Source organism: Micromys minutus, assembly GCF_963924665.1.
Source record: "Micromys minutus genome assembly, chromosome: X".
Lineage (NCBI taxonomy): Eukaryota > Metazoa > Chordata > Mammalia > Rodentia > Muridae > Micromys > Micromys minutus.
In genome coordinates, this window is record NC_137970.1 from 101,340,023 (window position 1) to 101,412,111 (window position 72,089).

The window sequence follows — 72,089 nt, forward strand, 5'->3', positions numbered from 1 at the left end:
TAAAATTCGAGAGAATGAAGGACACATGTTGAATGACATTAAAGACCAAACTCATATTCATCCAGCATATGAAGCAGGGCTCCCCCTGTTGTCTCATTCCACCTGGTGGCTTTTGTTTTCCCTCTACATTTGTTTGATTTGCCAGTTTTATTTATTTAAATCGTATAATCAAGTATTAACAAATGCTCTCTTCATTCTTGTGTCCTGTTCTGATTCATGTTTATTTTTAGCATCAGAAAAGTTCTACTTTAAGCCATGAGATGTCTGGTCTGAACTGGAAACCTTTTGTGTATGGCGGCCTTGCCTCTATTGTTGCCGAGTTCGGTAAGAATTGAGAAGAATGACAAATCTGAGCTTCATGCCACAGGGCATCATGTATGGTACTGAATGCTTTTGGAGAAAACCAGTGGGGGAAAATATTGTCAGCTTTCTTTTAAAAATTGCTGTTGCATGGCTATCAAGTAATATTCCTGAGGAGGTTCTAGTGATGTGGGGAATGAGGTTAAATCTAATTTTGAATGGTTTTTGATAACTTAGTGATTTGTTAATTTTTCAAGTTAAATATGCATAATCATAAAGGACTATAATGATAGTGGTTTCTGTGTATTCCTGTGCTAATGGTCTTTCATTTATGCTAAGGTTATAATTTCTTCTTCTTTGCAAACCTCTCTTTTATTTTAGAAGCAAACAAGATCATTAGATTGTGACTTCATTTTCCAGATTTCTTTTTCCTAAATGATTCTTCGGTGTCTACAATCCAGCAGTGTTTGTTGACTTTTTTTTCTTTTTGGTTTTCCAAAGCAGGGTCTCTCTGTGTAGCCCTGGCTGTCCTGGAACTCACTCTGTAGACCAGGTTGGCCTTGAACTCACAGAGATCCACCTGCGACTGCCTCCAGAGTGCTGGGATTAAAGGCATGAGCCACCACTTCTCAGCCTGTTGATCTTCTTGACATATGCTCTGGTCTTATATAGTGTCACAAAAGTCCAGAACCATATACATAAAGAGCTTATTAGTTTTAGATCTTTAAATCTGTCTTAAATCCCATTTTGTTTATGTAAAAACCACTGATATAAGAAAAGGGAGCTTTATTGAAGAATCCCACTAGGGAAGACAAGATGGCACAGCAGGTAAAGTGGATGGATGCATGCTGCCAAGCTTGATAGGCCTGAGTTTGGTCCATGGGAACCATGTGGTTAAAGGACAGAACTGACTCCTGTAGATTGTCCTCTGACCTCCACACATGCCCACACACATACATGTACACAAATAAGTAAAGAAAGCACAATTCCAAAAAAGAATGGCCCAAATATTCTGCTGGTATTAGTCTTCAATCGTTTAAGGCACCGGGGTGAGGAAACCCATGTGAGACTTTACCATTTTTCTCTCAGAACATTAGGAAGTTGTAAATACACACACACACACACACACACACACACACACACACACACACACACACACACACACTATTATAATATTATAATGGCATGCAAGAACAACTAATACTTTCCTATGCTTTCGATAACGTGAGGCGAGGAGGTAGGGAGACTTGAGGTGGGAGACGATGGGTGGAAAGGAGTAATGCCTGCCACTGACTTTGCTATGTTAGAGACAGAGTGAAAGCCGTGTCTAAATCTCTTTGCATTGATAGCATGTCACTATCTTTAAGCATTTTCTATGTCACAGTGTAGCAAGTTGTACTTCCTAGAAAGGCTAGTACATTTTACTTATAGCCCTTGTCCTCTGGCAGTGATGATGGAGGAGATATTCAGGTGTTATGAAAATTACTGTCCTATATTTCTAGTGTCTTCATGACCTTTATATTTAACCATAACCTAACTGTTATTTGTAAATACTTAGGAGTGTGTTCCTTCATAGGCACTTTCCCCGTGGATCTTACTAAAACACGGCTGCAAGTCCAAGGCCAGAGTATCGATGTCCGTTTCAAAGAAATAAAATATAGAGGGATGTTTCATGCCTTGTTCCGAATATATAAAGAAGAAGGGATCTTGGCTCTGTATTCAGGGTAAGACTGGCTTTTTTTTATATCATGAACAGAACTTTAAAAAAAAATATGGATTTCATTTGCATGATAGTTTACACCCTTCACATTTACCATTTCAACTTATCTACTGGCTTTTGTATCTTTCATCTGCTTGTAAGTCTTGAGCTTTGGATTTTATGTTAATTTAGCTATACACAATACCTGTGGAAATGGATAATATCATTGCAGCATAAGCTTTTTTTTCCCCTGACAATCTTTAATGGCTGCTGTAAAAGCAGCACCAATTAGCTGTATATAGTCTTGTGAGAATTTTTCTGATTTGGCAAATGCTAACATCCTTTAAGATTTCTTACATGAAAGAAATGTTACTCTGGCCGCTTAAATAGTAGTGAAGAATAAAAGAAAGGGAGAATCATCTTTTTCCATCACTCTTTGATTACCCATGAGTTTATGATTTGGTGATCAGTTTGGCGTTCACCCGCTGCAGATTTCTGAGGCCATCCTAAGTCTAGGCTACCAATATTGCTGAGAGGATCAAAATTAAATTTATCAGTAACCCATGTTGGGTTTATTTAAAATATAATTTTCTTGGAGAAAACAAAACAACCCAGGCCAGACCCTCATGCAGAAGTGATTCCTGGATCGTCTCTTTTATCTTGTTCTTTTATTAGCATAGATAACCTCAAGATTTCCTTTTTCTGATACAAGGAATAGAGTTAGAAATATGCATGTTTAGTCATCCGTTTCTTTTTTTCCTTCTTCAATCCTAACCATTTGAGCTGTTGCTTAGTTCTATTTATATCTCTTAAAGTATAGTTCTGCAATTTGGAGGAATCTCAAAGGAGGCATGAGTGAGAAAATCTTCAGTTTATGAGCAGAATTTAAGTAGGTTGAGATCTTGGTGTTAAAGATGTATCTGCAATGGTTAGGAAATAAAGGCTGATTTTTTTGGTGTATATTTATTTTTATTAGATATTTTTAATTTACATTTCAAATGTTATCAAAAGGCTGATTTAAAAAAAAATCTATATGCTATGGGTAATAGTGTCTGACTCTTTTATTATTGCTACATTCAATTTGTTCATCTTTTCCAAAGGAGTTTTGCATCTAAGTTCATGACCGATATGTGTGTGTTTAATGTTCTTTTAATTTTTTTATGTATTTTTTAATGTAGGAGTGCTCTGTTTGCATGTGTGCATGTGTGCCAGAAGAGGGCATCGGATCCCATTATAAATAGTTGTGAGTCACCATATGGGTGCTCTTAAACTCTGAGCTATGTCTCCAGCCCTGGGTCTGCGGTTTTTATTTGTACTGTTTTTGTCTGGTTTGTACTATCAAGGTAATATTAGCTAATGTGGTTTGGGAGACATTCCTTCTTTTATTTTTGGATAGTTTTTTTTTTTTTTTTGGTAAGATTGTTAATTCTTCAACAGTTTTGTGGCATTCTTCAGTAAACTTATTTTGGGCTGGGATTTACTCTTTTTTGAACTTTAGCAAAACAGTGAATTCCATGGGGCTAGAGTGATGATTCGGTAGGTAAGAGCGCTGGCTGCTCTTGAGAGGACCTGAGTTTGATTCCCAGCACCCACATGGTGACTCACAGCTGTCTGTAACTCCAGTTCCTAGTAGATCTTATGCCCTCCTCTGGCCTCCATGGGCACTGTATGCATATGGGTACACAGACATACTAGTAGGCAACACACCCTTGTATATAAAATAAAAGTAAATAAAATCTGGAAACTTAAATTCAATTTTATTTTGTAAAATGTTAGTACTGTTAGTTTGGGCTACTGTAACAAAGTGTCATATACTTGGTGGCTTATAAATAGCGGTTCTAGAGGTTGGCCTCTAGGGAGTTTACCCTTGTGGTTGTAAGCACTTGACTATTCTCAACTATGCTTTGGCTATATATTCTTTCCCTTCCCCCATTGTTTCCTAATATTGGTGATTGAACGCAGGGCCTAACACATGGTATGCAAGTATCTTTATCAGTGAGCTACCTAGTCTTCTTAGTTTTCGTTTTATAGTAAGAGAGGGTCATACTAAGCTGTTCAGGATTGCCTTTTACTCACCCTACTTCAAACAGGCCAGAAACTCCTCATTCACCTACCTTAGCCTGCAAGTAGCAGCTGGGATTACAGACCTGTATTGCTAAGCCTGGCTGTGTCATATGTTTTTTTTTTTCTAATTTTATGATATTTTTAAATTTAATATTATAATGATAGAATTTCCTCCTTCCCTTTCTTTCCCCCACCCACTCTCATGTATCTGTTTTCTCTCTCTCCTATATAGCATCTTTTACTTTAGTTGTTGTTATCATCCTATGTATTTTATAGGATATATTTGAAATTTTATGCAGGTCTATACATTGAAATGGTTGTTTTCTGCTTTCTCTAACACATATATTGTTTAGATGTGTGTTGTTTGATTTCTCAGTGTTTGAGCATCCTTCTTGTCAGTTTCTGATTTGCTTCCACTATACATTCTGCATAATTTCAGTTCTTTTAACTTTGCTGACATTCGTTTTATGATCTGGGATGTGAGTTTTCTTTGGCAGTTTTTTTGTGGGCGATTGGAAAAAAAATGCTTGCTATTGCTTGGAAAGATACAGATTTAAAAACTGTAAAAATCTACAAATGTGTGTGTTAAGTAAAATTAACTTTTCTTTATTTTTCTTTTTTTGGGCAGAATTGCCCCTGCTTTACTAAGACAGGCATCATATGGCACCATCAAAATTGGTATTTACCAAAGCTTGAAGCGATTATTTGTAGAACGTTTGGAAGGTCAGTATGCTCAACTTTCTTTTGAGGTTATCCTCAAAGGGATTGTTGAAATCATGCTTAGTGTGAACTGTTTATCATCTTATGCTGGCAGTCAATGAAAGATGCTTACTGCATGGATAAAGGTGAGCTTGTGTTGATGTGGGCTAAATCCCTACAGAGGGATACATGGATTGGAGGCACCTGCTCTTCACATTTGTCTTTTACTATCAACTGAAAAACTCCTAGGCTGGCAAGATGGCTTAATAGGTAAATTCCATGCAAGTGTAACTACCTGAATTTGATACGTAGAACACATAGTTGACCCCTGACTTCTATGCATGTGCCATGGTATATGTCCTCCCCCAAAGTAACAATTCATAATTTTGTTGTTTTGTGTGCTTGTTTGTTTTTTTGTTTTGTTTTTCAAAAAGGGGTTCTCTGTGTTGTCTTGGCTGTCCTGCAACTTTCTCTGGAGACCAGGCTTGCTTCAAACTCTGAGATCCACCTACCTCTGCCTTTCAAGTGCTGGTATTAAAGGTGTGCACCACACCTCTTGGCCTAAAATAAGAATTCTCTTTTGTTGTTGTTGTTTGTTGTTTGTTTTTTGAGGCAGGGTTTCCCTGTGTAGCCCTGGTTGTCCTGGAACTAGCTCTGTAGATAAGGCTGGCCTCAAATTCATAGAGATTTGCCTGCCTCTGCCTGTCAAGTGATTTTGAGCAAAATGTGTATATCACCACTGTCTGGCTAAACTAATATTTCTTTAACAAAAACTAAAAAGAAAAAAAGTTATTGTCATTCTTGAAGAAGCCTAGATCAGCCATGTCCTTGAAAATGAATGCACTCGTTATCAGTTAGAGGACTTGAAGGCACTTTCTAGGTGTCAATTTTGGTAAGCTTTGGGTAGGTAGATACATTTTAGTCTGGATTCTGATATACCCATGCCCACCTTACCTGCATGCAGAGTTGTTTTATGACTCTCCATTTCAACCTGATATTTGCACAGTGGCTATTTTATCAGAGGCCTGGGTTTACTGGGTGGTTGGGAAAGCTGGAGAGACTTCTGTTAGCAGTATTTCTTGAAGCACTTCATTATTCTAAGTCAGTATTTTCTGGAGCCTCTTCTATGGGGCTCCCCAAGGATTTACTTTCATCTTTCCTGAAAATAATTTTCTTTCCTAGATTGTTCATGTTGATTTACTGATTTTCTATTTATAGACTCTTCTAAGGAGAAGGAGTGGTGAAAATTGGATTTTCTCAGTAGAACAATATGTTGTTGTTCCTCTCTTCTCGTTCGTAGTTGAGGGAATTTACTTCTAAATAATTTCTTTTGGACCTGAAGGTATTACTCGGTAGCAGAGTGCTGGCCTAGTGTGTCTAAGTCTCTCCGTTCATCCCCCAATGCCAAGGATTATACTACGGCTTTTTCATATTTGACTATAGAAACTTTCTGTATATAAATGGAGGCTGGGAGATATATACAGCCACTCAATGTTAATATGTAGATAAATTTGTTCTACATAAGATTATATTTTTTGGCATCTGGTTATTAAGTCTTTAAAGTTGACTATTCATAGAAAGACTTAAAAACTGAACAAGGATGTTACCAGGTAATATGCCTGGGAAAAACCCATGAGGCTTCAACCCTACACTAAGAAACATAGGCAACTACAGAAAGCTGGGAGCAGGGGAGGTGGTCTTCCCCAGGGAAGAGCATACCAATTGGTTGTCCAATGCTAAAAGGTCAGCCCTGAAAACATATATACAAGTAATGTTATGTGGGGTGAAGGTTATATTTAGGGATATATATATATATGTATATATAGATCCATGTATACATGTGGTAACAGTGTGTGAAAAGAGGCCATGAATTTGAAGGAGAGTGGGGAGATGTATATGGGGGAGTTTAGAGGGAAGAAAGGGAAGGGAGAAATGTTGTAATTAAATTATAATCTCAAAAGAATTTAAAAACAAAATTAGATGCATTAATATGTTTGAAATGAGAATACCATATTCTAATTTATATAGTACACTGACAGTTTTATAGAAGAATATGATGTATTTTATCTTCAAAATAATGTTTTTGTGGAAATAATAGTTTATATTGTATAATTGGTATACATTTTGTGTTGATTTTGGATGGTCTATAAATATTTGAGGGGCTATACTTGAAAAACCTTGAAGTTCACTTTTAAGTCATCTCTTCAGAAAGGATCCACTTTAGGCAGTATCTCAGGTACTCCAGACATCAGTACTTAATAAATGAACCTTCCTTTATTTCTTTTATATTTTTACAGATGAGACTCTCCTAATTAATATGATCTGTGGAGTAGTGTCAGGAGTGATTTCATCTACGATTGCCAATCCCACTGATGTTCTAAAGGTAAGAGACATGCCTGCCATGGAAGTCGAAAGGCCAAAAGCTTTAACTCAGACTCAAGTTGAAATTCTTACACTGTCTATTGTTCTAAAATCTTGGGCAAATCTCTTAACTATGTGGTGTCTCATTCATTCCTTGTTTTGAAACGAAGATAAGGCAGTGTTTACATATAGCACAAAGTTGTTAAGAATTAGCTATAATATATGGAACCTTGTCTAACATTGTGATTCATAGTAGATGTTCAAAAATAGTTTAATGAGATGTACATTAATCCATTGGTTTTCAGCCTAGGATTTGTAATCTTATAGGTTAGGTTCAAGGCTAGTTCTTCGGATTTTACTGCTGTAAATAGATACCATGACCAAGGCAACTTTTATAAAGGACAACATTTCACTGGGGCTGACTTACAGTTTCAGAGGTTTAGTCCATTGTCATCATGGTGGGAAGCATGGCAGTGTGCAGGCAGATATAGTACTGGAGAAGTAGCTGAGAGTTCTGTCTTGATCCACAGACAGCAGGAGGAGACTACGTGTCACACTTGGTGGAGTTTGAGCATATACAGGACCTCAAAGCCAGCTTCCACAGTGACATATTTCTCCAACAAGGCCACACCTACTCCAATGAGGTCACACCTTCTAATAGTGCCATTCCCTATGGGCTAAGTATTCAAATACATGAGTCTTACTATGCAAACCACTACAAAGCCTGTGTAGTTTAAGAGAATCAATTTTGAGATTCCTTATTCTGTATTCTTGGCCTTTAAGTGGTGTGAGAGTGAATATGTTTCCAATACTCACAAAACAAAGGCATATCCCTTATCTAGTCCAAGTCTCAGGATGCTGTGTTGATCTATTGCATAACCTGGGACATCAAAGGGACAGATTAAGGTAGAGATCCTTATAGGAGTTTCTTTTTATAACTGCTTTACCTTAAGTTTATATTGTTCCTGTCTTTCCTTGTCCAAATTTGTTTTATTAAGGATGAACTTTGGCTTGTGCTGATTTGATAAGAGTGTAACTGGACTTTCATGTTTTATCAGTCACAGAATGAAGCATTTATTTTAATGCCAGCCTTCAGCTTTATCTGAGGAATGGTGATGATTTCCTATTTAAACAATAAAGCACCAAATGTATGATTGAACTGTGAGGGAACCACAAATTAGGTTTTTTGTTTGTTTTTCTGAGACAAAACCTTATGTAGCCCATTTTAGCTTTGATCTAAGTAAGAGGGGAATGACCTTGAATTTCTGGTCCTGCTGTCTTACTGGGAATACAGCTATTTACAACTATGAATCTAAAGTTTTAAAGGTATTTTATGTGTGTGGGGTTTTGCCTGTATTATGCCTGTGTGCCATGTGCATGCAGTGTTCATGGAAGCCAGGAGAGGGCGTCCTTACAACTGGAGTCACAGACTGTTGTGTGCTACCACATGGGTGCTGGAATCAGACCTGGCTCCTCTGAAAGACCACCAAGCACTCTTCATTGCTGAGCCTGATCTCCAGCCATGAGTCAGGAGAAAAAAATTCAACTTGGCTATTTATAATAAGAGAAAGTACAAATCAGAATCGAGGATAATTCAAAGCAACTGTAAGAGATACAGCAGTTAACAGCAGAGCTTATCAGACATTTAAAAAAAATACTTATCCCTCAGAATCTGTAGGGGTTTTGCTTTTAGGACTTTGTGCTGGTAAGTAACAAAAATCCTTAGATGTTCAAATCCCTCATATAGACTGAAACACTATTTACATAGTCTGGGTGTATTCCCTTATGCATTTTAAATCCTTTTTAGATTTTCCTTTACTTATGTTTAATGTAAACATATATGAATACTTGCTGTGTTATTTCAGAAATAATAACAAGGAAAAAAATCTACGCATGTTGATTACAATGCAATTTGTTGCAAATATTTTTCAATTGGTTGAATCCATGATGATAAGACACCATTTTGATCATTGTTTGATTGACATAAATGATCATTCCTTTAAAAATTAAAGTTTTCAATATTTTTATCTGTGTGTGCTTTGCCTGCATGTATGTCTGGTGCTTGGAGCCTGAAGAGGGCATTGAACCCCTGGAATTGGAGTTCAGGAGGGTTCATGGCTGCCATGTTGGTGTTGAGAACTGTATTCCAGTCCTCTGGAATAACAGCCAGTTCTCTAAACCAAGGAGCCATTTCTCTAGCTCCCAAATGAAAATGAGCATTATTATTGTCATTATTCACCATGACTGTTTTGAGGGGCACATGCGTGTACCTGTAGAGGTCAGAGGAAAGCTTTTGGAATCAGTTCTCTTGCAACAGTGGGTCCTAGGGATTAAACTCAGAAGGGTGCTCATCTCCAGACTCCCATTCAAATGTAAATTAAACCTTGGTTAATATTTGGGTATGTGTGCTCTTCTAGTCTTCTCAGCGTGTGTGTGTGTGTGTGTGTGTGTGTGTGTGTGTGTGTGTGTGTGTGTGTGTGTGTGTGGTCTTTTCATTTCTTGTGTTTTGATAAGAATTATATATACTGCTTTGTAGCACTTTTCTGTTTACCAATCCATTTTTTTAAACATTTTCTAAAGCCTGCGTATGTTTTCAGGGAAAACGTTATGATTCCTCTGTATTTGTTGAATGAATGTGTCATCATTTATGTAGTCAATACGTTGTTGCTGTTAGTATTTTAGCAATGTGAATCACCCCTGATTTTTTTTTTACTAAACTAACTACATATATATGTTTGCTTTTGTTTTTCTTTCTTTCTTTCTTTCTTTCTTTCTTTCTTTCTTTTTTTCTTTCTTTCTTTTTGCTTTTTCGAGTCAGTTTCTCTGTGTGACAGCCCTGGTTGTCCTGGAACTTGCTCTGTAGTCCAGGCTGGCTTCAAACTTGCTGAGAACTGCCTGCCTCTGCCTCCAGAGTGCTGGAATTAAATGTGTGTACCACAACTGCCTGGTAATACATGTTTTCTTTTCAAACAGGGTCTCAATATATAGCTATGAGTATCCTGGAACTCACTTGTAGATCAGGCTGGCCTTGAACTCACAGAGATCTGTCTCTGCCTCCTGAGTGCTGAGATTTAAGGCATGTGCAACTATGTTTGGTTCAAACTAGTTCTATTTCACTGAATGCTTGTTATATTGTCCAACTCCAGAAATTACTGACTTAGTATGGGGTCCAATGAAAACTTTTATAGATATACTTTGTCACAAATTATGTTATATTGGTGTACAGTTTCATTCATTAATTTCACCATAATAAAAGTATTTTAAAAAATTCCAAAAACCATTTTCCTGAATTTTAAAGGAGTAAAGTATCTCACTTTAGTTTTCTCTGTTAAAATCAAACATTCCTTTCTTGTTTTAGATTCGAATGCAGGCTCAAGGAAGTCTGTTCCAAGGGAGCATGATTGGCAGCTTCATTGACATATACCAGCAGGAAGGCACCAGGGGTCTGTGGAGAGTGAGTATCCTTGCACTGCCGTTCTATTACACCCTACTCTTGAGTCTTCATAGTCAGCTGTGAGATCGTGACTTAAAACTCCAAGCAAGGCAAAATGCTTCCCTTGAAAGGACCAAAACTTCCCAATAGTTTCCATTTTGATGCATATGGTGTAGGGTTGTATGTGTGAGAAACATGTATAATTCGAGATAGCCATTTTGTTTTCCTAAACTTCAAAGTTAATTTATTGTTTCAATATATTTAGTTAGTTTTGGATTAAACACATTAATATTTGTCTGATGGTCATTGTAGTGTGTATGTTCAAAGAGTATAACATTATTTTTAACCTTATAAAGTGAAAAATGTATGATGAAATATTGATCACATTTACAAAAATATGAGGAACAATTCCAATATTCCCATCACTTAGAGATAATCACTGTGAACATTTTATCATTACCTTTGAATCTTTATTTATATTTTGTCTTTTGTTGTATTGTTACAATATTTTTCTTTTTCTTTTTTTTTTTTTTTGTTTAAAGACAGGGTTTTCTAACTAGCCCAGACTGGTCTTGAACTTGTGATCCTCCTGCTTTTGTCTCCTGGTGCTGAGAAGTCAACTGTGTTCCACTATATATGTCTTTTGCTGTAGTAACCTTTCTTTTTAAGACTGGATCTTACTATGTAGTCCTGGGTGTTCTAGACCTCAGTGTATAGACTAGGGTGGCCTCAGACTCACAGAGTTCCCCCTGACACTACCTTCTGAGTTCTAGAATTAAAGGCTTGTGACACCACAACTGGTTATTGGATAACTTTTTAATCTGTTCTGAGAGTGTTAAAATATGCAGAGAGAGGAAGAGAGAGGGAGAGAGAGAGAGACAGAGAAAGAGCGCACAGAATAGGATGGGATGTCCATTGATAGACTTTTTGTTATTTTCTTTATACTTTTTACAGCTAACTTTACTTTAAAAACTTCAAACAAAATAGAGCTGAAAGAAATGAATTATAAACACACATTGTCCAGATTAGACAACTGATAAAGTTTTGGCATAATTACTTGGATCTGTCTCTGATTACATAAACTCACACATCAGTTTGCAAAACAATGTAATTGTATATTGTAGACATTATAGAAGTTCCCTGAACTGTCTCTGATGTGTCTCAGAAGAAGATGGAGCGATGTCTCCACTGTTAAGATCACAGACTGTTCTGGCAGAGGACCCAAGTTTGGGCTGCATAGAATGCAGGCGGCTTTGCTCATGTCCGCATACCCTCTCATAGACACACACATAATCAAAAGTAAAAACTAAAATTTAGAAAAAGAGCAAGGTTTTTACAATACTATTGTCAAGTGTAACAAAGTTAACAATACTTAAGGGGCTGGAGAGATGACTCAGTGGTTAAGAACTTGCTATGCATACTTGTATGCAGATAGATCTCTGTTTGAGACCAGCCTGGTCTAGAGAGACAGATTTTCTATTTTATAGAGAAACTCTGTCTTGAAAAAACCAAACCAAGCCAATCAACCAACCAACCAAACAAAAAACTACTTGCTGCTCTTGCAGTGGACAGAGTTGGATTGCCAGTTCCCACATGACAGCTAACCACCATTCATGGCTCCAGGTCCAGGGGGAATCAATGCCCTCTTCTGACTTTTGCAGGCACCAGACACACACATGGTACATAGACATACAAGTAGGCAAAACGTGTGAGTGTGCACGTGTGTATGTGTGCGTGTGTATAACTCTGAAAAATGAGCCTAATGCTTAAAATCTAGATCATATTAAAAAGTCACCTACTTGTGAGTTGAGAATAGATTTTATATAATGTTTTCATGGGGTCTTTGGCTTGTTCCTCCATCGCCTGCAACTTGAGACTACTGGAGTTATTATAGTCATTCTAAATCTTTTGCATCAAGGAAAAATGTGCATGCTTGGCTACACCACATTAAGCGGTGCAGAGATTGCCTACTTAGATGATATTCAGCAAGTCTTGCTGTTCTAAAAGGCAAATTTTTCTTTTGCAATTAACAAGTAATGTATTGGGTGAAGTAATATGTTGGGTGAATTCTGATACATGCATATGTCCCAATACCTAATAATCAAATGTAACTACTTTTATGGTTATGTTACTTGTATGATCCTAGCACATAATGTTACAGAAGCAAAGTACTTTATGTTATGTATTATTTTGATAATAAAGATAACTTTCACTTAATGTTCATAGTACCCATTAATGATCCTTGAGGTTTGCTTTTTGGTAACAGTTGAGTATTCTTTCTTGATAAATCCAATTTAAAACCAGAATAGAACTAACTAGAACATTTTCATGAATTGATTCCAGGAGACAAAGACCAAACAGTGAGATTATAAATTAGGTAGGGGAACCCAGATATTTATTTTTATTCCTTGGTAATTGCTATAAAGTACACACAAAATTTTAATGGTATTGGATTTATTAACATCGTTTGCTACGAGGTTCCAGAATAAAAATCATTAGCATATATTAACATATGCTAATGAGTTCCATTATATTTTAATCCATATATCTGATGTATTCTTATCATACTCACTTTTAATTACTCTCTCTTGCTTCCCTCCCACTCCTGCTGATCCGTTCTTCTTCCCAGTTGGTTTTCTTCTACTTCCATGTTTCTAGTTGTGAACTGATGTGATTCTAGGAACATGGACCCCTTCCCAGTATCTACACTACTGAAATAAAATGTCATTTCCTCCCGCAGTAACCATTAATTGTTTATAGATCCTTGGGTAGGGGTGGGGCCTCAGGATGGATCCAGAATTTCTTTCATAAACCGACACTCTATAATCACTATCAACAACCATTCTTCCTTTCCCCTGGCCTCTGGCAACCCCCATTCTATTCTCTGTCTTTGTTCATTTGTCTAGTTCTAAGTAACTCTGAGTTGACTCATAAAAGTTTGTTCTTTTGTGAGATTTCATTTAGCATAAATGTCCCCGAGGTTAATCCATGTGCCAGAATATTTTTGAATTTCTTTCCTGTTAAGGATTGAAAAAAATATTTATACATTTCACACTCTCATGTGTAGACACACACACGAACATGCGCACACACACACATATTACATTTTTATCTATTCAACCATTGATGGATGTTTGGATGTCTTTCATGTTTTGGATATTGTGAATGATATTGCAGTGAACATGGATATGCAAATATCCTCCTGGAGATGCTGTATAATATAAATATATATTTTTGGATATATATTTAGAAGTGGAATTGCTGGATCATCTGGTAACTCTATGCTTAATTTTTGAGGAGCTTGACAGTTGCCTTTATTTTTTTCAGACTATTTAACGTTATCCAGGTACATAATGAAAAGAAAAGTATATTTTGTTATGTTTCCTTGAGATAGACATATTTTATATAAATGTAAAAATATGGTTCTGGGAAAATATAGCTCATTAGGGGATACTTTGCCTAGCATGCATGCATCCTTATGTTCAAATCCTAGTATACCTGCCCATCAATTTATATTAAGACCTTTTTTAACTCTTAATTTTGTCTCAAAACTTTAAAACTTTCAACAAAGAAATATATTTATCTCCTCCCCTGCAGATATGTGATCTTTTTAGTCTGCTTAATATTCTTGCTGTGGTTGTAACAGTTGCTCCTGGGAATTTCTCATGTTGTTCCTAACTCCACCATACACAGAAGCAACAACAAAACAGAGTAGGGTAGGAGAAATAGTGGTGTGGCGAGGCTTGTCTGGTGAGCTGGCACACACTTTCTCTGTTCAAGAGGATACCTGATCCTTAGCTGTGGCCTGTTACTGGCACACATTAATGGAAAACTGAGTGTGGCTAAATTTTCACTTTTTAAAATGATTTTTATGTTTATTTTATGTATATGAATGTTTTGTCTGTTATCTAAGTGCTTCACATGCATGCAGTTCCAGCAGAGGCCAGAAGAGGGCACTGAGTACCTTGGAACTGGAGTTCTAGAAAGTTGTGAACCACTGTATGGGTGCTGGAAAGTGAATTTGGGTCCTTTTCAGGAACAACAAGGGCTCTTAGCTCTGTGCCACTACTCCAGCCCTAACGTTTGACTTTTCAAGAGAAGCTGGAAACTTGCATTTCTTTGTGAAATACCTTAATAGCTCACTGAATCCTTTAAGAATATTTTATAGGCCACATAATATAAATACATCTGTGGACTGAAATCTTCCAGTAGTCTTAGGGCCTTATTGTTCACCAGCATGGTCTTATGGGGAGGTCATACTGTTTAGCAGAGTGAAGCAGGTGGAAAAGTCCTAGAGGAAGCTACTATTAGGTGAGGTCAGCAGGATCAGCCTCAACACAGTCACACATCTCCTATAAATGGGGTTTGGGAATTCAGAGATGGTGAAATAGTTTAACATAAAAGTTGTGCCAGCTTTTAGATTTCCACACTTACATGCAAAGTTCTAGGAGCTGTCCTGAGGCCACAGTCTGGCTGCAGGGCTGGACGGGGAACTGGCCAGGTGTTCCAGGAAGGTGCCAACTCTTTCTACAAAGCAGAAGTCTTTTCCATCATCAAATGCAAAGCAGCCAGCCGGTTTCCACCCTCACCCCTCCAGTCCCTGGTCCCCTCATCCGGTGCCAGGAGGTAGGACAGTCTGGGAGGAGTTAACTAGCCCTCTGCTCTTTTACCAGATCCCGGGGCAGCTGCAGTTCCTATCCCAGTTAGTGAACCCATCTGCACTAGGCAGGCAAGCTTCTAGCTGACCCAGGTCTTGTGCTAAGCCCAAATTGAGTTGTGGCGTCCGGGAAGCGGAGTGGGACAAAAAAGAAAAAAAAAAAGAAAAAAAAGTTGTGCCAGAAAGCAGTTATCTACATAATATGGTATTTTCACCCCTTAAAGTTTATTTATTTTTTGTTATATTTATTTAATAACCTTATACATAATTAAGAAGTCTTGTGGATTGTGGGGGTATTTCTAATGGCAAAATGTTTGATGTACAAATGTTAGGACCCAAGTTTGATTTTCATAACCCCCATAAAAGTATCAAAAGCTGGGCGCACTTTAATTGCAGCATGGGAGAGGCAGAGATGGATGCGTCTCTGAGCCTCTCTGGCCAGCCAGCATAGCCTAATCTGTGAAGCCCAGGTCTCAGTGAAAATTCCAGTCTCAAAAAACAAGGTACACCACTCCAGAGAATTGTTCACATGTGCCTGCCCCCACACAAAATGAGTAATGTTCAGTTAAACTTATGAAGGTAAAGAATCTGTTGTGAATATGTAAAAGATGATAGACATATTCTGAGGGGGGGTGGCGGGGTGGTTCATGGGGGTGTCTGTTCTGGGATAACAAACAAAATTTGCTTTGTGGTACACTGCCATCCCTCTGTGGTCCTGTGAGTTGGAATAGAGATATGGTGCTAGTTCCTTGGAATCTCAGCACGTGAGGGCCTTCAGGGGAGCACCATCTCCTCTCTGCTCTTTCCCTGGCACCTCAGACTTCTGCTTCCACCTACTTTCACCCTTGGCTTCGGGAATCAAATAGGGAAGTTTTCCTCTCCATACATTTGTAGAGATAAAAATCTCACTGTGTTTTTCTGTCTGGCCTGGAACTTGCTATGTAGACTCGAAGTCGGAGATCTCTGCTTCTGCTTCCCAAGTGCTGGGATTAAAGGTGTGCACCACCATGTTCAGCTGCCAAATGTTTTTATTATTATGTCCTTATAATGAGTGTGTACTCATGCCTCATCCTGTTTAAAGAAATTCTTCTCCTCCTACTGCCAATTGAACTTAGGGCCTCATGGGTCCCATGTTAGCATGTTCCTGCTGAACTGTATCAGCAGCCCTCTTTCTGTATTTTGGGAGTCTCACTCAGTAATGCTAACTATGAACTCACTTTGTAGTCAGCACTGGCCTCAAATTTAGGATTCTTCTGCATCATGAGCAGCTGAGATTAATTGCAAGACTATATCACCAGGCCTATCATGTTTGTTTTTTTTTTTTTTTGCAAAACCCTTTTTATTAGTGTACAATATAGAAATGTGTTTCATGTTAATATTTTCATACATGTATGACATACTTTGATATCCATCCTTTATTGCATACACATGCCCTCTCATTCCTTTCATCTTCACAGGTTATCCCCTTTCTGCTTTGATGTTATGCACATGAGCATGCGTGTGTGTGTGTGTGTGTGTGTGTGTGTGTGTGTGTGTGTGTGTGTGTGTGTGTGTGACAGAGAATAACTTTGGGTGGCATTCCTCAAGAGCTATCTACTTTGTTGTTTTGAGATAAGGTCTCTCACTGGAGGGAGCCGTGTCTGCCTCCTCAATGCTGAGATTCCAAGTCTGCATCACAACAACCCGCTTTTTATTATGTGGGTTCTGAGTTGAATTCAAGCTCTCATACTTGCATAGCAAATGTAGTACTTTACTGATTGAGCCATTTCTCCAGCCTCTTAAGATTTTTTTGAAAATAGATTTTTTTTGAGTCGTCATAGTCCTCTTCCTCCTCCTCTTCTTCCTCTTCTTTTTTTTTTTTTTCTTTTTTTGAGGCAGGGTTTTGCTCTGTAGTCCTGGCTATCCTGGAACTAGCTTCATAGACCAGGCTAGCCTCGAACTTGAATAGATCTGCCTACCTCTGCCACCTGAGTGCTGGGATTAAAGGAGTGTGCCACTAGCACTTGGCTATTCTTATTTTTATTTATGCATATCTGTATGTGCATTTACAGGTGCTTTTGGAAGCCAGTAGCATTGGATGACCTGGAGCTAGAGTTGCATAACGTTGTGACCTGACTTGTGACACGGGTCCTGGGAATTGAACTCTTAGCCACTGAGCTATCTCTCGATGTTTTTTGCTTGCATGTATGTCTGTACCGCATGAGTGCATGATGCTTTTAGAAGCCAGACAAGGGTGTTATATCCCTTAGAACTAGAGTTATAGGTACTTGTCATTTGCTATGTAGGTGACCGGGACTGAACTCAGGTCCTATGAAAGAGCAACTAGTGCTCTTTCTTGAACTGCTGAGCATTTTCTTCAGCCCCATAGGCTGTTTTTTGTTTGTTTGTTTGTTTTTTAAATTGAGATAGGGTCTAACTAGTAGCCCTGGCTGGTGTGCATTTGCTCATATAGACCAGGTTGTTCTTGGACTTAGAGCTCTGCCTGCCTGTCTCTCAAGTTCTGTGATTTAAAGGTGGCATCACCATGCCTGGCCTTCTTAAAACTTTTTATATGGTTTAAAAATATGATCTATTTTGTAGAACGTTCTATGGGCTAGTGAGAAGAATTTATATTATCTAATTGTTGTGTAGAATACTTTATAGATTTTATTTTGTCATTTCTATCTGTATTTTGGTTTAATTGAATTTTCTTTTTTGCCGAGATGAAATTTTTTGGTGGCAGTGAGTTACTGAAGTCTCTCAGTGTGATTGTGTCTGTACACACTTGTTGCTTTATGTTAGTTAAGTTTGTTTTATGAAATTGCATGTCCCAATATTTGGTGCATGTATATCTACAGTTATATTTTCTTGGTTGATTATTCTATTTATTAATGTGTGGAGACCAACTTTCTTTTCTTTGCTGTGTTAGAGATTGAACTCTGGTTCTTTTGTATGCCAGACAAGTAGTGTACTGCTAAGCCATAACCTTGTCTAGGGACAGTCTTTAATTTTTCTTAATTTCATTTTGAAGTCAGCATTGTTACCTATGGGTGTAGTTAATTCTGTTTGCTTTCAGATTCTCTTTGCTTTGAGTATAATTTTTTGTTACTTCCTATTTAGTTTCAGTACGTCTTTGCTAATGAAACAAACCATTCACAGAAAAACACTTAGATTCCTTGAGTGTGTTCTTTTAATCCCATATAGCCAGTTTGTGGCTTTTTATTAGAGATGTAATACCATTACATTACTTAAGGTTATTATTTAAAAGGTATGTATTCTTTTGTTCCTTCCTTTCCTTCGTAATTGGCTTGTTTACAGTTAATAATGTGGGTTGGAGATGGCTCAGTGGTCAACAGCACTGGCTATTATTCCAGAGGACCACGGTTCGATTCCAGCACCCACGTGTTGGGTCACCACTGCCTGTAACTCCAGTTCCAGAAGATCTAACATCTTTACATAGACACACATGCAGACAAAATACCAATGCACATAAACTAAAAATAAATCAATTGTTGAAATATTCTTCCAAAAAAAGAGTTAATAATGTTTGATTCTTTCCTCCTAATTCTTATTTACCTGCTCTATCAAGATTTATTGATTTTTATATTTTAAAAACATTTTTAAATATGGATACTTGTATGTGTTTATGTGTGCGTATGTGTTCAGGTGCCTTTGGAGGTTAAAGCATCAGAATCCCTCTGGAGTTGGAGTTACAGGCATTTGTGATCTACTCAGTGTGGGTGCTGGGAACTGAACTCGGGTCTTCTGCAAGAGCTTAGAGTTCTCAGCCTCCAGTGTAACCCAGAGTGCAAGGCTCACCGCTCCCTCTGGAGGATGGGAGCATATTCTACCCCATTCTCCATGCCTCAAACTTCCTTCTACTCAAGAACATTCAGTAGGTCTGTGTCTTAACCCGACTTCTCAATGTGACTTTTTCTGATAGCCATCTCCTATCCAGGCACTGTGACAGGGTATTCCTAAGTAGCCCAGGCATCCTTATCCCTGATGTTAGTTCTGTCAAGCAATAGTTCCCCTCTCAAGATGGTATCTGATTATTACACTCCAGCATTTTGGGAGTGAAGCAGTAAAATGCTTCTGCACTGTTAGCCTGCCATACAGGAGCACTTAGTGTGGCACCAAATCTCCATGTTGATTTAAGGCTTTCATGAGTTGCTGCTCAGGCTGCTTAGACTCTCCTGTTTATGTGTGATTGCTACTTAGCATCCTTCTCACCCACTTGATGGGGCTGGAGCTGTGGCTGGTCCATAGGTATCTTTGCCTCACTTTTGTGTATCTGTGTTTTTTAGCTGTCGTTTCTCTTCTTTTTTTTAATTACTCTTTCTTTTTGGTCCTTTTAATACAGACTCCCCATTGTCCTGACTACGTATATAAAGAGTGACAGGGAAGGAAACTTCTAACCTGCCATCTTACCACAGAGCTCTGCCTTCTTTAGTGAGGTTTTGCTTTCTGATTTTATTTTTTCTAACAGCTTTATTGGGATGATTCTCATATTGTAAAACTTTTCATCTTTAAATTACAGTTGTATCAGGTGGTTTTATGCTTTATGCTGCCATTGCTATTTTCTAAGCTGAGAACATTTTTAATTACCAAAAGAGACTCCCTACCGCTTAATAGTCATTTCCAACACAGCCAATCCCCAGAACACTGTAAAACCACTATTTTTTTCCTTCATATAGATTTTCCCAATTTTATATTTTCTCCAAGTAGAATTGTATTATGTCAGTCATAAGGGCATAGGTATACATACCTCCCTCCCTCTCCCTACTTCCTCCTCTTTAAGCAGATATACTGAGCTAAACCCCAAGTCATTTCTTTTTATGGCTAGCTAACAATTACATTTTGGGGATAATGCTGTATTTTTAATTTATATAGCCATTAATTAAAGAACATTTGGATTATTTTGTGCTTTTCAGTAATATGCTGGCTATTGCTGTAAACACGGATGTGTTTATTTTTTGTGTGAAAATGTGCTTCAGTTCTTCTGGGTATGTATTTGTTTATAGAATTCATAGATCACATGGCAAATTTATGTTTAATGATTTTAAGGAGATGCCAAATTTCTCACATTGGTGCTCCGTTTTATATATTTACCAACAGCTGGCCAGGGTTTCAGTTTCCCCAAATCCTCACCAGCACTTACTATTTCATTTAAGAAAAATGACTAGAGTCATCCAAGTACGTGTGAAACGGCATGTCACTGTGGTGTTTGTTTGTTTTTGAGACAGGGTTTCATTGTGTAGCTTGGGTTGTCCTGGAACTCGCTCTGTAGATCATGCTGGCCTCAGACTCAGACATAGCCTGTTCTGCCTCCTTAGGGGAGGGAGGAATTAAAGGTGTGCACCACCAGATGTCATTGTGGTTTAGATGTACATTTTTCTAATGCCTTAATTCTTTTAAGATTTTCAAATATTTCTCTATCGTGTGGATTATCTTCTCGCTCACTTCACGATCTCTTTTAAATTGCTATATTTTAATTATGGTGAAGTCCAACTTTCATATTTGACTCTTTTTCATGTGTATCTTGTGCTTTAGGTATTATGACTGCTTTTACTTGTAGTACGTCGTTTATGGATAGGGAATTACCACCGTCCCAGTGTTAGTCACCAATCCGAAAGAATGAAGTATACATTTCAGAGTTCAGAGTCTAGTTTCTGTGGCACTTTCCACTACTGTCAGTTCTTTTCCACTTTGAGACATATGTCACTTAGTTCTCTGATACCTTTTTGGTTTTATAGGGTGTGGTCCCAACTGCTCAGCGTGCTGCCATCGTTGTGGGGGTAGAGTTGCCAGTTTATGATATTACCAAGAAGCACCTGATAGTTTCAGGAATGCTGGGAGACACAATTCTAACACACTTTGTGTAAGTGAACCGTGTTTTATTCATTCTCTGTGTTTAGCAGTTTGAATCTAAAAAGGCTCTTTTACTAATATCTCCTATGGCCAATACTTCAAGCCTTCTTACTATTTTATAATTTTAACTTATTGCTATATACTAATTATATAAAATAGTGGGTTTTCCTATAAAATTGTTAAATTTTCTATTTCACTTTTCTCAGTATTAGTTCATTATTCATTATGGAAGAGTATGTGTTTCAGTATGACATTTTTTTACATTAGTATGACATACTATGCTCATATTCATAACATGCATATAGAGCACTATGATTATATCTCCCCCACTCATCACCCATGTTGACCCTCAGATGCTGTGATACCTGGCAGCCTGGCAGCTGGGTGTAGTATAGAACCGAACTAGATGCTTTTGGGTATTCTTAAACAGCTTGCACTTTATTTACTTACTGACTTTACAGGAAAAGTCAAACACCGTGAATGAGCTACAGCCCCAGCCCCATCAACCTGTTATTGTAATTTTTCTTTACCAGAAGGCAAATTTCCTCTCAATGGAACCAAGAAAAAAAAAGGGTAAAATTTTTTGAGTTTCTGAAGCTAAACAGTTTTTGGCCAAAGACTGTTTCTGCTCTCAGACTACGTTTTCTTTGTCATGTAGCCTCTGATATTTTGCTACTTAAATGCATTTAACATGATGCTGTGGCCTGACAGTTTTATGTAACTGATCAATGTTATAGGACATGTCCTGCTTAGGTTTATGGACTATCTCCTTTAAAAATGAGGCTAAATTTCAGAAGGAAATGAAAGGGGCAACCTTTGAATGATGCACTAGAAAAGATTTTCTTTCTTTTTCAGTTTATAATTGAACAGAGGCCAGGTTTTATCTGATGGATCTAAGTTATTATACTTTTTGCATTTGGCCTAAATTCTGTTTAAGTGGGCAAGTGGTGGAAGTAGGGGGTGTAACCTATGATCTTAAATTAGTTTTCTCCTTTAGTTCCAGCTTTACCTGTGGTTTGGCTGGGGCTCTGGCATCTAATCCTGTGGATGTGGTGAGAACACGAATGATGAATCAGAGGGCTATAGTGGGACATGTGGACCTCTACAAGGGTACTTTGGATGGTATTTTAAAGGTACGTACCCTGTGCATTTTGTTACAATTCCTGTTTTCTTTGACGTTTGAGACCTTTTCTAGGCCTTCTTCTTGCTACATATTCTGAATATCAAGCAGCCATTTATGTGTATTTCTTAGTAGACTCTGAGAATCATTCCAAGGTAGATAACCCATCTCTTAGAAATTTGTTCTTAATATTATTCCAATTTGAGTGCTTGAAAATACAGGATACATATATTAATAGCACTATGAAGAATTAGTGATATCAAGATTTAGTATATCTGAGGATATGGAAGGGGAAGTTAGAGGGGAGCAGGGGGAATGGAAATAATGTGAGTACTTCTCTATGAACCTCTAATTTTTAAAAGATAGCTCAGCAGTTAAGTTCCGCAGGCCTTGTATTCAGTTCCCAGCACCCACATGGTATGTATAACTTCAGGGGATCCAATACCCTCTTCAGGCCTTCCTATGTACTGTACCACATGGTGTATGATACACATGCAGGCAAAACATCTATACACATAAAATAAAACATTTTAATAAGATTTATTACAGCCCATATTTGCCAACCTCAAATAAGAGAGAGACTGTAGTAGAAAGCCTGGTACTTAAGAAACCTCAAATCCCAGTCCTTCATTTAAGTTCCAGGTTGTTCTGTTGATCACCTTTTCCTTTCAGTATTTATTTATTAGATGTTCTCTGTATTTGCATTTCAAATGTTATCCCCTTTCCCCCCACTCCAATCCCCCTTCCCTTCCCCTTGCTTCCATGAAGGTGCTCCCTCTCCCAATCACCCTCTTCCACCTCAGTGCCTTGGCATTCCCCTACACTGGGAAAATGCGCAGTTACTGGACCAAAGGCCTCTCCACCCATTGATGCCAGACCATGCTATCCTCTGCTACATATACAACTGGAGCCATGGGTCTCTCCATGTGTGCTCATTGGTTGCTGTTTTAGTCCCTAGGAGCTCTGGAGGGTTTGGTTGGTTGATAGTGTTGTTCTTCCTATGGATTGCAGACCCTTTCAGCTCCTTCAGTCCTTTCTCTAGCTCCTTCATTGGGATCCCAGTGTTCAGTCTGATGGTTAGCTGCAAGCATCCTCTTCTGTATAAGTATGACTCTGGCAGAGCCTCTGAGGAGTCATCCATATCAGATTCGTACCAGTAAGCACTACTTGGCATCAGCAATAGTGCTTGGGTTTGGTGGCTGCATATGGTGAGGTGGTCTCTGGATGATATTTTCTTCAATCTCTGCCTCTCTATTTGTCCTATTATTCCCTCCCATAAGTGTTTTCCCTTCTAAGAAAGACTGAGGCATCCATATTCTGGCTTCCCTTTTTTTGAACTTCATAATGTCTGTGAATTGTTTCTTGGGTATTGTGGAGCTTTTGGACTAGTATCCCCTTATCAGTGAGTGCACACCATGAGTGTTCTTTTGTGACTGGGTCACCTCACTCAGGATGATAGTTTGACATTCCATCCATTTTCCCAAGAATTTCATGAAGTTGTTTTTTTTTTATTTAAACAACTTTATTTTTAAAAAACAGAGATAAATGTACAGATTTTTAAAAGCATTTTGGCATAAAACTATATGAATATATTTTTGTCTGTACTTTATTTTTTTTAAAGGTTTGATAGTATACATTGAAATCTTACTAGTTACAATGAGCATAAAGTACATGTAAAACAAAACGTAACATGGAAATAGTCAAAGTTTTCTTGGTGTGTATAGATTAAACATAATGATTTTTAAATGCCAGGAATTGCCACAAGGCTACATTCTTAGCTCTTGAATTATTAATGATTTAAGGTCTGGGTGTACCACACTCTGACAGGGTGCTATACACTTACTTTTTTTTTTTCTAAGAAGGACTGAGGCTTCCACTTTTTGGCTTTTCTTTTTTTATCTTTTTTCTTTTTTCTTTCTTTTTTTTTTTTTTTTTGAGCTTCATATGGCCTGTGAGTTGTTTTTTGGGTATTTAGAGCTTTCTGGGGCTAGTATCCTCCAATTATCAGTGACTGCATATTATGTCTGTTCTTTTGTGACTGGGTTACCTCACTCAGGATGATATTCTCTAGATGCATCCATTTTCTTAGGAATTTCATAAAGTCATTAATTCTGATAGCTGAGTAGTACTCCATTGTGTAAATGTACCACAATTTTTGTATCCATTCATCTACTGAAGGACATCTGGGCTCTTTCCAGCTTCTAGCTTTCAGTATTTGTGTTGGGGTTGAATATCATAAATGTATACAGAAGCATTGGTTACATTACTGCTATAAAGACAAATTCAGGGATAAAATGCAAAGGGGCCATATGTTTTTTTCTGCTTTTTTTTTTTATCACTTTCATTGAACAGGTATTTATTATTTATGGGATAGTATTTTAACAGCCACAGGGAAATTATCACTATTTTTAAGGTACGGGCAGTTACAAACAGATAATCAATACAGCGTAATAAGTGAAAAACTTAGAAATCTATGGTAGGAAATTATAGCCCACACTTGAGAAGTTTGAAATACACTGTCCGGGGATGTTGGTAAATTCAAGAATAACAGCTCACATCTGTTGTATGCTTTATTGTATGACATGAGCTGTTGTAATGAGACTGACTTGTATCCAGTCAATTAATTCTCCACACTATCCCATGGGATAGATATTGAAGCACTGAAGGATCACCTCCCTCAGAATTTCACAGTTAGCAAGTAGGAATGCTGCAAGAAACTCAGACCTTTGGGTTATGGAAGCATTCTTTACTATACCTGGCATTTTTCTCATATTAGTGACTGTTGGTTGGTTGGGTTATAAAGTGTATTGAGTGTTGAACTGAGATGGTTGGAGATATTGAATGTTTTAACCAGGTTCCATTTGTATTTTACACAGATCACTTTGTGTGGAAATAGGGTCTAAGACAGCGGTTCTCCATCGTGAATACACATTAGAATCACTAATTTCATAGCTCTCATATTTGCCTTAGATCAGTCAACTCAGAACCTGGGTTATTAATATTTTTAGAATTTCACATGTGGTTGTATGTTCACCCAAAGCTGCAGACCACCAATCTAAGGAGATAAGGTTGGGACAGTAAATGAGTCTTCTAAGTTTAACTTGCTTCTGAACTTTCGGACTTAACATGTCAGAAATGGAACCTGAGAATGTGTATTTCCAGAAAGGTTCCAGGTAGTACTGATGCTATCTGATTGACTTAAAGAGCCATTGACGTGGAGGTAAGGTTGATTAAATGTCTTGTATTATCTGGGTGACGAAGGATGAAGGCCTGAACCTCAATATGACGGAGGTAGAAAGATGGGACAAAATTGAGATTTAGTTGATTAAGTCAGGACAGTTTTGCTGAGATGATATAGAGGGTGCAAGGAAGAGGAGGTGTCAAAGATGACTTCCTCAATTTGGATTTGGTGACCAGATGATGGCATTTGATGATGGACAAATCATAAGAATGGGCCTCAGAAGTTAAAAGAGCACGTTTTACTCTTACTGAGAACCTGAGTTAATTTTCAGCACCCACATGCCAATTTATGACCATTTTCAACTCCCATCCCAGGGAATCGCAACACCATCTTCTGGCCTCTGGGGTGCTAGGCATTCACTTGGTATACAGACAAACATGCAGACAAAGCATCCATACATACAAAAATAATATGAAAAAAATGAACAGATTTTGTAGGAACCATGGTTTTTGATGGTTACTTTGTGCATGGTGAACAGCCAGTGGTATTTGGAGACAGTAGTTCTAACTTGTGGGAAGTTTGTGGTTACAGGTAAGCATCTCTGGGATCATCTGCATACGGCAGGGATATAACCAAATGGAGAGGGTAGATGAGTTCACGGCCTTTTTACTTTTTGAAGATGCTAAAGTACTACAAAATTGTTTGCAGTAAAGTCTTGTTCCAAACTGTATCCTCCAGAGAATCTGTGCTCCAGTCAAGGCACTTAGTACTTCTCTAAGGAAATGTATAGTTCTTTAGGATCCTTTTCATCCCTATCCTCTTTATCTTCTCCCTTTTTCTATATTCCAGTTGCACTGAAAGTTGTCCAGCCATAGATGGTTTTTCTTCCAAGTGCTCATCCATATACTTTTTTAGACACTCGCTGCCAAACCTTAAATGTGCCTTCTGCTTTCCCCACTACTCTTCATTCTCTAAATCTCCTGTTATTCCCACCAAGGCCTTTACTGACCATTGCACTAGGTTACATATACAGGGTTTTTTTCTTTTTATCTTTCTAGAAAGTAATTAATTAGTTAATTAATTGAAAAACTATCTTGCTACGTAGCTGAGACTGGCGTGAAACTCACTATTTACCCCATACTGGTCCCAAATATAGGATTCCCTAGCCTCTGCCTTTTGAGTGTGCAAGATGGCTTTCTTATAGTTTCTGTCATAGTGTTACCCCCCAACACACACTTTCCCTTTCAATATATATTTAAATCCTCCCTCAGAATAAATTCACATATTGTCAAAACAATTTATTCACAATGGTTTGTAGTAGACAGTATTATAGTAAATCACAATCAGATATGCGTGACTTACATTTGAAATTTTAGAACATTTTTATGATCGATATGCTTTTTACAGCACCTCTGCTTCTCCCCTCCGTTTAGTTCTAAGGAAGCACTAGCCTATTTCAAGTAACATGCTTTTAAGGTTCATCCATAGTAGTATATATCAACTCTTTGCTTCTTTTTATGGCTGAATAAAACACTACATTCCATAGCTGTATCACATTTTATTCATACTTAGCACATTTTATTGGATTTGCTTTTGCTGATTGTCTCAGTGAAGTTTCATGAAAATAGTGATGCAAATATTTCCGTTCATCATTTCTCCAGGGCAAGTTATTTATGAAATCACTTTATTCCACAGCAATAGATACCTTATATAGCCCATGCCCCTATAGAATGTATGTTCTATTGAGGTTGACAAACAAATGCACAAATTAATATAGACAGATATTGGTAGATATTAACATATGGATACATATATTTTTACATATTTAATGCAGAGCTCTGTTAATCTGTCTTTACCTGCAGAAGTTGTTACTTGTTTACACACAACCTGATTCTTCAAATATCCTGGAGATTTACTTATTTATTTTTATTGGATAGTCTCTGTATTTACAATTTAGATCTTATCCCCTTTCCCCAATCTCATCCTCCTCCCCCTCCCATTCCCTCCATGAGGGTGCTTTCTCTCCCAACCACCCTCTCTCCCTCAGCACCTTGGCATTCCCCTACACTGGGAAAACGAGCCTTTGCTGGACCAAAGGCCTCTCCTCTCATTGATGCCGGAGAATGCTATCCTTTACTGCACTCCTGGAGATTTATAAGGATTCAGATAAGTCTTAGAACTGTTAGAGCTCATACCACTTTTGTTTGTCTTTTTATTCAACAAATTTATATTCAACAAAACTTGAAACATTCCAAGATCTATGAGGTGGTGGGGATATAAAGGTGAACAAGGCAAACATTATTCACTCCCTATTGGAAGTTCTATTGTACTTGAGAAAGCTAGATACTTTTAGAAAGAAGTAAGTACTATGAAGAAAATAGGAGCATATTGAAATAGTAACTTGGTGGTCTGAATTCCCTCAGCTAGGATACTTAAGAAAACTTATGGATAATTTGGATGATGGGAAGGAGGTAGTCATGTGAAAATAGTTTCATTAAGAACAGATTATAAAGGGGCCTGAGTTGAAATGGGTTTGGCATGTTCAAGAGTTAAAAAGTATTGTATGGTGCGGTGAATGAGAAAATAGTAAGAAGTCAGTCTGCAGAGAGGGACAGGGTCTGAATCATGGAGGATCCTGTGGACCATTGCTCTCTGTCCTGGAACTCGCTGTAGATCTGACTGACTTTGAACTCATAGAGATCTGCCTGCCTCTGTCTCTCAAGTGCTGTGATTAAAGATGTGTGCTCACCCCCTGCCACATGCAACAGGGCATGATCTATAATTCTTAAAGATTGATTTTAGTTTGTAGGTGATATTTGGTCAGTTAGGAAATTATCATGATGATTGAGATATGATAGGTTTGGATCATCTCTGAGGTCCCCTGTCATTTAATTGTATAATTTTAGGCTATCTGCCTCTCTGCTTTATTTTGAGTCATTTTCAAAATTAAAACATGAATTTTGGCCTGAGTCCTTCAGAAGTCAGGCCTGAGTCCTTCAGATATTATTGGAGGTAGAAACATATCAATGGCTGTCCATAAGTAGTAACTTTATTATGTTATTATCTATCCCTTCCCCCAAGTGGTTAATAATGGCACTCATTTCTGGGATCTTACTAAAACATTTCAGTTTCTTAACAGTGCTAAAATTTATTTCACTAATGAAAGGCAGAACAACATTTTTTTTCAGTATTTCACTTAGCACCCAATATATTATCATTACTTAGTAGATCCTTGTCTATTCTATAGCATATGGGGCAGAATTTAGCTTTTGACCTTTCCTATGTCACTAGTTCTTGAAGCCATTTGGCGCATAGAGAGACCCCTCCTGTATAAGTCAGGGCGTCAAAATGCAAAGCAGTTCGTGTTATTCCTCACTCAGTCCTCAAAGCATTTACATGAAGCACACTACGGAGTCACACTAATTTTAAAGGTAGAAACCAAGAGCCAGAGATGGAAAGTGACTTTCTCATGTCCTTATTCACTTCCTGGGTTTCTTTATCCCTTTTATAACTTCTGGATATAATATGTGTCAACATGTTAGTACCTACCAAAAATCTGTCTATAATAATGTGTGCATTAGTTTGTCACCTTCACTAGGATATATATTTCATGAAGACATGGTTTGTATAAATTATATATACCTGGGTAACATATTCCTCTAAAACTCAGGATCTTAAAAGAACAGTTATATTTCCCCAGGTTTTGTGGACAGGAATTGAGAAACAGCTTCATTGAGTGATTCTAAGAGGCTGTAATCCATGACAGCTAGGGCTTCAGACATTCTTGAATGGAGTTAAGCATATCTGCTTCAAAGATGACTAAAGTGGGTGGTAGTTAAATGCCCCAGTTCCCTATGATGTAGCCCCTCTCATCATGATGTGAAAGCTGATTTCTTCAGAGTGAATAATTTAATAAAGAAGGAAATAAGTACCATATTATATATCTTCTACCTTTTATAATCTAGGAGTGTTAATTTATACCATGTTCTTTTGGTGACAGAGAACAGTCCTGATATGCTATAGTGTGAGGACTGCACAAGGGCATGGATGACTAAGGACAGGATCCTTTATGTGTGCCATCACTTTATGTAGGTAGCTATGTCTATTATTGTAGACATTGTCCCTTTCAACTGTTCTTCAGTTTTATTACACACATGCATATCATATTCTGCCATGAACTTGGATGAATTCTCCTGCATTCTCCTCTTATTCCTGTTCCTCTTCCTCCAAACTCCTTGTACTACCCAACAGCTTCTATTTGTCTTTTTGTTTGTTTGTTTGGGACACATTACATTGAATTGGAGGTTTATTTTGTTTTTGTTTTGAGAGGCTATCACATAGCCTAGCTAGGTCTTAAATGTATGGTGTAGCTAAGGATAGCCTTGAACTCCTGGTCTTACTTCTCTGTGTGGTAAATAGTGGGTACTCAGGAAATGATTGTTGAATAATGAATGGTTTGATGGATTTAGACTACACATTCTTTCGACTACAAAGTACATCTTCAGAAAAGAGACTAATTTATAAAAGCGATAGTTGCTGAGGTGGGCATGGAAAGTGGTTGTCAAATATAAAAAAGAAAGTGAAATTCACTGGTTTTGCTTATGTCTTTACCTCAGATGTGGAAACATGAGGGGTTTTTTGCACTCTATAAAGGATTTTGGCCAAACTGGCTTCGACTTGGACCCTGGAACATCATTGTATCCTTTTAGAAATTGAGAATGGAAGATACTGCTTCAAAGCATCAGGTAATTCTAGGTTATGGGAGGACAAATTTGATTATTAAATCTTTTATAGGCAAGAATGAAACTCAGGCATCCCATTGGAGGCCACTGTAAATGGGACCAAGTAGCGAATCAACTTTCCCTTGGATATAATCACACATTTAAAGGGATGGAAAAGATGAGCCAAATGTTTCTCTTTAAATAAACATCTGATGAGGTGGCTCATTGGGTAAATATTCTGTCTCTATACCTGATGACCTGAGTTTAATCCCTGGGACTCATGGTGCAAGGAGAGTATTAACTCCTGTAAAGTTGTCCTCTGAACTCCACGCACATGTTGTGGCAGGTGCAAATAAGTAAATAAGCAAGCAAACAAGCAAATAAATGCAATAAAACAAGATGTCAAGCACAGCCAGTCTTAAAAGGAAATTTTTAGGAACACTGATGAAGATGCTCACAGCAATGTCCATGCTATTGTGGTCAAGATTTCTTCTTAATCTATCTATAGCTATGAGACCCAAATAGCTGAAAAATGCTAAGAGGATACAAAACATTCATAGAATGAAAGACTCCATAGCAAAGTAGGAATCTTTTGCTATGGGTGCATCTTTCAGTTGTGTTGAGTGCCTCCTATGTACAGAGCCATATGCTGGGTACTGTGTGTGGTGTCATGAGTGTACCTGTGAGCTTAGCAGGGTTGAAAAGTAATTCCCTGCCATTCTGGAATCTGTAGGCAGAATATCTCTTTATTTGGAATTGTGTATAAGAGCTTTTCTAGCACCCTGGTTTTGTGTGTGTTGTTCTGTTTGCTTTTGAATACTCTAAGTATATTATAATGTGTTTTCATTGCTATGTGCTCCTGATCATAATGGGTACATGGTACTCAACACATTTTATCTCAAGAAAAGTCTTTTAAGACAATTTCCTTTAGACTAAGTAAATGAAGAGAATGAAATGCACAATTTTCAAAATGGGCTTAGCTTTCAATATCAACCCGAGATCTTCCATGACTCATTCTTCAGTTTTTTATTACCTATGAGCAGCTCAAGAGGCTTCAGATCTAAGAACTGGAAGTCCATCAGCCCTGCCCTGCCGCCCTTTCTACCATTCCTCTTTGTGTTCCTGATGTATTTTGACAAAGATGATGTTCGTGTTTACAGAACCAGTGGTCTCGCAGGGCCCCTGACTGAAGGGCAGTAGGCCAACTTAAGGTTGTTTATGCATTTGTGTTCCCTCTTCCCTGAGAGGAAGGATCGACATTGAGAGTGTGACCCCAGATTGGTGTCTTCTGTGAAGATGGATACTGATGGGTGACATTCAAAAGGGCCTTCTTTTGAACTGTGGCTTAAAGGTAGTTGGTTTTCCCCAGACAGGCTACAGCAGCAGGCTACCAGCACAGTTACTGCTATGTATGGTTTGGACCTTGGTTCTCATTAAAGTATTTATTGGTTGAATCATTTTGACTTTGTCTTCATTTACTCTCTCCTTTCCTAACTCTTAATTTTCATCCTCAGGAATGGGACTCTGAAATAGGGACTAGACTCCTGAAGCATTTCTGTGCAGGAAGAACAGGTGTATTGTGGGTTTTGCAAGGGCATTTGTTAGCATGATGCCACTCGCTTTTAAGTATCAGGCCCGTGGTTCTTTCCAGGATATGAAACAATCAAGTTGATCTTTTGGAAGGTTCTACAGAAAAAAAAAATGCTAACCAAGGTTTACAAATAGAGTCCTATTCTCAGAGTGAAGATCTTCATAATTATCCACTCATTCATTTGTTCAAATGTTTGTTATGTGACTATTATTTCCTGGATGCTGGGGATCTAAAGAATGAGTCTGTCTGTTTTTTAAGCTCGTTATAGTAGAAACTGGTTGGAGAGTGAATCATGATAGGGGGTTCTAAGTATTATGAGAGGAATGAGCTGCAGGAAGATGGAGGAGAAAGAGCCTTAGAGGATTTGCCAAAGCTTCATAGTGGAGTTGACATTTAAGCTGAGTGAAAGGAAGAGTGGATGTTACTATGTGGATAAGGCTGTATACATCTTGACAAGTGTTTTACCAACATATTTCTGCCATTAGAGAATCATAAAGAATGGTTTTATTGCCCTAAAAATCCTCCTAGCCCTTGGCAACCAGTAAGACTCTTACTGTCTCAACGGTAGTGCCTTTCCAGAGTATCACATAGTTAGAATCATATAGTAGCCTTTCACATGGGCATCTTTTAGTTAACAATGTTCATTTAAGTGTCCTTTGTTTTTTACAGATTTGTTTTGCCTGCATTGTATGTCTATGAACCACCTGTGTGCCTGGTGTACCTGGAAGCCACAAAAGAGTGTTAGATACCCTGACACTGGAGTTACAGAAGATTGTGAACTGCCATGTGGGTGCTGGGAACTGAATGTACATCCTCTGCGAGAGTAACAAGTGCTCTTCACCACTGAGCCATCTCTTCCTGTTCTATGCCTTAATGGCTGTATATCATTTTGGTTTAGTCCTATATTAGACAACACATTCCCACTGTGACAGAAAAACAGTGAAACATAAAGGAGGAGAGGTTTATTTTGGATCATGTTTTGAGAAGTTTCAGTTCCATTCGCTGAAATGACCATGCTTTGGGGTCTTTAATGAAGCCCACTGTGGCATAAAACTATTGAAGAAAACTATCTACTTTATAGTAGCCAGGAAGCCAGGAGAAAGAGATGAAGGGACCTTTGAAAGTACCAATATTGCCTTCAAGGTGTCCCTTCAGTGACCTAGTTTCAGCAACTAGGCCCTACTTTCTCATTTTTCTCTACATCCCTACAGTACCATCGGCAAGAGCCAATCTCTCAGCACAGAATCCTTAAGGGGGCAACCCTTAAGATCCAAACCTAAATGGTGTTGAATAATACTCTATTTTCTGTTACTATGTGCTCTAGCATGTGTTTTCCCCCTGACCTGTGTACTTGTTTTGTGTATGTGTGCTATAATTTATTCCACATCTGGGGTGTGTGTGTGTGTGTGTGTGTGTGTGTGTGTGTGAGAGAGAGAGAGAGAGAGAGAGAGAGAGAGAGAGAGAGAGGGAGGGAGGGAGGGAGGGAGGGAGGGAGTTAGTTCAGTGATTTATTATGTGCAAGATACTATTGTACATATGGTGTATCTATTTACCCACTAAAGGTCATTTGGCTGCTTTCAAGTTTGGGCAGTAATAAAGGAGTGGTAAACATTTGTGTGGATGATTTTGTATAGGTGTAACTTTTCAGTTTGTTTATGTAAACAACAAGGAGCTTGATCGCAGAATGATGTGGTAAGGTTTAATTGTACAACAAGTTGCCAAAATGCCTTCTACAGTGTTTGTATAATTTTGCATTTCCAGCAGCAATGAACAGGAATTAATGTTACCCTATGTTTTTCCTGGATTTGTTGCTGTCATTGTTTTGATACTTTCTAGTAGGTGTGTAATAGTTTCTCCTTGGTTTATGTTTGTTTTGCTTGTATTTTAATAGTTTGCCTTTGGTAATTTTCAAGCTTGTTCTCTTGAGAACTTGGAACATGAGCACTGTATATATCTCACCACTCCTCCTGTCTGTCCATTCTTGGCTCCTCCAGTGCCTCACATCTGTGGTCTCTTCATTATTAAAATTCATTAATAGAAATCTTTAAGTCATTTCCTCTTTCCTAATGCCATTAACTGTCCTTGTTATAATTTTCTACAATGTATCACAGTTTATAACTTGACATTGTATTTGTGTGACCATTCAGCTAGGATCCGCATTTCTTTTCAGGCTGTAATCTCTGCAAAGAAAGGAATTATATTAACTTTGTTCACTACTGGATTCTCAATGCCTAGCAAAGTTACACACAGTAAATATTTGTTAAATAATTATGTGAATTAATCTGTAGCCAAAGGATCAGATAGACTACCCCAAAATATGGTAAAGGTTCATAAGGTAACTATGTATATGCTAATTTAAATATTGAAGTACCTGATGATTTATGATAAAGATCACTTCAAATTTTAGCCAGTACTAAAGGCAGTACTGTCATGATTTTAAGCACCACCTGTATACTGATGACTTCTGGAGGTACATCTCTAGCTGTCCGAGGCCAGCTCTGGCAAACAACTTGGGTCCCCCAGAACAGGAGTGAGGATTGAAAGAAAAGAGACAAGTTAGTTAAAGCTTACAACTGACTTCAGCCAGCTCTGAGGTTAACCTCAAGGCTGGCATAGGCCTTTGTTTATTAGTCTTCCTATATACCACTTTAATTACATACAGAAAGATAACATCAGTTCTGAGATAGGGAACAAGCAAGTTAACAATCAAAGGTCCCGTAACTGTCCTTTTAGAGACCAGGTGTGAAGATCAGGGACAAATGGTAATCAAAGAGGCTGCTTCTGCCTACATCCGCTGAGTCTGCCCTGTCTCGAGCTACATTTCAAATGCAAATGTACTTCCCAGGGTTTCAGTCTTAAGCATTTTGCTCTGAACTTCAGATGCAAATGTGCTTAATTCTAGCTCTTACTGGGCACAGCACAAAAGCTAGTTTCCTGCCTACAGTCTGCTTCAAGGTGTCCTGAAAAATTAATATTTTTTCCGCCACCAACTGACCAGAGGTGCCAAAAATGCTCTCCACATCTAGCCCATGTCTTTCCACATCTCTGATGAGAGGGAAAAGGAGAGAGACTTCAGTGCTATATTATGTTCCAGATACTGTTTTAAGTATAGTGTATTTATAAAACCAAGTTATTAAACATCCCCCATCCCCCGGGAGGCAGGTACTAGTTTCTTTTTTTTTTTTCCAGAATAGAAATTGACATATAGGAAAGCAAAGTACTTGGCCCATGGAAAGAAGCAGTGCCAGAACGTTAAGCAAGGTCTGGCTTGTGAGCCCATGCTTGTTGTCACTACGTGAGCCATACACTATTCATCTTGTTAGGAATCACTCAAAGTTTATAGCAGCTGAGCACTAAAGAAAGTCTGATCCCATTAATCCCCCAATACTTCTAGCACCGTGTGAGAGAAGGAGGTCAGTAGATTTTTGTGATTAGTTACTCCTTGACACTTAGATGTGATACTGGATTTTGGTTGCTTTCTTAAATACGGTGACTATGCCTATATAATTTGTTCATTATTTTTCCACATATACGACTTCCCTTTGTTGGTCTCTTCCATTATCTCCGTTGCTACCTTGTCCCTTCTGTAAGGAAAAGATGATGGGGCACCAATGAAAGGAAAAGTCACAGGGCACCAATGTTGTGAAAGGATAACGATCCGAGTCACAGCACCAATGTTAGGGGAAGGATGAAGAGAGTGGGGGGCATATGGCCCATGGAGGTGCGGCGAGGCCTGAGGGCAAGGGAGATGCCTCCGAGGGGTCCATGTTGGGAATCCCTTCCCTGAGGGACCAGCCACACAACAGTATAGTACGGAATAGAGTTTATTCAGGTCATGGGAGAGTTAAGAGGGTGGTAGAGGCAGAGAGAGAGAGAGAAGTAGAGGAGTAGAGCCCGGCCATGAGCACGTGGGACAGAGGGGGAAGGGAAGAGGGAGGCTGCAAGAGCACAAGGGCAAGAGAGGCCAAGAGAGAGAGGAGGGGTCAAGCAGCTCCTTTTATAGTGTCAGGTCACTGGGGCGGAGCATACCTGGCCACTGCTGGGTAATTGAGGGGTGGGGTATACCTGGCTGTTGCTAGGTAACTGAGAGGTGGGGTTTACAGAATCCCAACATTCCCCCATTTTTGTTTAATTAAAAAGAAAAATTAGAGGCGATGGTGGACCAGGAATAGGGTCGTTGTGATCTCTTGACTGCTTCATGCTTGTTTGGGGCGATGTTTTTAGAGAGTCCAGAAAAGTGGGGGTAGGGATGTTTGTCTAGTCTTAAGAGTTGGCTGTTTCTTGTTGTCCAGGGTCTGTGGAACCATCTGAGGATAGGTCAGAAGTAACAGGTCCAGTGGAAGCGTCTGTGTCTGAGAGAGAAGGCTGAAGCATCTGTAGGTTGCTTCTCTGGAGCTGTTCTAGATGTAATAAGCACCTGGACTTGACAAGATGTTGGAACACACATATGTATACATTATAGGTAGAGATTAAGTACATTTGGTTTGGAAGAAAGAAAGATTTTTCAGGAGCAGTCCTAATGCTGCCATTCTTCCCCTTTTCTCATTATAAAAAGGAGAAAAAACGGGAGGGGGAGGTCGATGGTGAAAGGGGAATAGGGGCGTCAAGTCTCATTGGCTACTTCCTGCTGTCTTGGGGCGTCGTAAGGGGGTGCAGCTGGCTTTCACCATCGAGATCCACCTGGCAGATGTTCACATCAGGCTCCTCTATGGACAGTGGCTGGTAGTCCTGTAACAGGAACTAATTAATAGTTTGATTAGAAATTTTTTGTCTGTCGTTGAAGTAGACAGAAGATTGATAAGGTTTGGAGCAAATTACTATAATGTGTCCCGGATATTTTAAAATGACTTGCCATGCCATGAAGAGGGATAGGGGAAAGGTGTGGAGTCATGGCAACATCAGAGTCAGGGCAGCTGAATGTTGATAGTACTTACAGGAGGGACTCAGGCTGGTTTTTTACAGTAGAGCTTACCAACAACTTCTGTCTCCCACCTGGGATCTCATGGATCTTGTATGTGGTAAAAGAGCTGCAGGTGTCTCAAGAATCACCTTTAAAGGGTCCTGGTAGGGTCTAGTAATTGGATGACAATAGAAGAGTGTTTAGCAACAGACTCGGGGGTCTACCTGATAAGCTGGTAAAGGAAACATGTTTGTGTTAGTAGGTTGACTGGATAGAAGCAGAGGGGTTGCTAGCGAGCTTGGGTTCAGGCAAATGGGGGGAGCAAAGGAAATAGAGGCTCCCAACTTAGCTAGATCTCTTCTCTAATAAAGGGACAGGACATGTTGGCACTAAACTACCAAACGGAATGACTGAGAGGTACACCCCTAAAAATGTAAGTAAGTGCTGGAATCTGGTGAGGAAGGTAAGGTGTCTTCTTACCCGACAATAGGAAAATGGGAGGGAGAAGTAGGTCTCCAAAACTCCGTCAGGACCGAGTAAGTGGCCCCAGTGCCCAAGAGGAAGGAGATGGGCTGCTCACATACCATGATAGCTACCCGTGGCTCCCTGTTCGTGATGGCAGTGGTCAGGTCAAGGGAGCCTGGGCCTCTTCAGTTGTCCATAGCCAAGTCTAGAAGGCTGGAGGGTTATTTGGGCGTGATGTCCCTCTGTCTTGCGTGACACAGGGCAATCGACAGCCCAATATTCCTCTGGATCATACTTAGGACACGGCCTCTTGGCTTGTGAGTTGCTGGAGCAAGCTTTTACCCAATGACCTGTTGACCATATCTGTAGCAGGGGCCCAGTGGTGTAGCTGTGGCTGGGGCTGGTCGGGAAGCCTTTGCCAGCATATGGTATTTGTGAGCCTTTTTACCTTTCTCATGGTACACTTTAAAGGCCAGCACCAAGACTTCTGCCTGTGGAGTTAGGGGGTCCCCTCTCAAGCTTTTAAGCTAGTCTCTTATGTCGGGGTAGTTCTGGGAAAAGAAATAGGTCATTAGAAGTTGTTTACCTTTTGGGTTTTTAGGGTCTAAGTTAGTGTCTATCTGTTTGATGGATCTTGTCTGCATGCATTTTTTCTGCTCCCAAACTCGCTGGCTTTCCTCAGGAAGTAAATTATTAGTGAGTCTCATAGTAAAGCATAGAACATCAGACTATAAGATTGTGGCACAGGAGAGGACAGAAAGGGAGGAAAGGGGCACCGGCAGTGGTGCTTGAGGCCGGGTGGCGTGTCCATGTCCACATGTGAGTCTGGCTGTGGAGGGGAGTTTTGAAAAGCTGAGAGTGACATGAGTAGAAGCTGAGGTAGAGGTTTGGATTTTGCGGCGATGGCTCGTTGGCTGGATCGAGAGCTGTGGTGTCATCTGCCTTATTGCCTCATTGCTAAAAGGAGGTGGGTGGGGTTATAAGAACACAGAGAAGGATTAGAGCGGAGATAGATAAATGCCTGTACACAGGGAACCTCTTTCCATTTACCAGATTGTTGGCAGTATGAGTGGAGGTCTCGTAAAATTAACGAGTCTAGGGTGCCATTTTTCGGCCATTTTGAGTTATTATCTAGTGGATATTGAGTCCAAACATTGTTGCAGAGGTGTATCAATTTTGATGTCTTTAGCTGAGGTGTTAGTTTTAGAGATTTGAAATTTTCCAGGAGACATCTCAGTGGGGAGCCTGGTGACCCGTTTTGAGACATTGAGTTGTCCATTGGGAAGGTACAGGGAGGGGGCTACGGAGCCATCCAATCCAGCGTCCCAGTGGATGAAACTCGGTAGAAAAGTTTCGCCTATGCGCAGGGGTCACGAGTCGTCACTCCGACTCCTGGTGGCTTCGCCAGATCCCGGATCTGGCAGAGAGTGCCCTCGCCAGGCCTGGACTTCGGCTGAGTGAACCGGCTGCTAAGAGCCCTGGGGAAGGGAAAAAGAGTGAAGGGCACTCCCGACGGGACCTTCTCAATGGTCAATGTCTGTCTCAAAACTGTGGCTATAGAGAAGTAACCCTCTTTGCCCGCAAGGCTGGCCAGGCCTTTTTTGGGAAATCGGGGATTTTCTCTGCCAACTGGAGTGACAATCTCTACCAATTTGCCGATGTTTGTGCGGGAATCTTAGCCATGATCTGGTATCAGGAAAAGTGAAACCGTGGTGTGTGGCTGATCTATCTCAGCAGCCCACGTGGCGGGAGCTACTGGCACACATGGTGGAGCAGTGGCCAGCAAGTGTCTAGAGCTTCAGTAATGGTGACAACTCACGTGTTGGAAGTCTGTGAGTTGGGCAGCTGTTGGCAGATCAGCCGTGGCGGCAGATGGGGAGGCAGCTGTGGCACATGACGGCGGCAGCGGTTGCAGCAGCGGCGGCAGGGAGATGGCGGAGGGAGAAGGTCACTGCGGCAGTCAGCGTAACAAGAGACAGTACGGGAACTCGAGGCAGTGGCGTCCGTTAAGAGAATAGGCAACCGCAGCGCCAGCCATGCAGCCAAGGTTATGCCGAGCCCAGTGGGGTGGGCCGGGGTTGCCGGCAAGGACTGGTCATGAGAAAATCTAGGTCCCTGCGCAGGTTTGGCTTAACTATCTCAGTAAAGCAGGAAAAATTTTAGATGTACATTTGAAACCCACATTTGAAATCTAGAGGAATCCCACACTTTTAGAATAGGTAGTGAGCTTTAGGCAGATGTACTTATCTGGGTGGAGTCTCATTTGGTCTATTGGAGGTAGATCTGATTGGGTTTCCTGTAGCTTATAAGTTTATAAGAGATAACAACATGAGTTAACAACATAAACATTTTTAAGATGAGTCTTTATGGAGCAAAAGGAGCAAGAATTGTATGTAGTGGAAAAGGAAGTTTAGCAAGAGGAAACATGAAGCATTAATGGAACCAGAGCTTATGTTAGAAAGTAACCATATATCTGAGCTACTTGGTAGAAAATAGAAATCTGTGTTTTTTTTTTTTTGTTTTTTTTTTTTAAGTTGTTAAACTGCAGTTACCTTAGCTGTCAATGTAGTCAGAAATCTAGCTTAGAATAAATAAAACTTTAATCTAGCAGGCAGAATAAGATTGAAAGTAATAAAGGGAAACAAAACATGCACGAGACAGGCACTATTGCACACAGGTGAGAAAGTGCATTTGGGGCACTGGAGGCACTCACATACAGGGAGGGGGTTTGGTGCTCTGGCAGCAGGGCAAGGCTAGGTGTTCCGGCCAGGGGGCGGGCCATCCCGCCCCTCGGTGGGCGGGGAGTACCTGTGCTGCCGCCACGCCCTGGCAGGTCTTGGGACCACGCGTGTGATCTGCTAGGCAGGCGACTGCTTACTAGGAGGCCTGCTTTCATGGTTTCCCTAGGGACTGCCAGCAGGGCCAGGGTCCCCGCAGAAACCCAATCGCCACCCTTCTGCTCGCTGCCCCTAGGGAGAGGCCGGAGCCTGGGGCACTAGGCCCACAGCACATCAGCCTGCTCTGAAGCTCCTGTGGGAGCGGTGTCCCTGGCTGCTGCTCCTTTCAGGAAGCCCACCTACTGGCAGGCTCTACTAGCTCCGGATTCCTGCCGCAGGCCCAAGCAACCAAGGCTGAACCTTCCGCAAGACAGGATACCTGCTCACTGGGTCCCAGCGGACAAAGAGTCTTGGACAGAGACCAGGACGGAGAAAGCACACGTGGGATGGGAACAGCTAGGTCTAGCAAACAGTCTCAAGCAGAGGCTAGGAGCAGGGCCAGACCTTCACACAGAACAGATAGCTAGGGAGGGAGTGCAGTTTATTGCTTCCTGATCACTGTAAAGTAAGCTAAAGCATCCCAGGAAATAGGGACAAAGGCGGCGAAAACAATCCCATGGCTGAGGGTAGGTATAGCTGCCACGGGGGCGCAAAACCCGGAGGCTGTGCTCCACGGAGGTGGCCCATGGGTGAGAGTCAGCAATGGGGTTAAAGCGGAGGCAGTGCTCCAGAATGAGATCCAGGCCTGGCCTGGGTCTAGTAAAAAGAGAAGGGGGTTCCAAGGGCAAAAGTCCTAGAATGAGGGTCAGTAAAAGCATCTGTCCTCAGGGGTAGTTCAGGAACACTTCCCTGGGACCTCGTGGATGCTTACTCTGACCGATGTGGGGAGGGAGCTTACCGGGTCTTGAGCTAGTGAGCGTCGGGATGCGAACCTGTATTTTCTTGAGGCTTGCTGGCACCAATCCAAGGTTGTTAAAAGTCACAGAATGAAAGGAAAGAGAGATCTGGTCGTGAGGAAATCTAACATCCTCACACGGGGCACCAATCCAAGGTTGTTAAAAGTCACAGAAAGGAAAGAGATATCTGGTCGTGAGGAAATCTAACCTCCTCACACGGGGCACCAATGTAAGGAAAAGATGACGGGGCACCAATGTAAGGAAAAGTCACAGGGCAACACCCTCTTCCTCCAGTTTAAGCCAGCACTACGTGCAGTTCAGAAAGATGTTTAGTACGTGGAGTTATTAGTATAGATGAAACTGAAATTTTTAATTTGGACATGGGGCTAGACTTCTAGCCCTCTCTTCCAATGTAAAGTTATATTTTGTCATAAACAAATTTATAGGACAAATGATTAAGCTATTAAGTACCTGATTATAAATAATGCTCTGATCACCAAGATTTTAACCACTCCAGTCTCCTCTAGTAATGCATTACGTATAAGCTAGAGTAAAATGTTGCTTTCCTGGGGCCAAGTGTGGTGCTGTACATCTTTAATTCAAGGAGGCAGAGGCAGACTATATCTGTGAGTTCAAGGCCAGCCAGATGTCCGTAGTGATATCCAGGACAGCCAAGATTACTACACAGTGAGACCTTGTTACAAACAAAAATTTGCCTTTCTGGAGTTCAGAATTTAAGAGCACGTTCTGCTCTTGCAGAAGATCCAGATTCAGTTCTTAGTAACTACATGGCATCTGAAACTGTAACTTCAGCTCTGAGAGATCCACATCCCACTTTTGGCCTCTGCAGGTACCAGGCATGCATGTAGTGCATATACATACACACGGGCAAAAAAGCCCAGGGACTGAAACACCAACCAGTGAGCACACATGGAGAGACCCATGGCTCCAGCCGCATATGTAGCAGAGGTTGGCAGTGTCTGACATCAATAGGAGGCCTTTGGTCCAGTGAAGGCTCATTTCCCCAGTGTAGGGGAATGCCAAGGCACTGAGGTGGGAGAGGGTAGTTGGGAGTGGGAGCACCTTCATGGAAACAAGGGGAGAGGGGAGGAGGGATGGAAGAGGAGCAGAAAGGGGATAACATGAAATGTAAATACACGGACTATCCAATAAAAATGGTAAAAAAGTTTCACTTTCCTTTAAAAAAAGATACCAGTTATGACTTCCCCATTACAACGATAATAATCATTTCTAGTTTTAGTCTAGAGGGTGCTTCTATTTATCCACTGTCTCAGCATCAGACTCCAGTTGTTTGAGCTGTATCTTACCCATTCTAAACACTACAAAGCATCTATGTCCCTGGGACTTAGAAAGAAAAAAGTTTAATGTCACTGTATATAAGATTATGAGAGAACCTGGAACTTGAAACTTTGAGGTATAAAGAACCACTCATTCTGAATCAGTTTTTTACACTTGAAATAATCTTGTAGCTATTCAGCTATAATTTATTGGCTTTTGCATCACGCCCTTTACCAAGCTGATAGGACATCCAATTGCCTTTCTGTGTGAAGTGTTTTCACATCTGTTGACTGTGTCAGTGAACAAATTTATAAAAATGCATTTAACAGTTTTATAAGGCAGCGTAGCCTTCTACAGGACCTGAGCCAGCGCTGTCGCAGTGTATTTATCAGCTGTGTAATACCTTAATGTCAACACAATTGAGACAGAACTGGGACCAGTGCACAGTTATTATGGTGAATGGGAAATGGGATTAAATCATGGGATCATTAGGCAGCTTATGTTAAAAAGGAACAAACGTATGTGGAGTTTCCTCGGGCTTTCCTTTCTCTTGTTCTTACTTCCTCCAGCACTCAGGAGCAAATGAACCCTGCCTGCCCCGCTGTATAAAGGAACAGAGTTTAAAGAATGAGGTGCTTTGTAAAAACAGATTCTTAGACCCTTAGCAGTTGCACTGGTCATTTCTAGGCTTCCTTGTGAGAGGGCTGCTTGAGCCCAGCAACTGATTGTCATCCTGACAGCTTGTAAATCTAGGGAACATATGGCTAGGGAGCATGTTAAACTCTCATGCACCTTACCTACCTGCCATGTCAGAGCACAGCTTTCCCTTTCAGGAAGACTTTAAGAGGACTACATACAGCTTCTTCAACTGCATCAAGAAGCACTTCTTAGCTCTGTGTGTAAATACTTGCCTCTCACTCTTGTTTAGTAGTAGTTTGTAGTTAGTTAGTAGTTTGTGATACTGTACAAAGATTTCTTCAGAAAAAATTGGAGTGGCAATGTTGAGATCTATCCCTGAATATCACACTTTGCTGATTTGATGGAAGTACATGGTAAAGGGCTTTCTTAAACTACTGTGTTCTGTAGCCCAGCTTTCTGAATTGATTAAGCATCTTGATAAGCAGGACTTACCAAAACCTTTCCTTTTGTTAGACCAGACATAACGTAAACCAAGTTTTCTTGGAATGTCTTATGTTTCAGCAACTTGTGGACTTTTATTTCCTTGATACTCATGTCAGGGTTGTCTGGTCACGTGCATGGTTTATAAACGATGTCCCTAAGTAGCTGTCCCAGGGAAACTTAACCTAAATCTATTTTGTTGTTGTTGTTTTTGAGACAAGGTCTCTATATACTCCCAGTTGTCCTGGAATTCAGTATGTAGACTAGGCTGGCCTCAAACTCTTCCTCTGCCTCCCTAGTGCTGGGATTAAAGGTGTATGCCACCAGGTACACCCTAAATCTAAATTCTTAACAAGACATAATACTTGTTGATTTATTAATGCTGCTTTGAAGACTCTATACTTCAGTAATTGAACAGAGGCACATTAGAGCTTTATGCACAGGTTATTTATACTGATATGACAAATACTAAATTCAAGCACAACTGTAGGAAGTGACTAAAATACTACATATTCGTTTGTTGAAAACACATACATACAGCCGTTATGGTATGCTTTTGAAGAAGACCCAGTGAAACAGGAAAGTATGCATAATATAATATAATATAATATAATATAATATAATATAATATAAAGTGTAAAAAAAGATGGAGAATAAAAGTGGTCATCTCTGGAGGGTGTAATTACAAGTACCAGAATTATTTCCAAAACTTCTAAAAATGAGTAAAAGTTTTAATAAGGAGAAAGGGTTAATAAATATCTTTCATGTGTGCACCTCTAAAAGAAATCCCAGCAAAGATGCATTCTTATAGCACTCCACTCTTAAATGTTTTGGGGATAGGCAGGTGGAATCAGTTTTTCACACTTGAAATAATCTTGTACCTATTCTCGATTCGTGATTGAGAGTTACCATGTGTAGGTACCACCACTGAGTTGGTTAAAAGTGAAGAAATAGCAAGTGAGAATTCACCAAAGGAGGTGGTTCCAGACTTCTCAGCAGCCTTTGAAGGAATAGTAAGGAAGGCACTGAAGGTATCATTCAGTTTTGAGTGACAGATGATGGTCAAGGAACTGTAGTCTGTCCTGGAGTATACTGCTGTTCTTATTGTCCAGATGTTGACATCTTATTTCTTCATATTCTCTGCATGTTCTCAGAGGTTCTCTCATGTTTGTTCATTTCAGTGGTCTCTGTTCAGTTTGGCCACTAACCAAACTTACTGAGAATGAAATCAAGCTCATGACATTAATTCTCCATCAGTCAGTTAATACTCCATTTAGGGAGAGGATATCCCAAGGGCGGTTTTGCCTGGCTGACTCCTGGAGATGAACTGAATGGTCACGAAAGCGTGTTGGCAGGTCAGAGCAGCCTGCCTGTTGTAAAACATTCAACACACATCATACAGAAGGGTACATGACTTCATGTTCTTGAGAGAAGTCCTGAAGCTGAAACAGAAATGTGATATGCATTTGTTTAAGTTTCTCAAGGATTTAAGATAAAATTTGATCATGAGATTTTTTTTTTTACAAATTTACAGTAAGCTGCTCTTGGAAACTGTGAATGTAACTGATAATTTTACATTGATTTTATCAGTGTCTTAATATCTTTTGGATGTTTTGACCAATTGCTGAATAGAATCTGGCTTCTTGTTGAGTCTGTGGGATAACATTGGGTGTATAAATAAAGCCTGTTTCCTCTTCTCTGTGAAGGAGCCTTCATCAAAGGAAGCCATTAACTTTTGCATAGCATTCTGTATCTCTGGTCTGGGAAGCCTTTTTAACATTATTTAACATGATGTTCCTAATTGCAGTTACTCTTAAACCCAAGTATGTAATACTAGAGCATTGTTGGTATCTTGCTCTGCCTTGATGCTGCTAAGATATTAGATTTAATGCTTGTTTTTTTGCACTTTGAATATTTTTTGGGGGGGAGATTTAATTTATTTTTTTTTCATTTTATTTATATGAGTGCTGGTCAAAATGTATGCCTATGCACCTCTGTGGAGGCCATAAAAAGGTGTCAGATCCTGTGGAACTGGAGTTACATTTGTGAGCTACCACATGGAGGCTGGGCCCCATGGAAGAACAACCACTTCTCCTAATCACTGACCCACCTCTCCAGCCCCTCTTCTTGAATCTTTAAAAAAAATTTTTTTTGGTTGTTTTGAGGCAGAGTTTCTCTCTATAGTCCTGGTTATCCTGAAATTCACTATGTAGACCAGGCTGACCTTGAACTCCTGCATATATTTCAAAGCATTATTTTATATGTATTTGTGTAAGCCTACATGTATGCTGAGAACCATGAATATGTGCACACAAGAGGCCAGAAGAGGTTGTTGGATCTTCTAAAACTGGAGTTACAGACAAGCCATGGTTGGCCAAGATGTGGGTACTAGGAAACGAAACTAGGTTCTCTGCAAGAACAGCAAATGATCTTAACCATTGAGCCATTTCTCTAGACCTGTACACTTAATGTTATCCCTCATTAAAAAAAAAAAAAAAAAAAAAAAAAAAAAAAAACTTATCCATTAGGTAAAGGTTTCCCAGTTCTGAGCCAAATTTCCCTTACCTTGTACGTAGATCATAATATGTGAATATGATAGGCTCCCTTAAACGTTTCCCCTACATGTTTCATTCTTTAGAATTTTCTTTAAAGAGGAAGACAACTAACCATGTCTTGTAGCTTACTAGATACCTTCACAAACATATCTGAGCTGACTCTCACTATAGTTACATAGGATTGATCTAATTACCCCAGTTAAACAGAATAGGAGTTTAGTTTTAATTGTAACAAGTGGGGCTAGAGAGTTGGCTCAGTTGTTGAGAGCACTTGTTCTTACTTAAGGATTCAGATTAGATTTCTAGTACCCTTATGAACGGTTACTGCTTGTGTACCAGATACAAATGTGGTGCACAGACACACAAACAGGCAAAAACAGTCATACAAGCAAAATAATAAAAATAAATATAGAAAAGTGAAGATAATTTAAAAAAGAATTACCAAGTGAATCACAATTTGAACACTTAATCTGTAATTTCTCAGCTGCAATGCCGACTCACAGAGATTTCAGGTCTCTTACACTGGAGCTAACCGCTCACCCATCACCTAGCTTCCCCTTAGCTTCTGGGTTCCTCTTGTGGCTTTAAAACACCCCCCCCCTTTTTGGTTGAAAAGGAAGTGTGTATGTTTATGAAGTACAATGTAATGCTTTGATATGATTACAATATAGAATGATTAAATCAGGCTAATAAAACAATTCTGTCCTACATAACTTGTATTACCTTAGCAAGATCTGTCTTTTTTCACCAAAGCCAGGAATTAAGCTGTGAATACCAACAGAGAGGGAATTGCTTTGAGCCTGTTTTCAATTTTACCCTAAATCCACTTTTTATTTGTATTTTAGCTACTTCACAGTAACTCAGACCAGCCGTTACTTGATGTTGCTTTGTACTCTGAGTCTTATTGGGTTCTCTAATCCACTCAAGAAGCAAAAGCTTCCTTAGGTGCAGGAACATAAAATCTGCCATGGTGAAAGCAAGTCTATCTGTCCTCGAGGCAGTGAGGCTACAGAGCATCTTTCATAAGCAGGGTTGATGTGTGTGGTATAGATCAGTGGGGACCAGGCTCTTACTTAACAGAGGATGAAGATAGAAAGGGTATCTTAAAGGGCATAGAATTTTAAAGAAGTCATCATTACCCTCCGAGTGGCTGATGAGTTAAGACTAAAGGAGAATTAAGAAAAATCAGTTGAAAACCATCATGTTGTGATGACATCCTGTGGTGAGGAGGATGGCTTCTGAATAATATTTCAGATTTGAAAGAAGAAGTCCAGTGGTCTCTTGGAATGAGCCTTTGCATATTGGTCCCATGAAGCCATCGTCTTACAGATAGTGAAGGAATAACATTTCGGGGTGTTTAAAGTCTAAATCAAAGAAGGATTAATCCACAGTTTTACTTTCTTCTTGCCACTTTTGGTTATCAATTGTCTTTCTGGAATGTTACTAAGCTCAGTGTTCTGAGAGTCATACTCTAGAAATCCATGGTGGAGACCAGGAGGATGAGGAAAGCAGAGGAGGACAAAGCATGGTTTCTGAGTTCCTGGACCCCCTCCTGCCCCCCAATTGTACCCTTGAGCATTGTTACCAGGGACCTCTAGCATGATTCCCAGCTGGAAACATGGGCATTTGCTAGGGGTGGGGCACAGAGGGTGTAACCCAGGATCTGGCATGTGCTAGACCAGTGCTCTATCATGGAGCTACCTCCTCAGCCTTCAACACTGTCATTTTCGATACTACCCAGAAACAAAAGGGATGAGCTAGTTTCCTGTGCAATTTTAGTAGCTTCTTACATGATTGAGTTTCTTAGGAAAATACACATTTCAGAACAAATTCAATCAAAAACATGTAGCTCTGAGGAGCAAGGTGGGTTCACTCTTGAGAGCTTGGCAGTGCCTACCTTGGTACCTACCTTCTTTCTCTCCTCCTTCCCTTTCAGTGTCTCATTTTGGGGTTGTGTACTGTCATCAGCAAGTAACTGTAAAGTGACATAGGGGGCAACAGCGGGGAAGGTACACCAGAGAGTTAAAAAGGGTGTGAATGGGGTTAGCTAATAACAGAACTGACCACTAGAGAGGGGGGTTACTAAAGAAACATTGTTTTGAGCCCCATCACGAAAGACAGACATTGGGTTCTATAATCTAGGTTCCTGTATTCAATGTGAACTTTCCATATGTAACCCATGATATAAGTTGGGGGAAGGGGTGGGGAACTCTGATGAGAGTGGTTGTTATGGTCAATCACCAAAATAAATAGTTAAGAAGAATGGATCACTAGTGCTGTGCTGTCCAGTATGGGACCACTTATGGCTCCTGAGCATCGAGATGTAGTCAGTTTGAACTTTCTCTGTCAGAGTGAAAATGCACACTGGATTTCAAAGACTTGGCATGAAAAAATGTATAGTAATTTTCATATTGATTAAATGTCGAGTCAATAATATCTTGAGCATGCTAGGCTAAATAAAACATCAATATTAATGTTTAAGGTGATAGAAATGTAACTCTGATTTGATCATTATATACTGTACACTTTAAGTATCACATTGTACCCCATAAATATATACAAGTAAAATAAGAATTTAGAAATCAAAGCTGAGACAAAAAAAACACCCTTAATTTTGCCCCTTTCTTAACATGATTACTAGAACATTAAAATTGTGTGTGCACCTTACATTATATTTCTATTGGACAGTATTGCTCTGGTATAATCAAAAATAGAATCTGCTATACAAGCACCCTTTCATTCTCTGAAGCAAGTATAACCTGTACAGTAAACAGGCCTATTTCTAAAGGACAAGAAAGGATGGGGATTTGCAGATGCAGAAACTAGTTAGAGATGAAAGTCAGGATTCAGCCTCATTTGCTCCATTCTGAAGGTGTAAGATGTAGGAGGTTGGTGTCAATTTGCTAGGGAAGTTTTGATATTTATTATCGCCTAGCTGAGACCCAGAGTGGGAATGAAAAGGCACTTTAAACATTTCTTCCTTACCATCTTAGCCATCGAGCTCCGGATGGCTGATAGTGACAATGTGATAGGAGCTTTCTCTGGTCCTCTCTGGACCACGATTCCTGGCTGAGAGAAGGAGGAGGATTGACGTGAAGAACTTCTTCACTCCCAGGGCCATGTGGTAGAGCTGCTGCCGAACCTCCCTCTGCCAATAGGCGTAGATGAGTGGGTTGAGCAGGGAGTTGGCAACTCCAAGGAGCCAGAGGTACTTTTCCAGCACTTGGTAGAGGCAGCATTTGTGGCAGGCCACCTGCACAATGCTAGTGATGAGAAAGGGAGACCAGGACAGGGTGAAGCTTCCAATAAGAACAGATACAGTACGGATAGCCTTAAAGTCATTGACAGGCCGTGGGGGCCGGCAAGCTCCAGCCATGGCTCCTGCATGTTCCATCTTCCGGATCTGCTGGCTGTGCACAGAGGCAATCTTAAGCATGTCACAGTAGAAGAAGACAAAGAGGAGCACAGCTGGGAAGAAGCCAGCACAGGAGAGGGTCAGCACAAACCTTGGGTGGAACACAGCAAAGAAGCTGCAGGGCCCGTGGTAGGTGGTCTGCTGGAATATGGAGACTCCAAGTGGGAGGAAGCCGATAAGGTAAGACACCAACCACAGTCCCGCAATGCATGCTCCGGCCACAAGCCCATTCATGATCTGGAAGTAACGGAGGGGCTGCTTAATGGCAAGATATCTGTCAAAGGCAATCAGCATGACCGTGAGGACAGAGGCAGCCGCAGAAGAGGTGACGAATGCCATCCGAAGGCTACACAAGGTCTTCTGTGTGTGTTGAGCAGAGCTGGAGAGCTGGTCTGTAACTAGACCAGAAATAGCCACTCCGATCAAGGTATCAGCCACGGCCAGATTTAAGGTGAAGCAAAGGCCAACACCGTCGTTCTTGTAGATCGACAGCAGCATAGCCACAACCACCAGCGCATTAACAGCAATGATGAGGATGGTTAGGACCGCAAGGATCACTCCAAATGAGAAAGATGACTCCATGGTGCCAGGCAGCAGGTCTCCCACTTAAAAGGGCATGCTGGATCTCGAGCTCAGATTCTCACGGGACACGGGTTGCTGTAGGTTCAGAGTCACAGCACAGTTCTGGCCATTACTGGCAGGTCACTCTGGCAGCTTGCCAGGTTTGGGTTCCTGATGTCATTAAGGCTTACTCATCCTCTCCTTTTCAGCCCTCAGCCTCCGGCTTTTCTAGCGTTCTGAAGGCAGCAATCTCAGAACAAATCTGTCCCCAGGCCCCGAGCTAGTCCCTCCCCTCTACCATCCAAGTTACTAGACAACATCCAAGTACCTGGCACACACTGTCCATTGGGGCCCCCTCCCTTCATTGATGTTTCAAGGGCTATGAAGGGATAGGGACCTTCGTCAGTGTTCCTGTCTGACAGCAGATCTAATTGACTCTAAACACACTTTTCTCCCTCTGGCGCTCCATATTAAACTTTCATTTCTTCCTACGTGTCAAGTGCTAGATTAGTAACTAATCTCAGTTTAATTAAACATTTGCTTAATAAATAATTCCCAGTGACTATTATGATTGCTTTTAATCAAGCAAAATGATCATAGTCAGTTGAAGTGAAGGGAGGCAGATAAGCTATTTGAGGGGCTCAGCATCCTTTCAGGGGTGTTCCCACACATTTAAACTTCTATTTTTTATTCTCAGCACATCTAAGGCCAATTCTCTCAAATAGGATGTACACCTTCCCGATTTTGTCTCTTTTGGATGTCAATGCATTGATTCAGCAGGACAGTAAAGACAAGGCAAAGGATTATTAATAGCTAGCATTTGGTTTAGAAGGGAGCCAATTTCCTATTTCTGTTGTCTCATGGGTACAGTGGTTGGTAACTGTTTCTTTACTGGTGGGTTCTATCTCTGCTCGGAAAGGAATGACTGGCAGGCTTGTTACTTTCATCCTGTAGACCCAGTATCATCTCTGAGAAGGGGTGAGCTCAGCATTTGACAGTGGAATTTTCCAGGGATAGAGCTCATGGGAGTTAGGTCAAAGGGTGAGCCAGTTGCCAAAGCAGATGAGATGAGTACAGAGAGGCCAGCTGTGGAAGTCAGTCCACTTCAGGTTGTATATCCATTTACTCGGGTACATTATAACCAACCTTTTGCCTCCCTGCTGCTCTCATCTTGGATACGAAGAAGAGAGGGGTGGGAAGAAGAGTGGTTAGAAGCTATTTACTCAATCCAGGTGAGAGCACAAATGGGAAAGGTTAGTGTTTTCAGTGAGAGAGTGCAGAGCAAGGTGCAGAGCAAATATCAGGATGTTTTGACAGTTGGAGAGGGCTTTGGGCAGATGTCTCTCCTACCAAGGCACAGAAAAAAAAATGTGTCAGGGGGAGTCAATATTGTAATCTTTATAACCTTCATTTGGGAGGCTGATTTTTTTTCTTACAACTTTATTTTTTTAAAAAAAAACCACAGATACATGTACAGATAATTAAAAGCATTTTAGCGTAAATATATATGAATATATTTTTGTCAGTACTTAATTTTTTTAAAAGTTTGATAGTATGCATTGAAATCTTACTATTTTCAATGATCATAAAGTATATGTAAAACAAAACATAACATGGAAATAGTCAAAGATTTTTGGTGTGTAAAGATTAAACATAATAATTTTTAACTACCAAAAATTGCCACAAGGCTATCTTCTTAGCTCTTGAATTATTAATGAATTAAGGTCTACATGTACCCCACTCTGAGAGTATTATTAATAATAATACACTTATTATTATTATTGTTGTTTTTTTCTTTTTAACAACTTTATTTTAAAAAACAAAGATAAATGTAAAAATTTTAAGCATTTTTGCATAAAAGTATACGAATACATTTTTGTCAGTGCTTGTTTTTTTTTTATAAAGGTTTGATAGTGTGCATTAAGGTCTTACTAGTTACTATGAGCATAAAGTACATGTAAAACAGGATGTAACCTGGAAATAGTCAGTTTTCTTGGTGTGTAAAGATTAAGCATAATGTTTTTCTTTCTTTCTTTTTTTTTCTTTTCTTGAACTTCATATAGTGAGTTGTTTCTGGAGTATTCAGAGCTTTCTGGGGAAGGACTGAGGCTTCCACTTTTTGGCCTTTTTCTTTTTCTTTTCTTTCTTTTTTTTTGAGCTTCATATGGTCTGTGAATTGTTTCTTGGGTATTCAGAGCTTTCTGGGGATAGTATCCAATTATCAGTGACTGAATATTATGTCTGTTCTTTTGTGACTGGATTATCTCGCTCAGGATGATATTCTCTAGATGCATCCATTTTCTTAGGAATTTTATAAAGTCATTGTTTCTAATAGCTGAGTAGTACTCCACTGTGTAAATATATCACAATTTTTGTATCCATTCCTCTACTGAAGGATATCTGGGTTCTTTCCAGCTTCCGGCTATTATTCCGGACTTCTATCAACATGGTGGAGCGTGTGTCCTTATTTTATGTTGGAGCATCTCTGGGGTATATGCGCAGACATGAAATTACTGGGTCGTCAGGTAGTACTATGTCCAATTTTCTGAGGAACTGCCAGACTGATTTCCAGAGTGGTTGTACTAGCTTACAACCCCACCAACAGTGGACGAGTGTTCCTCTTTCTCAGCATCCTCGCCAGCATCTGCTGTCATCTGAGTTTTTTATCTTAGCCATTCTGACAGGTGTGAGGTGGAATCTCAGGGTTGTTTCGATTTGCATTTCCCTGATGACTAGGGATGTCGGGCATTTCCTTAAGTGCTTCTCAGCCATTCGATATTCCTCAATTGAGAATTCTTTGTTTAGCTCTTTACCCCATTTATAATAGGGTTGTTTGATTCTCTGGTGTCTAACTTCTTGAGTTCTTTGTATATATTGGATATTAGACCTCTATCAGATGTGGGATTGGTAAAGATCTTTTCCCAATCTGTTGGTTGCCGTTTTATTTTCTTGACAGTGTCCTTAGCCTTACAGAAACTTTGCAATCTCATTAAGTCCCTGGGAGGCTGATTTTAATCTGCCCTAATCCTATACTTGGACTTAATTTGTGGTTTTTGCTTCTCCAGCTTTTGGCTTTATATGTCAAGTTAACTTGGACCTTTGCAAGCTCACTTTCAAACTCGTGAGGACATCAGAATAACCTGAAAGGCTTGTTCCAATCAGACTCTTGATTCAATAGGTCTGGATCAGCCTTCAAATCTGTAAATTGTTTTTTATTTTTCCCAGGTTGTTCCTCAAACTCACTTTGTAGCTATGGGTGATCTTGAACTTTTTTTTTGGATATTTTCTTTACTTACAGTTCAAATGTTATCTCCTTTCCTGGTTTCCCCTCTGGAATCCCCCTATCCCCACCCACTCCCCATGCCTCTATGAGAGTGTTCCCCCACCCACCCACTTTTTCCCATTTTCCCACCCTGGTATTCCCCTATACTGTGTTATTGAGCCTTCATAGGGCCAAGGAAATGGGGTACCCAATGGAGGAGTTAGAAAAAGACTGAAGGAGCTGAAGGGGTTTGTAACTCCACAGGAAGAACAAAAATATCAGCCAACCAGACCCCCCAGAGCTCCCAGAGACTAAACCACCAACCAAGGAATAGCCATATATGTAGCCGACCTTGAACCTTTAACCTTCCTGCCATCTTCTCTAGAATGTTCAGATTGTAGGCACATGCCACCAAATATAATCTGTGTGGTCCTGAGGACCAAATATGTGAATCATATATACATTCTGGGCAAGCTGTCTATCAACAGCTACATCCCCAGCTCCTGAATAAGCATCTCTAAGTTTACAATCACTGCTGTTGCTGGCTAAAGAACTACTTTTAGAATAATATTTTCCTGAGACAGGAGTCCAGTTCTATAGCCTAGGCTGCCGTAACTTGGGGCAATCCTCTTGTCTCAGTCTTTTAATTGCTGGGACTACAGTCATGGGCCATAATACCTGGCATTAGAGTAATGGTTCTTTTTTGTTTTTAGCCAGGGTATGTAGCCCTGGCTGGCCTCAAGTCAGACCAAGCTGGACTTCCTCTCATAGAGATCCATTTGACTCTGTCTCCCAAGTGCTGACAATAAAGACAAGCACTACCATTCCCAGAAAAATAATGATTTTTGAACCTGAGCTGTGCTTTGAAGTACCTGTCAATTCCAAACACATACTGTTGTTTAGGTAACACACAAAGGGTAGTCTGGGACATGCATCTGAATTCTTGAAAGGCAATTTGGGTACTTAATTAGGATCGAGAACAGCTGTTTAATAGGCAAAACACAGGCTCCAGGGTTAGAAAACTGGGGATCCATACTCCTGAGTTTGGCTGGACAGATGGCTTCATCTTTATCTTGTAGCTTTTGTTATTTTCTCCCTATTTGTTCTGGGGAGGATACTCCCTATATCACAGGGTTGTGAGAATGGCAAAATGAAGGCTACATAAACTGTCAAAGGTTGCATGGGTGTCACTGTCCTTCAGTCTCTGTTAGTCATATTAACACAATGTTAATCAAAATGTATATATGAGTGTTAACCAAAACATTGGTAATTAGAGCAAAAAAAAAGACAAATATCATGTTTTCTTTTATGTAGAATCTATCTTTAACCTCTCTCTCCCCCCTCTCTCTTTGTGTGTGTATGTTGGGAGAAAGAAGGTGAACTGGGGGGGGAGGTAAGGAAGGGGCTCGGTATTGAATAGAAGCAAAGTGCAATGATGTACATGTCTGAAAATGTCACAATGCAAGCCATTATTTTGTATATCAAAAATTTTGATAGAAACAAATCAATTCGAGATACTAGTTAATGTGCACATCAGTGGTTGGTACTTTCAATTCAAGTGTGTATCAGAAGCATATGCATGGGGCTGGAGAGATGGCTCAGCTGTTAAGATCACTGAAACTCTTTCAAAGGTCCTGCGTTCAAATCCCAGTAACCACATGGTGGCTCACAAACATTTGTAATAGGACCTGATGCCCTCTTCTGATGTTTCTGAAGACAGCTATGGTGTACTCACATACATAAGATAAATAATAAAAATAAATCTTAAAAAAAGAAGTAGCATATGCAAAGCCTGAAAGACTGGTAGAAATGTGCAGTTTTAGGCCTTGCACAGGATCTGAAGCTGAGTCTGGACTTTAACAGGATCTCCAGGTGATCTGTGTGCATACTAAACTTCTTCTTGTTTTCCTTTGGTCTCAGGTGACTGGTTATATTTTCTTTTTGCTATTGTAACACATTAATACACACGTGATTTATAATAAAAAAATCTGGGGCTGGAGAGACAGTTTAGCATTTTAAGATCAACTGTTGCTTTTTTACGGGACTGGAGTTCGGTTCCTAGTACTAGTGTTGGGCAGTTCATAACTATCTGTAAGTCAAGATCCAGGAGGTTGAACACTGTCTTCTGGCTGTCTTATACACTTATACATACACATGCATTCATACAGATAAATGAAAATGAAATTAATATTTAATAAAACACATCCAATTTATTATTTTTTCATGGGCTGGAGATGTAGCTCAGTTAAGAACTCTAGCCTAGTGTGTGTTAAGTTCTGGGTTAGATCCCCATACTACATAAAACTGGAAGTGGTGGTGCTTGCCTTTAAGCCTAGCACTTGAGAAGTAGAGACAGGACTATCAGAAGTTCAAGGTCATCCTTGGTTACGTAGTAAGTTCAAGGCCAGCCTGAGCTACATGAGATCCCATCTCCAAAATAACAGCAGCAAAGCAACTCACAAATTATTATTTTCTCAAGGCCAGAAGTCTGGGTTGGGTCTTACTGGGCTAAAATCAAGGTGCCAGGATGTGTTCTTTCTGTAGATGCTTAACTGCTTTAGTTGGCTATGTGAACCTGGAAGAGTCGGGCCAAAAAACAAACTGGACTAAAGTCTCATGCAAAAGGTAACTTTATTCAGAGCATCAGACAATTGATACTCTTAGGGTTAAGAAGAATCCCATGAGTAAAGTGTGCAATCACAAGGGCAAGACACGTGTGGAATGTTTTGCCACAGTAGCCTATGAATAACAAGCAAACTCACTCCTCTCTGATATACCTGAGAGGAGCATGAAAACATTCCAAGAACAATTCTACATTTTGAAGAAACTGAGGCCACAACACTCACTTGTGTTTGCTCCAAGTTTTCGCACAGGCACTCACAATTCTCATATGATGCCATTCTTAGACTATGTTCTGACAAGTAGGGTCTGGGGGGGATCTATTTTCTTGTCCATTTAGCTTCTAGGAGTTCCCCTTATTCCTTTGCTCTAGGGCACATCACTTGGACTTCTGCTTCCATAGTCATATCTTCTCTGGCTTTGACCTTTTTTTGTCTTCCTTAGACTGACCATGTTTATACTGGAACTGGCTAGACCAGTGGTTCTCAACCTGTGGGTCACGATCCCTTGAGGTCCAAGGACCCTTTCTTTTTTTTTTTTTTCTTACCACTTTATTTTTTAAAAAAGAGGGATACATATACAGATTTTTAAAGGCATTTTGGCATAACATTATATGAATATTTTTGTTAGTACTTAATTCTTTTAGAGGTTTGATAGCATGCATTGAAATCCCACTATTTACCATAATCATGAAGTACATGTAGGACAGAACTTAACATGGAAACAGATTTCTTGTTGAGTATAGATTAAGCATAATGATCTGTGAATACCAAAAATTGCCACAAGGCTATATTCTTAGCTCTTGGATTATTAATGATTTGAGGTCCAGGTGTACCATACTCTGAGAGGGTGCTATACATTTATTTTTTTCCTAAGAAGGACTGAGGCTTTCATTTTTTTTGCCTTTGTTTTTCTTGAGCTTTATATAGCCTGTGAGTTGTTTCTGGGGTGTTCAGAGCTTTCTGGGGTTAGTATCCAATTATCAGTGACTGCATATTATGTCTGTTCTTTTGTGACTGGGTTATCTCACTCGGGATGATTTTCTCTAGATGCATCCATTTTCTTGAGAATTTCATTAGGCCATTGTTTCTGATACCTGAGTAGTACTCCATTGTGTAAATGTACCACAATTTTTGTATCCATTCATCTACTGAAGGACATCTGGGTTCTTTCCAGTTTTTGGCTATATATCAGATATCTTGCATATCAGACATTTGCAATTTGTAACAGTAGCAAAATTACAGTTATGGAATAGCAACAAAAATAATGTTATGGTTGGGGGTCACCACAACACGAGGAACTGTATTACAGGGTCAAAACATTAGGAAGGTTGAAAACCATTGTTCTACACAAACCAAAACAATCTTTCATTGTCAAGATCTTTAATTTGGCTTGCAGGGCAGCAGCTTCATCTAAACTCTGGCTGGGCCATCTCCACTTATTCATGCTATGATCGCACTTTATTCATGTCAGGGCTATGGCTAGTTCTTAACAGCTTTGCCATTCTGGAATAGGCTGAGAGTTCTTGGGGATTAGTGGAGTGTCTAGAAAGCAAACATAGTGAGGTTGAGTAAGACCTTGGTCAAGCTATTTCACAACCAGGATATCAAATGGTGGTGATTGGGGGACATCACCAAAGATGTGATATACAAGTTCATCCAGTCTGAGGGCATATCACCTAACATGATGATGATGAATTGTTGTTGTGACGGACATATTAAACAGGAGCAGTAGTGGAGGAGAAGGTAAGTTTTAAGAGAGCCTGCTGTCATACCCAGACCTCTAAAAGAAAAGCTCTAGGGTAGTGGTCAGAATAAGCTACACCTAGCTTCCTGTGATGCAGAAACCAGCCATCTACTTTCCATGATTTAGCTGCAACTTGTTCAAGAACAAAGCTAGAAGTGATATTTAGTATCTCTCCCTGGAGTGGATGTTAGTATGAAATACTATTCAGAGATGTGAAAACAAGTTGGATGTACTTGTATGTATTGTTATAGACATGCAAGACATATTACTGCTTGACATATTAGGTCTCATCAGTACATAAAGCCTGAATCCATTTATGAAAAAAAACCTCCAAAACACAAAATATAGATCCATATGCACGCACAACATGCACAGAAAGGAGACTCAACAAATGGAGTGTGATAACTTTGAGGAGGAGTCAAGTAGGATTGGTTGGAAATGAAAAGAAATGTGATTTAAATTAATTACATTTATTTTATTGTATAGGGGGTGGCATATGGATGTTAACCAACAACTTGTGGGAGTCAACTATTTTTCTACCATGTGTGCTTTGGGGGTTGAACACAAGTTGTTAGCCTTGGTGACAGGTACCTTTATCTGCTGAGTCATCTTGTCAGCCCCCCTCCTAAAGACTCTTTACAGTTATTATTTGCTTATATGAGAGTATATGCACAGCCATGTACATATGCACATGTATCTGAAGGGCAGAAGACAACTTTGTAGATGCCCTTTCTTTCTTTCTACTATGTCGGCTTTTGGAATGGAACCTGTATCATCAGGCTGGGCAGCAAGCTCATTGCCTACTGAGGTATCATGGTTTACTTTGACTGCTTCTCATTTTATATATTTTTATAGTGAGGTTGTTTATGCCACTTCAAATGGAAATCCTCCTCCAAACCTCTCTCAAGGTCAGTCTATATAGAATGTATAAAATGTACACAGTCAGTTTATATGTATATATACTATGTGATAAAGGCTCACACACATGCCATTTATTCTTGTCTATCTGTGCTGCAGTTGTAGAGAGAAATATTTGTGGATTGGGGGCAATGGTCTAGCAAGACAGGGAGAGAGAATGTTGTTTTAGGTTTTAGTCCTTTCTTAGAGGAGGAGGCACTTTGAAAAAAAAATAACCCCAGGTCCCTAACATATTTAAAATAGATTATAGCAATGATATGCCTGTTAACATTTATGGGTTGTTTATTGCCAGATACAGTGCTAGCTACAGAATAAGAAGTTTCACTTTATCCTTAAAATGTGTTTGAAAAGTAAGTACCAGTCATTGGCTCCTCGGCTGTGAGGGAATTGAAGCAAACGGAGAGAGTAACTTGGGTACCCAACTGTAATTAGAAGCTATTACCCAGCTGCAGACAGGTCAGCAGCTTGCATGGGATCTGTGGACTGGCATGGAGCATTTGTCCTTTCTCACATCAACCAGAGAGTTTGGGTATTGTCCCCTCTTCTTGGCAGTTTGTTCCTCTTCACCTTTGCACATTCTACTGCAATTGACCTTTAACCTAAAGGATCACTTTCATGCTTTGAGGTTGTTTCAAAGGTGGTTTGGCTAAAATAGGAACAAATGGAAGCCATTCTTTGTTTATAAAGCCTAGTGACCATGAAAAAATAAAGATCATTTTCTTCTGAGCTCAAAGAAACAAAATGTGGGCTCTTGTACACCACATAACTTACTCTTCCTGGTTAACAGTCTAGTTTACTGCCTCCATTACTGGGCACTGCATCTGTTACTCTCCCCATCATTGTGACAAAATACTTGGCAAGAAGCAACCTAAGTGAGGAAGCATCTCCTGGGGCTCATAATTTGATAGGATACAGCCCACCATGGAGTCCGATACCTCTGTGGGGGCAGGAGCAAGACGTAGCTCGCTTACATCTTGGTAGGCCAGAAAATTGACAGGCGGCTGGAAATGAGACTGAGATACAATGCAAAGTCTGTTCCCCAGTGACACACTTCCTCTACCATGTACCATTTCCTAAAGATGTCACAAGTTTCCAAAATAGCCATCAGCTGAGGACAAAGTTTTCAAACATATAAAGCCTGTGGGGATTCTTTTTCTATCCGAACTGTGACCTTTCCTCTTTCCTATTGTAGGTCTCTCAATGCTGTCTCCCTATGCCAGCACGCACCATGCCTGCTAATGTAATGAGTGTATCTTCTGCACTACTTTGCAATGTAAAGAGTTTTTCAAACATTCATTCAGAACATGTGAATGAGGGACTATTCACATGCCTGCTAATACATGAGGGAGGTGATGCTTGGGGGTGAAGGCTCTTACCTAAGCTTACTCAGCCAGGAAGGAACTAGATTTGTAACTAGAATGCGTTCTTCTTTGCTCCTGGTTAAATGATCCTGCTGCTTCATCTTTATTTTTATTAATTTTAAAAATTTTATGTGTATGGGTGTTTGGCCTGAATGTTGGTCTGTGCACTACTTGGATACCTGGCGCTCATAGAGGCCAGAAGAGAGCGTCATATTTCCCAGAACTGGAGTTCCATATGGTTGTGAGTGCTAGGGATTGAAACTGCAACCTCTGGAAGAGCAGTCAGTGCTCTTTACTGCCTAGCCTTCTCTCCTGCCTCTCTTGAGGCTCAAGACTAAGAAACTCACATAAGCAAATGGATGGCTTCGAGAGCACATCACCAGCCAGTCTTTTGTGAAATGAGCCTAGGCTGTCCTAAAACTCATGATCTGAGTGCAGAGATTAGAGGTACACGTCACCACGAATGGCTGATGTTCATGTTGTAATCCCTGGAATCTATAAACATGTCACTTCACCTGGCTACTTTGCAGATAGGAATAAACTAAGGATCCTGAGATTTAGCTATCATTCTAGATTTTCCAGGTACACCCAAAACTATTATTGCATATGTACTTATAAGAGGGAGTCAGGTGATCAGAGTGAACAACACCGGCAGTGTGACAAGAGTGACGTGAAGAACAGACTGTCAAGCACGAATTGCAGTCGAGTCAACCTTTCAGAGATGGCAGAAGGAACCAGAGCTGCCAACACGCTGACTGACGTTAGTTCAGTCAAATTCACTTTGGAATTCTGGCCTCAAGAATGGAAAGAAATGGTTTTAAAGAGGTGCATGGAGTGGGCGACAGAATTCATAAATGAAGAAGGTGGAAAGAGGACCATTGACCATAAAAAGGTACAAGAGTGTGAGGGAGGACCAGCCAAACAAAGCATTACGAGAATGCCACAGCAAAGGACACTGTCAAAAGGACAAAATGGCAGCCAACAGATTGGGAAAAGATCTTTACCAATCCTACATCTGATAGAGAGCTAGTATCTAATATTTACAAAGAACTCAAGAAGTTACAGTTCAAAGAACCAAATAATCCTATTAAAAATGGAGTACAGAGCTAAACAAAGAATTCTCAATTGAGGAATATCGAATGGCTGAGAAGCACCTAAGGAAATGCTCAACATCCTTAGTCATCAGGGAAATGCAAATCAAAACAACCCTGATATTCCACCTCACACCAGGTGAGGATGTGGATAAAGAAGAACACTTCTCCACTGTTGGTGGGGATGTAAACTGGTACAACCACTCTGAAAATCAGTCTGCAGGTTCCTCAGAAAATTGGACATAGTACTACCTGAGAACCCAGCTATGCCACTCCTGGGCATAGACCCAAAAGAAACTTCAACATCTGACAAGGACACATGTTCTACCATGTTTATAGCAGCCATATTTATAATAGTTTATAATAGCCAGAAGCTGGAAAGAACCCAGATGTCCTTCAACATAGGAATAGATACAGAAATTATGGTATATTTATACAACAGAGTACTACTCAGCTATTAAAAACAATGACTTCATGAAATTCCTAGGAAAATGGATGAAACTTGAAGCTATCACCTTGAGCGAGGTAATCCAGTCACAGAAGAACACTCATAGTATGTACTCACTTCTAAGTGGATACTAGCCCAAAAAACTGGAATACCCAAGAAACCATCCACAGAACTTATGAAACTCAAAGAGAAGGAAGGCCAGAAAGTCAATGCCTCAGTATTTTTTAGAAAGAAGAACAAAACACTCATGGGAGAAAATAAAGGGACAAATAGAGGAACAGGGATTGGAGAAAAGATCATCCAGAGACTGCCTTACCTGGAGATCCATCCTGGATGCAGCCACTAAACCCAAGCACTATTGCTGTTGCCAAGTATTGCTTACTGGCAGGAATGTGATATGGATGCCTCCTCAGAGGCTCTGCCAGAGTCATACTGATACAGAGGAGGATGCTTGTAGCTAACCATCAGACTGAACACAAGGACCCCAATGAAGGAGCTAGAGAAAGGACTGAAGGAGTTGAAAGGGTCTTCAACCCAATGGGAAGAACAAAATTACCAACTAACCAAACCCATCACAGCTCCCAGAGTCTAAAACACCAACCAATGAGTTTGCATGGAGAGACCCATAGCCCCAGGTGCATATGCAGCAGAGGATAACATTCTCTGGAATCAATGGGAGGAGAGGTCTTTGGTCCAGCGAAGGTTTGTTTTCCCAGTGTAGGGGAATACCAAGGTGCTGAGGTGGGAGAGGGGGGTTGGGAGAGGGAGCACCTTCATGGAGGCAATGAGAGGGGGAGGGGATTGTGGGAAAGGGATAACATCTGAAATGTAAATAAAATTTCCAATAATTTTTTTTTGGGAAAAAAAAAAAAAAAAGAATGCCACTGTTAGTCTTGCTACTTTGCATTCTAAATAAAAATAGAGGCCAGGGAGATGGCTCAGTCAGCATGGGAGCTTGAGTTTGGATTTTTAGTGCCCATGATAAAAAGCCTGGCTTGGCAGTTTATGCATGTAGCATGTGGGAATGTCCCCGTCCTAGCACTGGGGAGGCAGAAGTAGAAGGATCCCTAGAGTCTGCTGATCAGTCATCTAGCAAATGGGAGAGCTCTGGGTTCAGGGAAAGATCTTGTTTGAAAAACAATTCCTAGAGATACCCAGTATTACCTTCTGGTCTCCACACACGTGTGTGGGTAAACACACACACACACACACACACACACACACACACATATGAACATGTATATACTAATACATACTACATATAAATACATACCAATGAACAGATACCAAGACAAAAATCAACTGAATGGAAATAAGTCTATCACTTTGAGTTTGCAGTAAGTTATTATTGTAATAGTAGGAAATCTAGGCATGAGGTTAAAGGATTAACATGAGGAGAAAATATAAAAACCAAACCAAAACAAAACAAACAAACAAACAAACAAAAAAAAATGGTGCCCTGTTTATATTGTTTTTTGGTAGTGGCAACTGCAGGTGAAGCATTTGGCTGCCAAGGTACAAAACAGGTCCTCAGAAGTACTGCAGGCAGGAGGCACCAAGGTGCTAGTGACTAAAAGATCCAGCAGAGGGCACTATGCATAGATAAAGTAATACAGGAAAGTTGTCTAAAGGAAATGGATGCAGTTCAGTAGTTCTGGGTTACTCTAACTGTGCTGCACCTCAGCTGTTTCTTTCTTGCAGGCCAGAGAAGCGGTAGTCTGGTAAGTATGAACAATTTTTGGTACTTAGAACTTAGTACCTGTGTTTTGTGTGCTTTCATGTCTGTCTCTGCCTCTCTGTCTCTCTGCCTCTCTCTCAGTCCCACCCCCCCCCAACCCTGTTTGCTGGTGTTATTCTCAGGAGCATCCTCTACCTCCTTTCAGATACGGTTTCTCATTGGCTTGAAGCATACCCGACTGGCTGGCCAGTGAGCCACAGGGATCCTTCCATCTTCACCTCAGCAGTACTGGGTGGGATTACAAGCCCACCCTTCCACGCTCCAGCATTTTATGTAGGTGCTGGGGACTGACCTCTGGTTTCTCATGCTTGTAAGGCAAACATGTTAGCCATTGTCTTACTCAGGGTTTCTATTCCTGCACAAACATCAGGAATAGAAATGGTTTATTCAGCTATTTATCACCAGAGGAAGTCAGGACTGGAACTCAAGCAGGTCAGGAAGCAGGAGCTGATGCAGAGGCCATGGAGGGATGTCACTTACTGGCTTGCTTTCCCTGGCTTGCTCAGCCTGCTTTCTTATGAAACCCAGGACCACCACCAATGCCTTACAACAGGATCTCATGGAGGCATTTTCTCAACTGAGGTTCCTTTCTCAGCTTGTGTCAAGGTGGCACAAAACCAGCCAGTACAACCATTAAACTATCTCCCTTGATTTTCTTCTTTTCAAACTTGTCTTTGGGGCTGGAGGGATGGCTCAGAAGTTAAGAGCAGCACTTTAAGAGGTTCCAAGTTTGGTTCCCAGTATCCACATAGCAGCTCACAACTATTTGTGAGTCTAACTTCAGGAAATCCAATGTCATCTTTTGGCTTCCATGGGACTGTCTCTCTGTCATACATGGTACATAAACATGGTGCACACACATGGTGCACACTCATCCGTCCATTCATACACATAAACAAAAATGCATTTAAAAACATTTACTTATATCATTGGGACAAGTAGGTTGAACTCTTCCCCTTTACTGCAGAGTGGAGCTAGGCAATAAGGCACACACATTTTTAGTTAATGACCGGAATGAGGTGTAGTCAGGGGAGAAAGTATATTTAGCTAATCCTTTTTCCCCCAATCTAAAGAGTGTCTTTAGTAAAGAAAGACTTTACTAAAGAGGCATTCTAGCCTGAAGTTTATACAGCAGCTCTCCAAACACCAACTTTTGTGTAAGGCAGTAAGATTAGGGGACTGGGTTGGCAAGTTTGAGGCCAATATGGGCTATAGAGTTTCAGACTGTGTATCAGTCTGAGATACAGGAAGTGGGGTCACCAGTTGCTAATTTTGGTATTTAAGGCTGGCAAATAGCTTATCCCAAGGTCTGCCAAACCTCAGATTCTAGGTTTTAACTACACCTCTTCATCTTTCTGGAATGTAAGATTCAGACCAGACACAGAATAAAAACTGTGTTCTATGGCTCTGAAAACCTGGGCCCAGGCTTTTGGCTTTCATGAGTAATCATTGCAATTTGAGCCACGACAGCCTGCCTCAGACAACTTTCTTATTTCTGGAATAAAATATTCTCTCTCACACACAAAAAGCTGCTTCAAGTGGGGGTAGAGTCAGGCTGATCTTCATGAGTTTTTAGGCCAGCCTGTTCTATACAGTGAAAACCTCAGCCTGGACTATACAGTGAGTTCTGGACCTATTTGGACCATATTGACCTTCTCTCAAAAACAAAACAAAACAAAGCAGCAACAACAAAAAGTAATGTAATGAAGGACAGGGTTACTTTGACTCACGGTTTTGGGGTACAGTCCATCACGAAGGGAAAGTCATGAGTCCTGGCAGGAGGCACAGAGCTATGAAGGCTGCTGCTCAACTTCCTTTCTCCTTTCCCCAGCCTATGGAATGGTGCCACCCATGGTGGTTCTTGTCACTTCAACCAACCTCATCAAGGCAATCCCTCCTGGGCATACCCAGAAGGCAAATACTCCCCTACAGGCACGTCTGGAGGCTTTTTCCCCCTAAGTGATTCTAGTGTAGCATTTCTCAGATGGATCAGTATCCTCTTGGTGGGGGGTATCCTGCATATCATAGATTTACTTTATGATTCATATCAGTAGCAAAATTACAGTTATGAAGAGGCAACAAAATAATTTTATGGTTGGGAGTCACTACGACATGAGAAACTGTACTAAAGGGTCACAACAGGTTGAGAACCACAGTTCTAGAGCATACACACACTGACAATTTTAACCATCCCACTGGCCCTATCATGCTTTGTCTCTGAGGTTTGCCCTATGGCTTTTCTTTGGTCGCCTATAGGTTCCCAGTGCCAAGTCTTAATTGACTTTCTGCTCCTTGGCCCACCCTCTTCCTCCCCTAGTTGAAAGATCCTGCTGGATCAAAGTTGCACCTGGTGCTCATGCTGAGTGGCTTCACTTTGGAATGAAATGCCACCACGTGATCTGCCTCAGTAACAGAACACTCCTGGAAAAAAATCACAGTTGAAAGCACTGAAAGTGACTCAGAAAGGGTAAAAACGGCCCCTGCAAACAATCTTTTGGAGAACGAAGGTGGCCATTAGTCAGTAAATCGAAACTTCAGCGCAATGTGACAGCCATTTGGGAAGTCAGCAGGTTCCTGATATCATGTGAAACTTTTTTCCACTGAGCTAGTTTAGATTGATCCAGTAACACATTCTATCACACCTGATCTCATTATCCCTATTTATTTAATCTGGCCTTCATGTCTTTTAGACTCCCATGTGGTCTTCATATTAAGAATGGTGCCTTCTGCTTAGTCACAGCCAATCTGTTCCTTAAGCATATTTTTTCTTTCTCCTTTTCTCCCTGGAACTGAGTTCTTTTTAAATCAACTTTGGCAGCTATAGCTTTGAACTCTTTGCTGATCGGGGGATGGAAAATTTCTGCTTTAACCTGGGCTGTGGGAGCAAAGTAAATGTAAAGACTGGCAACCAGGTGGAGATAAAACAAAGCACATGTCAGCTGCATGTCTCCTGAAAGACATATTCACCCTGGAAGTACCTTGGCCTCTCTTTGAGAATTTAGGGTTCTCCTCTCCACATTCTACTTAGGCATCCTATTTATAATTTTCTTAAGATATGCTAATTCTCTTGCAACTGCTCTTGGTTGACTTTGGATGACAGTATTCACAGATAATCCTTAATACTCTAAAGCAGTGGCCATTGGCTGTTGTTTTTGAGCCACGGAACTCTCTTAGAATCTAAGGGGCATCCGAACCTTTTTTGAAACGTACTTGCTCATATGAATACTCACATACAAACTCAGGATCATCATAGAGCCTCTGGAGCCTATGAATGGATCTCAGCTCAATATCCCTGGAAGAACTGATAAGATCTACTAATGTAGCACATTTATTATTCTATTTATTTTCCCACTGGATCCACAGTTGTGGAACAGGCTTTTTAATCAAAATTTTCAACTCTGGAATTGAAAGTCTACATTCACCCTTTTAGATTAACCTTTTACTTCACTAACCAGAATTATCCTTTAAGTCCCCAGTGCAAAAGCAGATACAATAAAGGATGGCAGGATGCCGCAACTGATGGCTTTCACATCCGGTCACGGTCTACCACTGAGGAAAGTCAGGACAGGAATTCAAGCAGGAGCAGAGGCAGAAACTGGAGAAAAGCTGCTTACTGACTTGATTCCAACGCTTTCATCTTTAAACTTTTAAATTTTAGTTAAAATGTAAATATAGCACTTCCCTCCTTCCCTTCACTTTTCCTTCCAATGTATCCTGAGTCCTCCCTGTTAGCCCCTCCCATGATATTTATGGCCTTCCCCCCCTATTATCTACGGAGTATATTTAGTGTTGTTTGTATGTACAAGATTTCTGGGCTGACGATGTCATTTTGTAACTTACTAGGAGGTTCATCCCTGGGGAGAAACAGTTCTGTCTCTCTCTTGTTTCTCTCTCTCCCTTTCTCTCCCCTTGTTCTCTCTCTCTCTCTCTCTCTCTCTCTCTCTCTCTCTCTCTCTCTCTCTCTCTCTCTCTCTCTCTCTCTCTCTCTCTCTCTAGGCAGTCATTACTTACCTGTACTTATTAGTCTAGGTGTGAGTCACTTTGATGTACCCTGTGTCTTTTGGTGGATCTTGGTTAGGGAGGCATACTGTTGTGATGTCATGGATATATCTTGCCTGTCATTTCTCAGAGACACAATCTCAAAGCACACTTCCTCTGGCTTTTATAATCTTTCTTTCTTTTCTCCTGTGATGTTCCTTGAGCATTAGGCATAGGACTTCTGCTGTAGCTGTATCAGTTGGGACTGGGCACACTATTAACAGTTGTTCTCTGTGTTTTGATCAGTTGTGGTTTTCTCTGATGGTCTCCATCACAGCTTGATTTTCTAGGTAACGATGGTTTTTGAATAAACTCTGATCATTTATCTGTGGCTCTGGGGCTTGGTCTGTGATATGGAGATGAAATCAGGAACAAACAAAAAATTTCAGCTTGCTTTCTGATACAACCTAGGACCATATTCCCAAGGATGGTACCATTAATTGTGGGAAGCAACTACCATTATTATTCAAGAAAATGCCCCACAGACATGTCCACAGGACAGTATGATGGGGTCAGTTCTTCAGATGAGGTTTCCTTTTCTTAGGTGAGTCTAGATTTGTGTCAAATTGACAAAAGGGTTTAGAGAACATCTCAGAAGAGTGGATGAAAATATCTAAGAGCCAGAGGAGCAGCAAAAATTGTTACAAAAGAGTGTCTTCTGAACTCGACAGGGATGTTGCTCAAAAGCTAAGACCTATACAATATACCACAATCAATGTTCCAGTATCAAAGGGGTAGGGATCACTCAATTAGGGGTGAGATGTTCCCTAAGTTTGGGGTATAGGTGGTATGTTTGAGAACGGGCACTTGACAATCCCTTATGCTCTGCACTTTGACCAGTTATGGATCTCTGAAATAACCTCCATCCTCTGAAAAATGAAACTTTTTTGATGAGGGCTGAGAACTACACTAATCTTTGGGTATGGGGATAAAGATTTATAGAAGGCAGTTATGAATTTAGCAAAACGGTAGTAGCAGTTTCTCCTGTATACCTCTAGCCATGGGTTCTTGGCTAGGTTTTCAGTGCCAGCAGAGCCAAGCTTTATGCTCCCTCCTATGGAGCAGGCTTTAAGTCCAGTCAGACAGCTCTTTGTTTCACCCAAGATATCAGTGCCACGATCGCACTATTGGGCATATCTTGCCGAGTCAATCGTTGTCAGTTGCAGGGTTTATTGCTGGGTAGGATTGTTGATTACTCTTCTCCTGTGGCAGCTTGCACTTGACAGATACTATGAGAGCTGGCCACCAGGAAGAGTCTTCCAGGTCAGCAATACTTTGAGTTCTCTGAGTCTAGTGACTGGAAGAGACTCTTTATTATTTAAAAGCTATAGGTTGAATAAGCACCCTGGAGTGGTTAATGGCATAGAGAAGGTGTGAGTGACCGACATCAGGATGAGATGAGGAAGAAATAATTCTGTTGCTATAAGACCTGAGGGTAGAAAACAGATTGTCAGGGGAAGGTTCATACAGATAAGTGGATGACAGTTGAGATAGGTCAGGAGGACAGTCACCGAGTTAGGAGATGGATGCTGTGCTGAGAGTATTTCCAGCAGATGTAAAACCAAAGGCAAAAGTGTGTGTGTGTGTGTGTGTGTGTGTGTGTGTGTGTGTGTGTGTGTGACTGTGTGTGTGTGCATGTGGTATAAGTGTGTAATAGAAGAAGACAGGTATTGAGAGATAGTTATTAAAGGGGAAGTGGAGGAGGTAAGGAGAGGATGGAGAAGTAGATGTGATCAAAATGTCATTTTACCTGTGTATGAAATTCTTTTTTAAAGATTAACTTATTTATTTTATGGATGTGAGATATGAGTATACTGTTGCTGTCTTCAGACACGCCAGAAGAGAGTATCAGGTCCCATTACAGATGGTTGGTGAGCCATCATGTGGTTGCTGGGAATTGAACTCAGGACTTTTGGAAAAGCAGTCAGTGCTCTTAACTGCTGAGCCATCTCTCCAGCCTATGTATGAAATTCTTCATTCTCTTAAAAGCAAAATAGAAGGAGATACCTGCAAGAAAAACAAGAGGAAGCAATGCTTCCAGGGCTCTGGGATTGGAATCAGAGCATTCCAAAAACTGGGAATGTTAATATAGATGTCCTGAGCCAGGTCTCTGTTTAAGAAACAGTAAGGAGTGGCTGGGGAGATGGCTCAGTGAGTAAAGTACTTGCCATTCAAGTGTGAGAACCTAAGTTTAGATCCCCAGCATCCACATAAATACCAGCCTGTCTGTTATATCAGTTTTCAGGAGGCAAAGGGATGGAATCCCTGGGGCAAGCTGGCTTGCTACGTTAGCTGAATATGTAAGCTCTGAGTTTGAGTAAAAGACCCTACATTAATATAGAAGATGGAGAATGATCAAGGAAGATGTTCGATGTCAAACTCCATGCACATGTATACTACTTACACATGACTGAGCATATGTAGGCATGTGTACCACACACACGCGCGCGCGCGCGCGCGCACACACACACACACACACACACACACACACACACACACGCTTATGCACATGCACTTATGCTTTTGGTTGCCTGTCAGAATTTGAGGGTGAGATACTATTGCTACAGAGACCATGGGTTTTCAGTTTGATCAACCACCTTCCCTTGCTAAAACAGCAAAACAACCTCACACTTTGTTCCTCTAGCCTGCTTCACTCTTCCTTTATAGCATTTGTTGACACTGGATGCATACTTGCATGTTAATTTTCCATCTTCTTCAATAAGAATACAAACTCCATGGAGACAGGAACTCTGCTTGATTTGTTCATTGGTATATCTCCAGCATCTAGGGTAGCATTAACAGATAACAGCAGTAAAATAGTATCTGGATAAAATATGACTATTATAATTGTATGGACAGGGACCAATGGGAAACAAAGGCATCCTTTACTTTCTATACCTCGAGGGTGTACAAGAGCAGAACCTCCACTCCCCAAATCTGACAATTTTTCCTGGGGATAACGTAAAGGATTTTTGAAGTGCTACAGAATTCAGAAGTAGGAGCCATCACCAGGAACTGGTAGGAAGGAAGAGATGGCTTGTTTTTGTTTTGTTTTTTAGAGAAAAGACTGAATAGGGCTTTGGAGTTTAAGCAGGTTTCAATCAGAGAGAGGATGGTGGCCCAGGGTATGTGTCTTTTCTAAGCAGAAGTATGTAGATCACATAATATTTGGGACTCAAGAGAATGTAGTCAAGTGGAGGATAGATAAATTTAGGGTTTATGCACAGGATCTAGGAGAAGATAGGGTTAGGGCAGTTATGATGAGAACTGAAGGAGAAAGAGGTGATAATTATTGTTATCAGATTGTGATGTGAAGAGCTGTGACTCACAGATACCGCAGTAGCTCTGGTATCTGGATGAGAGGATTCTGGGGGAGAAATAAGAACAAAAGGTGAAAATTGTGCTTTTGAGCCTAGGAAATCTGAAGGGAAAAAAACCCCAAAAAACAGCATTTTCGCAGCTGTAAGTAGGGAAATCAGGAAGGGAAATTGTTTTGGGGTGTGTTGTGATGATAAGAAGAAGAGATTGATTAACCAAAAATTTCAGCCATTTTGTTTATATGGAGACTACCTTTGAATTCTTCAGCTGGTACTACATGTTACATACAGCAACTGCTAAATGAGTATTATTGAGAGATATCACCATGGATGGCAATTCAGTTTCCTTTTTCTCCAGTGGTAAGGATGGAGGGCACTTTGGACTTTTATCTCTTTCAACTCAGAGATATTTTCTAGGCATCATAATTTATTAATTTCTACTAAATATAAACACAGCCATGAAAAATTTGGATTTCTTGCTTCTTTTCTTCTGGCTCTTCTACAGTGATCAAATTTACAGGTCTAAGTCTGACTTACCATTTACAGCAGCGGAACTGAAGGTCTCAGAAAGTCTCTAGTACTTGAACATTTGGATGGTTATTTTTAGCGCTCAAGTTTCAGAGCATCTCTGCTGATTGTGTATGGTAGCAGGGAGAGACAGGAGGATTAGGTGTTCAAGGCCAAATTGTGTGCTATATGACACCATGACTCAAAAAAAAAAAAAACAAAACAAACAAAAAAAACAAACAAACAAACCCCAAACCAATGAGCACTTCTGCTAAGCCCAAAAATTAGGAATACTCCTCATATTCTCAACATAAATGATTCTTCCATTTTCTGGCCCCACTGTCTCTTATGCTCCAGCTTCCTTCTGAATGCATATGACTGAGCCCCAGGTAGAGCCCCAACTCTTTTATTTCACAGTTACCAGAAGACACTAGCAAGATAGTACTGCCGGCAAGCTTATCACATTGCAAGTGGCTACTTTAGCTCTATCAACAAAGCAAATGGAGATTTCTAGGAACAGATAACCCATATGCAATCTGTCACTGTTTAGTTTTCACTGGCAAGGTTTTATTTGATGAAGTTAATGAATAGCAGGGTTGGAGGGGAGGAGAGGGGCCTGTTGCATTGAAGCAAGGATGTTCACAGACAGAATACAAGAGGAGACATTGTTCTTGCTGGGCAGCCTTTGCTTCTTGCAGGAAATGGGTTGTGGGTTGAACCACTTGTTGGAACACTTATTATCATCAAAATGCTGTTATGGATGGCCTAATATCTGGTGCTCTGAATAAGGCTCACTCAGACTGCTAACAATCCATCTCTGGACCTTCACTTTTAGAACATTATGGTTCATGAGCAGATGCTGATAGAGACATGCGGGATTAATTAAATCTTCTATATGGGTTATATCACACATTATGTGCCATCATTTTTTTCTTCTTGTTAGGTAGCTAGACAGACATTAGTAAGCATGGAGGCCATTGAAGATGGGCCCCTCCATTATAATCAGCTTTGCCTTTCTTTAAGATTTAAAATGCCATATATAAATGTGTAGGTATCAGAGCTTTGTTAAGCTCATTAAGGGAAAGTTATTTCCTCTTGTTAAAAGAATGGATTCTGAGTTCTACCTCTGGCCCTAATGATGGAAACAAAGTATTCTGATCTGCCTCAAATGAGAATATTACATGTTGTCCCTTAAGAGTTCCATGCTGCCTTTAACCACAACGTTTGGGAGGCAGAGGCAGGTGAATGCGGATTTCTGGCCAGCCTGCTCTTCAAAGTGAACTCCAGGAGAGCCAAAGCTCTATAATGAGACCATGTCTCAGGGAAAAAAAAGTTTCAAGCTTCTGAATTGGTAGAAAAATATTGTAAAAATGGTTATACT

General features: G+C 40.2%; 2 protein-coding genes across 2 annotated transcripts; one reads left to right on the forward strand and one right to left on the reverse strand.

Annotated features, from left to right (window-relative positions):
* Positions 1-238: 238 nt before the first annotated feature.
* On the forward strand, positions 239-31,356 carry SLC25A14 (solute carrier family 25 member 14). The gene is made up of 9 exons (XM_080910358.1): positions 239-324; positions 1,877-2,024; positions 4,692-4,786; positions 7,060-7,145; positions 10,482-10,577; positions 20,949-21,073; positions 22,061-22,196; positions 29,981-30,061; positions 31,108-31,356. Exons 1-9 carry the CDS (start codon positions 261-263, stop codon positions 31,147-31,149), a joined length of 873 nt encoding a protein of 290 aa, XP_080766484.1. The 5' UTR covers positions 239-260; the 3' UTR covers positions 31,150-31,356.
* A 17,320-nt stretch (positions 31,357-48,676) lies between these two features.
* On the reverse strand, positions 48,677-49,684 carry GPR119 (G protein-coupled receptor 119; the record flags this gene model as incomplete). The annotated part of the gene is made up of 1 exon (XM_080910825.1): positions 48,677-49,684. One exon carries the CDS (start codon positions 49,682-49,684, stop codon positions 48,677-48,679), a length of 1,008 nt encoding a protein of 335 aa, XP_080766951.1.
* Positions 49,685-72,089: the final 22,405 nt, after the last annotated feature.

Excerpts from the sequence above, each read along its gene's own strand:
- SLC25A14 (XM_080910358.1), top strand. The coding sequence starts at position 261 with ATGTCTGGTCTGAACTGGAAACCTTTTGTGTATGGCGGCCTTGCCTCT. Across the intron at positions 2,025-4,691 it reads ATCTTGGCTCTGTATTCAGG|AATTGCCCCTGCTTTACTAA; the intron begins GTAAGACTGGCT and ends TTTTTTGGGCAG. Across the intron at positions 30,062-31,107 it reads TTGGACCCTGGAACATCATT|TTTTTTATTACCTATGAGCA; the intron begins GTATCCTTTTAG and ends CTCATTCTTCAG.